Below are 52,757 nucleotides of genomic sequence, written 5' to 3'. Positions count from 1 at the left end.
TTTTTTGTTTGTTTTTTATTTATTTATTTATTTTTTTGTTACAGATATTTTACCTTTTTACCCCATTGGCACCCCCCACCCCACCCCCCCTCCACCCTGTCCCCGGCTTAGTTGTCCATGTCCATTGGTCATGCATACATGCATATAAGTTCTGTGGTTTATCTCTTCCCACCCCCCCACCCCCCATCCCCTCTTCTGACGGATGTCAGTCTGTGCCCTACTTCCATGTGTCTGGGTCTACTGTATTCCTCAGACTGTTATGTTCATTATATTCCGTATATAAGTGAGATCATGTGGTATTTGTCTTTTTCTGCTTGGCTTCTTTCACTTAGGATAATACTTTCCAGGTCCCTCCATGTCGTCTCAAAGGATAAGAGATCTTTCTTTCTTACCGCTGCATAGTATTCCATTGTGTATATGTACCACAGCTTTTTTATCCATTCGTCTACTGGTGGACACTTGGGCTGTTTCCAAAGATCTGGGAAATTTTCTTTCCCCTCCTTGCTCTGTAACCTTTGTGTATCGGGACAGTGCTCTAACCAACTGAGCTACTGGGCCAGGACAAATTTTCCATTTTGAAGAGAAAGAATGAAAATAATAAGAATTTACTTCTGTCAAATGTGTACTCAATCTTCCAACTGTCTTTAATAAATCTGACCAATGACCTTTACTTATAGCTAAAAAAAATATTTTATTAACATCCTTTTATGTTAATAATGGCTTTGTTTTTATTTATTGATTTGAAAGAAATATCAATTTGTTGTTCCACTTATTTATGCATTAATTTGTTGACTTTTTTTTTTTTTATCCTCACTCGAGGACATTTTTTTCATTATTTGTTCAGATAAAGTGGGAGGGAGAGAGAGAGAGAGAGAGAAACATTGATGTGAAAGGGACACATCGAGTGCCTGCCTTCCGCACGACCCAACCAGGGCCGGGGACAAACTGCAACCGAGGTAGGTGCCCTTAGTGGGAACCGAACCTGGGTCTCTGGACTGCAGGCTGACGCTCTAACCGCTGAGCCAAACTGACCAGGGCCATTTGTTGATTCTTGACCTCGTTTTGAACCTAAAACCTTGGCATGTTGGGACAGTGTTTTAACCAACTGAGATGCCAGGCCAGAGCAATAATGGCTTTCTTGAGGTTTTCATATTAACACTTGGAGCAGCCGTTAGAGAGCTGTGATACAGGTGTCAGTGTTTGGCCAACTTAAACTAACCTTTGCTTAGCCTTTAAGGAGCCTGGCACATTGTAGATGCTCAGCAGACTTTTAGTAGGTGGTTGAAGTCAGTTTATCAGAAAAATATCAGTTTGTAAATTATGCATCATTTTTCAATAAAAGATTGTTTGGTTTCTTTAATTTATTACATGGAGTTTACTTTAACTTCATGCAAGAAATACTGCATGTAACTTACTAGCCTCAACGATAACCTGGTTTCATGAGGACCCCTTTCTGTCCTCATCTCTTCTCTCCAACTTCTAGGAATTTTTCATTGTGTTTTCTGGGATTTGTGATCAGTCATCAACAACATTCCCTATGTAAGCAACCATTTTGCTTGGTTCTTTCCTCTTTTTGCTCTTTAGTTGTTCTGGAAGTGTGGTCCCCTGACCATCTGTCTCCGCGTCATGTGGGAGTATTTTAGAAATGCAAATTCTCAGACTTCATAAATCAAATTACATAGATTCAACTAAATCTAGATAGTTGAACAAGCCCTTTAAGTTTGAGACCCACTGTTCTACCTGAACCCTGGCTGTCTCCTGCAGACGCAGTTGGTGCCTGTTTTTTCAGTAATGTTTTTCTTACCTTCGGAGTACCACTTGCAGACCATTCTCTCTCCTCCCTAAACACCTCAGTTTTATGTTTTTCATGATCATAAGACTAATACCACCCACAGTCATTTGCCATTCCTGATTCACTCCTTGTTCCCCAGAGATTGTCCCTGTTTCATTGTCACTCTCTAAACCAGCGGTTCTCAACCTGTGGGTCACGACCCCTTTGGGGGTCGAATGACCCTTTCACAGGGGTCGCCTATGTCATAACAGTAGCAAAATTACAGTTATGAAGTAGCAATGAAAATAATTTTATGGTTGGGGGTCACCATAACATGAGGAACTGTATTAAAGGATCGTGGCATTAGGAAGGTTGAGAACCACTGTTTGTGTTTGAAACACTTCTGAAACTTGACCTTTCTGCTAATGATCTTAGTATCTAATCAACCATAGCTACTCCTTTGTATTACTGATAACTAAAACCCTTCCTTAGTATCTATTTCAAGCACCCTAATCTCTCACTACTACCTCCTATCTTTCTGGCTTACTCCTTGTCTCCAGCAATCCTGAGACCTCTCAAGAACCCACAGCCCATTAATCCTAGTGCCCTCACACAGTGGCTCTCGCCTTCATGCCCTCACTCCCCGCCTTTCACAGTTTGTAGTACATTATTATTTATAGTCATTCCCTTTCATATACTCTCATTCCACTGCTCTTTTCTTTGTTGCAATCATTTGGCAAAACTCATCCTTATTAAATCTGACTGCCTACTCTGCGCCATGAAGCTAATTGTGGTTAGAGAAAGACACAACCGTGACCCTGGCCGATTTGGCTCAGCAGTTAGAGGGTTAACCTGCGGACCAGAGAGTCCCAGGTTCGGTTCCCACTAAGAGCACGTATCTAGGTTGCGGTGTGTCTCCCGCCCCAGTGGGGTCGTGTGGGTGGCAGCCAGTGGATGTTTCTCTCTCTTCCCCCCTCTCTCCCTCCCGCTCTATCTGAAGATAAATGCAAAAAATGTCCTCAGATGAGGATAAAAATTTAAAAAAAGACATACAACCATGATAACCAGTCTCACTTAAAATTCATAAGCATAAACTCAAGTTAGTTTTATATCTGCCCAGAAATCTTATGACTTTCATTTCCACAGTCCATTCACTTTCCATATGAAGTCAATTCTTTTATATCTCAATTGTGCTCAGACTTCTAGCCAATACCACCTCCCCCATCATCAATCTATGATCTAAAATATTTTTTTCTTTTTTTAATCCTCACCCAAGGACATTTCTCCATTTTTTTGTTCAGATAGAGTGGGAGGGAGAGAGAGAAAGAGAGAGAGAAAAACATCGACGTGAAAGGGACACATTGAGTGGCTGCCTCCTGCACAACCCAACCAGGGCCGGGGACTAACTGCAACCAAGGTACATGCCCTTAGCGGGAACCAAATCCGGGTCTCTCTCTACTGCAGGCCAATGCTCTAACCGCTGAGCCAAACCGGCCAGGGCTAAATTATTTTTTTCTTTATAGGAATTTGAAAATTATTAAGCTACAACTCACCCTTCAAAGTGCAATTCAGTGTTTTTAGTCAACTATGGGAATTTGTTTATATTCATATGTTCTGGATATTAACATTTCATATTATAAATAATATCTCTAATTATCACTTGAAAACTTGATGTTCACACAAAATCCTGTACACAAATGTTCATAGCAGACATTTGTAACAATCCCAAACTGGAAAACAATGCAGATATCATTCAACAGGTGAATGTTGCCCCAGCTGGTTTGCCTTGAGTGTTGGTCCAAGGACTGAAGAGTCATGAGTCAATTTTTGGTCAAGGGCACATACCTGGGTTGCAGGTTTGATCCCTGGCCCTGGTCTGGGTCGTGCAGGAGGCAAACAATGTGTTTCTCTCCTCCTTCCCTCCTTTCCACTCTGTCTAAAAATAAGCAATGGAAAACATCCTCGGGTGAGGATTTAAAAAAAAAAAATAGGTGAATGTTAAACAAATTGTAGTATATACATAGTATATAATACTTCTCAGCAATAAAAAGGAATGAACTATTGATACAATAACTTGAATTATGCTGAGTGAGTAAAAATCCCAAAAGGTTATATACTATATAATTTTATTTATATAACATTTTTGAAATGACAAAAAATTGGAAACAGAACAGATTAATGGTTGCCAGGAATTAGGGACACAGTGTGGTTGTGGTTATAAAAGGGCGACATGAGGCATCCTTGTGGTTATAGAAATGTTCTATATTTTTTACTTTGTTGGTGGACACACAAAGCTACATATATAATAAAATTATAAAGTATAAAGTACACTGGATAAAGTGTACATAGGTTCTCTATTATGATTACATATAAATATACAATGATCTCATGAAAATGTTCAATTAAAAGTAATATTCAGTACTAAAAAACATTCTAAACTTATTGTGGTAATCATTTCACAATATATACATATATCAAATCAGTGGATCATACACTTTAAACAATGTTATATGTGGATTACAAGGGGTGGGCAAAAATAGGCTTACAGTTGTGAGTATGCAAAAGTTTATTTTTGTATTATTTATTATTTTCCACATGAACAACTGTAGACCTACTTTTGCCCACCTCTGTATATCCCAATTTTGAAAAATTAGGGGATTCAGACTTCTACTTGGGATCTAGAAAGCTAGAAAAAGCAATTCTCCCACCATTACAATAAATAAAAAAGCTAGAAAATCTTTAAAGTCACTTCTTTTAAAATAATCTGAGGACTGAGATTGCAGGATAACCAAATAACCTGAAAATTTCAGAAATCTAAGAAAAGACAAACACATCAAAGTAGAGACAGGACACAAGTACTGGCTTACCTGAGGCATATACCACCAAATGCTATACAATCTGGTTACCACAACAAGATCCTCTAAAAGTTGTATCAGGCCTTGGCCAGTTTGGCTCAGCGGTTGGAGCGTTGGCCTGCAGACCAGAGAGTCCCAGGTTTGGTTCCCGCTAGAGGCACAAAAATAAACAAACAAACAAAAGTTGTATCAAATTGCTGAAGGCTGGGTATTGGCTAGCATAGGACCCCTGGGAGCACAGGAGAAATCTGCAACCACTTGCAAGCTCTCCTCCACAGACCTCATCAGCTCTTTATGAGAGAGATTTGGGGTGCAGGATGAGGATTCTGAAAAAGCTATCCTCCGGATGCAGACCTGAAAGAGAATAGTAGCAGATATAAGAAAAGCAAAAAGCCCTCCATCCCCCCGATCCTTCTCCCCTATCTTTCCTCTTAAAGAACAACCCTAAGTTTCTGGGGCAAGAGCAGCAAACTTGATCACCTTTAGGGCTCTGGGGAAGACCCACTGCAGCTGGGGAAGGAAACATAAGTACACCTAATCCTGGGAGAGGGGCAGGAAATACATGGTGGGTGCAGACCATCAGAGATACTTTGTCATGGGGTAGGGAAGGATCATGGAGAAGATCCAACCCTGATATCCAAGGACAAAGTACCTGCCTGTGAGGCTGAATTAGGACAGCACAGAATGCCCCTCTGCCCTCTGCACTTCCTACCACCAGTGACAAGTAAAAGCTGTAAAGAATATATTCGAGTGGCACACAAGTACATAAAGATGTTCAACATTAGTCATTAGGGAAATGCAAATTAAATTTTCAATGATACCACTACACACTTCTAAGACTGGCTACATTAAAAAGATTAAAATATTATTTTTTTTTACAATCCCAAGTCCTTGCAAAAATATGACCTTATCATAACTCTCACACACTGCCGATGTAAACTCAAAATTGTACAAACGCTTTGGAAACCAGTTTGTCAGTTTCTCATAAAGTTGAATGCACACTTGTCACCTGACCAACAGATCCCACTTCTAAGTATCGACCCAAATGAAATGAAAACTTACGTTCACACATACAACATTTTTACAAAAAAATTTTTTACATGAATGTTAATAGTGGCTTTATTCATAACCACCCAAACTGGAAGAAACTCAATTGTCCCTTAACGGGAATGGATAAACCATATGGTACATCTATTCAGTGAAACATTAATGGGCAATAAAAAAAGAACAATACATGTAACAGCACAGTTGAATTTCGGACGCATTATGCCAATTGTAAGAAACCAAAAACAAAAGGTTACATACTACATGATTCCATTTATACAATCTTAGGGGAAAAACTTACAGGGACAGAGAACAGACCAGGGGTTTCCAGACTTGACTCTCTTTATATGACTCTAAACTAGTTGGAGAATATCAACACCTTCAGAAGAGTTTTACGATTGAATAGTCATAACGTCTGTTGGGTAGCAAGAAAACCAGTTACGGCCCACCACCCCGCGCCCCATAATTTTATGATCCAGAAAAGGCCTAATGAAATTCCAACTGTCAGGTGGGCAACGAGGATTTGAATACCGGTCAAAACAAGAGGGGTGCTTCCCTCCGCGGTACCTGGTTTGGTTTGGGAGCCTCGCCTTCATTTCCCCCCAGTTTGGCAATCTGGAAATGGGATTTCACCTTGGGGAGGAAAACAGGTCTTCGCCCCTGCCTAGTCCTGGGCGGACCTAGCAGCGCTGGGCGGCTCCCGGAGCCCGGGCGCAGCGGCCCGCGAGCGCGCACGGGGAGTGCGGGAGCCCGAGGCTGTGGCACGGAACGTCGGCGGGCGCGGCTGCCCAGGGCCCGCGGGGAGGTGCGCGGAGCCGGCGACCGCGGAGCGGCGGGCGGGCAGGCCTGACGCGCCCTGCAGCTCGGGGCCTCGCTCCGGGGCCAGTGCGAGCGCCGCCCCAGTGCCTCGGGAGGGCGGTGGGCCCCGCCGCCGCCGCCGCCCGATGGCGAGGCTACGGGATTGCCTGCCCCGCCTGATGGTCACGATCCGGTCCCTGCTCTTCTGGTCTCTAGTCTACGGCTACTGCGGGCTCTGCATCTCCATCCACCTGCTCAAACTTTTGTGGAGCATCGGCAAGGGGCCCGCGCAGACCTTCCGGCGGGTCGCCCGGGAGCACCCTCCCGCGTGCTTGAACGACCCCTCTTTGGGTACCCACTGCTACGTGCGCGTCAAGGTGAGGCCGGCGCGGGCTCGGCGGGGTGGGAGGGCGCGTGCGGCCGTGAGAGCAGAGGGCGCGGGGCTCCCCCCGGCGGCTCAGCCGGGGTCCCCTCGCGTCTCAGGGCTCGCCGGGCGCGCGGCGAGGGCGACCTAGATGCCCAGGGGAGGCAGGAGGCGCGAGGTGTGGCCGGGCAAGAGTCAAGACTGCTTGTGTGTTTACGTTCCCTGTTTCGGGGGGAGGGGGGCAGAGATTAGGTTATGGGGCGTTTCTAAAATCAGGGTCCTATTATATTAGTGTCCCCTCATCCACCACAACCAGAATAATTCGCTCCCCTTCCTAATGTAAGGGGAAGCTGTCTCCCGTCGCCTTTTTGCCCTTTAGAGCTCAGCTTGACTGTAGGGAATTGTTCCTGGTGGCGCCCTACTGTCTCAGGAATCTGTCCTTGCACAGATTTTAGAAATTGAAAGAGTCAAGTGAATAATAAGTCATTGAAAATCAAGGGTTTATTCAGATCAGCGGAATGGAGCATTCACAGATGTCCTAAGCAGCATGAAGTCATAAATAAATGGTGTATGTTTGTGGAGAAGGAAGCCAACTTATGAAGTTAGAGACCAAAGGACTGGAATAAAAAGTAAATGTCAAGCATGCATGCAGACTCTGATTGTTCATGCTTGTCCCAAGCCTCCTCACAGCCCACGGATATTCTATTTTCTGAGGCTACAGGTAGTGAGTGTCCTTCGTGATGTTCCCTACAGTTTGAGGCACAGGCCTATCAAAACTAGCCTCACATGAGGGGACATTTATGTCACCAAGTGGGAGATTCCTATTAAGAGCTAGATTGTCCAGCATCTGGAGTTCAGAAGACCAGTGGATGCAACTTTCTTACCTTTATTCAGCCTAAGATTGATCTGAGAATTAAATGTCTTAATATTTGTAAAGCAACAACAGAAAGACCAGTGTCTAGCACATAGTAAATGCAATCATGTTTACTAAATCCAGTCAAGTGCCCACAGTACTTTATCTTCCAAAACTCACCACTAATAAAAGAAGTTATTGAACTAGGAAGGCATATGCAGTTGGGGGCAAAGTCAGATTTATTATCTCATTTAATATCAGGAGAAAAGGCAGTGTAAAAGTCATCTGGAATGCCCCCTAAAGAGTTTCACCAGAGGCACAAAAACGAGGAGTGGAAAGAACATTGTCCTGAGAGGTAGGACATGATGGGGGGTCTAGTTGCAGCCCCACTCCCAACGAACATCCCCATCTGTGGTAATATCTAAATCTGCAAAAATGATGAAGTTGGATTAGATAACCTTTAAGATTAAAAAATTTTTTCCCTTTATTTATTTTAGAGAGAGAGACAGAAACGTCAACAAGAGAGCACATTGATTGGCTGCCTCCTGCATGTCCCCGACTAGGGATTTGGCCCACAACCTGGGCATGTGCTCTGACCAGGAATCGAACCGGTGACCTCTTGGTGCATGGGACGACACTCAATCAGTGAGCCACACTGGCTGGGCTTTAAGATTTTTTTTCACATCTGAAAACCCAATTGCTTGGGTAACCTGATATAAAACCCAGTGTCTGTGCTCAGCTTTTGGTTCTTGATTTCTTTTTCACTTCTAAGTTTTTGTTTCTCTTTCTTGCTTTTTTTTCTCCACTTTCCTCTCTTCAGTTTGCTTTGTATTTGCCATATTCCTGTCCTATTCCCATGCTTTTTATTTCCCTTGGGCAGTCTTGTCCTCCACTTGCAGAGCAAAGTCATGAGCACTCAGAGCATTCTACTGTTACAAATACACTGACATGACAGGAGGAGCAGGCGGCGAAGGGAACTGTGCATGCAACTCTCAACTTAAAATAATAATGTGGGAAGGAAAGAACTAAAAATAAGGAAAGGAGGTGTGAATTATATAACTGATGGCACAGCTCTTGATGGGCAAGCTGAGATAAGTACGTGACTAGGAAGTAAACATGGCAGGAATATAAATTCAGATCAGAATTATTTACACGTCCTGTAGAACTTGAATGAGGTGAAATGTGACACAGCAGTAAGATGAAAGTCACAAATTGTGACAATGTTTCAGAATGTGACAATAATATATAAATTGACCTTGTTTGTTAGTAGAAGGGAAGGTACTATAAAGGGAATATTGACAAAAGTAAATCTGTCAATTTATCCTATTGATAAATTGTGAAGTTTTTTTTCTTTTTGAAAATTAATATTTTTTATATTAAAAATACAAATTTTTAAAAAGAAGTGGAAATATTAAATATACTGCTTTGACAATCAACACAAGTCATCACTAAAATTTCATGCCCTTTATTTTCTACTGCAGGATTCAGGGTTAAGATTTCATTATGTTGCTGCTGGAGAAAGAGGCAAACCACTTATGCTGCTACTTCATGGATTTCCAGAATTCTGGTAAACTAACCCATTAACTTTTTCTTTTGTGCTAAAGATTTTGCTTATCAAGGTGTCATACATACAGGGACTTTATTAATAAATGCACTGAGGCCCTAGTCAGTTTGGCTTAGCAATTAGAGAGTCAGCCCAAGGACCAAAATGTCACAGGTTCGATTCCCAGGCAAGCGCACATACCTGGGTTATAAATTCAATCCCTGGCCCAGGTCGGGGTCATGAGGGAGGCAACCAATCAATCTGTCTCTCTCGCATCGATGTTTCTCTCTCTCTCTCTCTCTCTCTCTCTCCCTCCCTCCCTCCCTTCCACTTTATTTTAAAAAATCAATGGAAAAATATCCTTGGGTGAGGATTAACACAAATAAATAAATAAATGCATTGAGGATGCTAGTGCACTAGGCCTTGAAGAAAAGAATGGAGGATGGCAAAAACCCATCTACCTCATCATTTTTCCAGAACAAAAAGTCTATGGATGCCTCTTCCTGAGAAGATTTTTTTCCCCCATAAAGATTTTTCTCCACTCTGGATTTACCTGCATAAATAAATTTGTCATTTTCATGTCAAACTTTAATTTTCTTCCATCTAGAGACAAGTTAATTAAGTGGTAAACAGCCCATGGAAATCAACATGTGTATGTAGACTCGGTTAGTGGAGTGATTGACATGATTGGTTCACAATAAAATGTAAATCTAACACATTAGTCACATCTGTATAAAGTAACATGGGCAGTTCATTCTGGCTCAACGACTTAACTTGCTGCAGGACCCTGCACAATCATCTACCTTAATCTTGCAGACTTGTGAGAATAAAATGTAATTGTGGGATTCTAGGTGTTAAGAGAAATAATAAAGGAGAAATTTGGGGACAGGTCATTGCCTGAGACCTTTAAAAAATAATTTCCTGGTTCTGGCAGAAGAAGAAGGGGAAGGGGGAGGGGAGGGGGAAGGGGAGGGGAGGGGGAGACGAAGAAATGATGATAGTTACTGAGCATTTACTATGTGCCAGGTGCTCTAAGATCTAAATGTTTCACTTATATCATCTCATTTAAGCCTCATAGCTACCTTTTTGAAATTGCCAGTGCCAGAAAGTAAGGCACACTGTGTTCTTGAACTTGAGGGCTGACCTCTGCTTCTTGGCCTTGGCATATAGAAATGATAATGACCTGGTAATATACATGGATTTTCACCCTTCAAATTTCATACCTTATGGAAACATTCAAAAGAGTGTTAAAAGTTAGCCAACAATATAACAATACCTTTAACATTTTATGTCATCATTCTAAATAAAATTCATAATATGAATGGAGGAGTTTATATTTAACTTTTCAGGAATAAAAGACTTAAAGGTTGTTCCTGTCCGGCCAGTGCGGCTCAGCGGTAAGAGCATCGCCTGCAGAACGGAGAGTCCCAGGTTCGATTCCAGCCAAGGGCACATACCTTGGTTGCAGTTTGTCCCTGGCCCCGGTTGGGGTTGTACAGGTGGCAACCAATCGATGTGTCTCTCTCACATCAATGTTTTTTTCTCTCTCTCTTCCTCCCACTCTCCCTCCAGCTCTATCTGAAGATTAATGTAAAAATATCCTCTGGTGAGGATCAAAAAAATAAATAAATAAAGGTTGTCCCTCTCTCTACTTCATACCAACCCCAATACTTGTCTATGAACTTTTTTCTCCTGGGATTTCACTTATTTATACATGAAACAATCTACATGGAGATAAAAATAAACCTACAACCCCTTGGCAATTCCTTTGAGGAGTTCCAGATAATAACAGTAATGCCTATTTAATATAGGAACAGTGGTTGCTGCTACATTTTAAGAAATTATGCTTTTGCCCATTTTTCACAGTGTTGTCCCATTATTTACTCTTTATAAGAGCACTTTTGCAAAATAGAAATGCCTGGTGATTATTGTACTTGTCCTAGAATCTTCTGTGGATGGAACAGCCTAGAAAGTACCCAGCACTAGTTCTTGGATAATATCAGCCCCATTTGCTCCAGCAAAGTCAAGTCTTGGATGTGTCCAAAAGGTATCAGGTCCTTGTGATCAATGGTTTAGTTTTGAAAACTTTCCCAGAGATCTTTTCACTCTGGAGAGCACAGTTGAGGAAATATAAGCAGATCATAGGACTGAGTCCCTTCTATTCACCAAATACAGCATTTGTTACTCCAGCAAGAGCCTTACTGTAATTGAAAACAACAAAAGCAAATCCCTGATAACTCAATTATTCAAATAGATGATATTGAATTCACTGAACTTTGCAGGCCATTCATTTGGAAGCTACCTAACTGTTCAGGGAGATTCCAAAAGCAACTTCGTGGAGATTGCTAGTAACCAAAATTTTCTGTCATACCCAAACTAAGACCTCTATGTTAAGGCTTACTCTGTTCCCCTCCAATCAAATTGCCACTATTATCCATATGGAGTCTAGTCTATTCCATTCAGGCACTCCATTCAGCTAAAAGTCAATTCAAAGCAGAATTTAGAACAAAACTATTTTGCTTTGTTTTAATTTTTATTGAACCTATTAGGTGACATTAATAAAATTATATAGGTTTCAAGTATATAATTCTATAATACATCATTTGTATATTGTATTGTGTGTTCATCACCCAAAGTCAAGTCTCCTCCTATCATCATTTATCCCACATTTGCCCTCTTCTACCTCCCCACACCTTTCCTTTAGTAATCACCATACTGTTGTCTGTGTCTGAGTTTTTGTTGGTTTTTTTTTTTTTTGCTTAATCCCTTCACCCTTTTCACCCAGCCCCTAACACCCCTTCCTTCTTAAAAAAAATTTTTTTTTCTTTATTGATTTTAGAGAGAGAGGAAGGGAGGGAGAGAGAGATAGAAACATTGATGAGAGAGAACATCGATTGGCCACCTCCTGCATGCCCTCCACTGGGGATCGGGCCCACAACCTGGGCATGTGCTATGACCAGGAATCAAACCAGTGACCTCTTGGTGCATGGATCAACGCTCAACCACTAAGCTACACTGGCTGGGCACACCCCTTCCTTCTAACAGCTCTCAGTCTGATCTCCGTATCAATGAGTCTGTTTCTATTTTGTTTGTTAGTTTATTTTGTTCATTAGATTCCATGTATAAGTGAAATCATATGGTATTTGTCTTTCTCTGGCTGGCTTATTTCACTTAGCATAATACTCTCCAGATCCATTCATGCTGTGGCAAAAGGTAAGATTTCCTTCTTTTATAAAGCTGAGTAGTATTCTATTGTGTAAATGTACTACAGCTTTTTTACCCACTCATCTACTGATGGGCACTTGAACTGCTTCCAAATCTTAGCTATTGTAAATAATGCTACAGTGAACATAAGGATGTATAAATTCTTTAGACTCTGTGTTTAAGGTTTTTTCAGATATATTCCCAGAAGTGGACAGGAAGAACTAACATCATTAAAATATCCATACTACCGCCCTGGCCGGTTTGGCTCAGCGGTTAGAGCATCGGCCTACGGTCCTGAGAGACCCGGGTTCGGTTCCCGCTAAGGGCACGTACCTCGGTTGCAGTTTGTCCCCGGCCCTGGTTGGTCGTGCGGGTGGCAGCCACTCGATGTGTTCCTTTCACATCCATGTTTCTCTCTCTCTCTCGGTTCCTCTCTCTCCCTCCCACTCTACCTGAACAAAAAATGGAATGTCCTCGGGTGAGGATAAAAAAATAAAATAAAAAAATAATAAAATAATAAAATAAAATATCCATACTACCAAAAGCAATATACAGATTCAATACAATTCCTATCAAGATACCAATGGCACATGTCACAGAATTAGAACAAATACTCCAAAAATATGTATGGAACCACAAATATATGGACCCTGAATAGCCACAGCAATCTTGAGAAAGAAGAACAAAGCTGGAGGAATCACACTACCTGATATCAAATTATACTACAGGGCCATAGTAATAAAACAGCAAGATACTGGTATAAAAACAGACATGTAGATCAATGGAACAGAATAGAGTCCAGAAATAAATTCATGCCTTTATGGTCAATTAATATTTAACAAAGGAGGCAAGAACAATGGCGTAAAGATAGTCTATTCAATAAATGGTGTTAGGAAAATTGGACCGATACATGCAAAAATATGAAACTAGACCACCTTCTTTTTGTTTGTTTGTTTTTGTTTTTGGTACGTGCCCCTTCCAGGAACCAAATCCAGGACTCTCTAGTCCGCAGGCTGTCGCTCCAATCGCTGAGCCAAATCAGCCAGGGCTAGGTAGGCCACCTTCTTAATTAATACCACACACAAGAATAAACTCAAAATGGATTAAAGTCTTAAATGTTATACTTGAGCCCTGGCCGGTTTGGCTCAGCGGTTAGGGTGTCAGCCCAGGCACTAATGAGTCTCAAGTTCGATTCTCTACCTTGGTTGTGGTTCGTCTCAAGCCCTGGTTGGGGTCGTGCAGGAGGCAACCAGTCAATGTGTCTCTCTCACATGGATATTTCTCTGTCTCTCCCTTTCTCTCCTTCTCTCTCCCTCCCACTCTATCTGAAGATAAATGGAAAAATGTCCTCAGGTGAGGGTTAAAAAAAAAAAAAAAGTTATACTTGAAATCATAAAAATCCTAGAGGAAAACAGGTACTAAGATGGCAGACAGTCTCATACATTTCTTATAGGAACGATCCTTCTGATATATTGCCTCAGGCAAAGGATACAAAAAAAACACAAAAAACAAATGGAACTACATCAAACTGAAAAGCTTCTGCACAGCAAAAGAAACCATCAACATAATGAAAAGGGAACCCACTGTATGGGAGAACATATTTGTCAGTGGTACATCTGATAAAATATAAGAGCTTATACAATCCAACACTCAAAAAACAAACCATCCAATTTTTTAGAAAAATGGGCAAAGGACCTGAATAGACCGTTCTCCAAAGAGAACATATAGATGACCAATAGACATATAAAAACATGCTCAACACCACTAATCATAAGAAAGATGTAAATTAAAACCTCTATGAGATATCACCTCACACCTGTCAGAATGGCTATTATCAATACATCAGCAAACAACAAATGTTGATGAGGATGTGGAGAAAAGAGAATCCTCATCCACTGTTGGTGGGGATGCAGATTGGTGTAACCACTGTGGAAAGTGGTGTAGAGTTTCCTCAAAATATTAAAAATGGAACTGCCTTATGACCCATAATTCCACTTCTGAGATCAAAGCTATTTTGATTAAGCCTCTTCAAGTCTCTCTCTTAGGCTTTCTAATCTTATTTGTAGATCAAATAGGTCAGATTTTTGACACAATGAAAACAAAGTAATCATTAATTGTCAAGGTGTGTAAAAGTGATTTTTTTTTTCTTTATTGATTTTTGAGAGAGAAGAAGGGAGAGAGAGAGATAGAAACATCAATGAGAGAGAACATCGATTGGTCACTTTCTGCAAGCCTCCCCTTGGGGATTTGGCCCACAACCTGGGCATGTGCCTTGACAGTGAATGGAACCTGTGACCTCTTGGTGCATGGGTTGAGGCTCAGTCACTGAGCCACACTGGCCAGGTCTAAAAGTGATTTTTAAACAGAAAAGCATTATCTGCATTTATTATCACTACCTAACAATAGCTATTGCAAATTGGTGACATTTAATGTATACTGTTAGATGTTAAACAGAAACAACAAAATTCTGGTTCTTTTTTTTTTTTTTAATCTAAAGAAAACATCAAAAAAGATACATATCTATGAGACCTTTAACTAAGTTAACCCAAAATAAGACTTTGTCAAATAATGACTTTTCTCCCACTCTCTCTCTACCTCAATTTGCAATGCTTTAAAAATATTCTGAGCTGATGCAGGCAATTTCTTTGAGCTGTCTTCATCACCAGCTGTATGGAATGCATTCGTCATTATGCAAGTTCAAAGGCAAATGAGGGCTCTTCATACAACAGCTGAGCATAGAGGTTGATGACTACTGCCTTTTCTCTGCTGTGAGAAGGAAAAGGATATTTTAAATCTGAAAATGGCTAGCCCAGGAAACCAGAAACTCTCCTTACATTAAGAGTAATAATTAGGAAAGAGGTTGCTTTTTAAATAGGGTTCTCTGCTATTACCAAAAGCTACTAGAAAAAAAATGTGGATGAGAATAGCTAGTTTTGTTTATTTATAATATTTTCAGGAATTACTGATTTTGCAATATGTGTCATTCTTATATCAAAGGGGTTTTTTTGTTCTAATCATATGAATGACATGCCCATCAGTCTATCACTGGTGTAATTTCTTTTTCAGTTTAAATTGTAAATTAAATATGTTTTATTTATGAACTACAGGAAGATTATATTTCAAAATTATTCTTTTTTTTTTTTTTATCCTCACCCGAGGATATTTTTCCATTTTTTGCACAGACAGAGCGGGAGGAGAGTGAGGAAGGGAGAGAGAGAGAGAAACATCGACGTGAAGGGACACATCGAGTGGCCGCCACCCGCACGACCAACCAGGGCCGGGGACAAACTGCAACCGAAGTACGTGCCCTTAGCGGGAACCGAACCTGGGGCTCTCCAGACCTTAGGCCGACGCTCTAACCGCTGAGCAAAACTGGCCAGGGCTCAAAATTATTCTTTTGCAGTATATTAAGATAACAGTTGTCCTATTTCTGAGAAACGTTTAAGATACTGTTTGACTCCACTTATTGATAATGGCAATAGTTCACTTTATTTGTAAGGCAATTTTAATTATTAATATGATCATGAAATATGCAGGTATTATGTTTGCATAATATCTAATGCAATTTTAAATGTAAAATATTGTGGAAAACATTATTTTGAATAAAATTTCTACCTTGAATTCTGAATAAAGACACAGATACTTAAGATATTAAAACAATGCCCGCCCTGGCCTGTTTGGCTCAGCGGTTAGAGCGTAGGCCTGCGGTCCAGAGAGACCTGGGTTCGGTTCCCGTTAAGGGCACGTACCTCGGTTGCAGTTTGTCCCCGGCCCTGGTTGGTCGTGTGGGTGGCAGCCACTCGATGTGTCCCTTTCACATTGATGAGGCAGCTGATTGTTTCTCTTTTACATGGATCTTTCTCTATACATATTTCAAAGCAAAAAAAAAACAAAACAATAAAAAATAGATACAGAATGGTAGTTATAAAATAGTGACAGGGATGTAAAGTACAGCATAGGGAATATAGTTAATAATATTGCAATAACTATGTATGGTGCCAGATGAGTACTGGAAATATCAGGGAGAACACTTTGTAATGTATATGATTATCTAACAACTATACTCTCTACCTGAAACCAATACAAAATAATATTGAAAGTAAACTGTAATTGAAAAATAAGCTCTGGCCGGTTTGGCTCAGCGGTTGAAGCGTCAGCCTGTGGACCAGAGTCCCGGGTTCGGTTCCCGCTAGGGGCACGTACCAAAAAAAAAAAAAAAATTAAAAAATGCACATTTTAATCAAAATTGAACATCAATTTCCCAACAGGAATTTGGGGATTTTAGTTGTCATTGTCTCAAGCACTGTGGCTTTTATTTGTTTGTTGTTTCACTTCTTACACAAATCTCTATTGAGCTCGTACATGGTCTAGATATTCTTCCAGACAACTCAGGGAGCTCACAATTGAGTGAAAGCACCAGAGACCAACAAAGCGTTATAAAGCACATGCCCAGCCCGGCCAGTGTGGCTCAGTGGTTGAGTGTCAACCCACGAACCTAGAAGTCGCTGGTTCGATTCCTGGTCATGGCACATGCCCAGGTTCTGGGCCAGATCTCCAGTGGGGGGCAGTCAATGTTCTCTCTCATCGATGTTTCTCTCTCTCTCTCTCTCTCCCACTTCCTCTCTCTTTAAAATCAATAAAGAAAAAAAATGTTTTAAAAAGCACATGCCCCATGTACTGAAGAGTGTACATACAAGTGGGAGAGGATAGAAGGGACCCACCAACCTGCCTGGGAGGACTCTTGAGGACGAGATGCACAGTGTGAGGAAGAGTTCAATGAGGGGTGAAGGTCAAGATTTGGGGGAGTAGAGAAATGACAGGGAGGGATAATGTTTCAGACAAAGGAGATCATATGAACAAAGTCATAAAAGCAAAAAACAATACTGTGTTTATTCACTACAAGTGGCTTAGTGCCCCAGAGGCAGCAGGATTTGAATCCTGCTCTCTGCTATTTATTAATTCTGTGACCTTTGGTACATCAATTACTCTCCCTGTGTCTCTGTTTCTTCAGCTCTAAAGCGGGGGTGATAATAACACCTACTTCATAGTATTGTTTTGAAGATCAACATCACGCACTTAGCACTGTGCGGGGCGTGTGGTGAGAATGATGCCAGCTCTCTTCATTATGCCGTGAATGACAGAGCATGTAATCGGGCTGGAAGATTGGGTAATAGTCAAATCTTGCAGGTTTTGTCTGGCAGAACAGAAGGAGCTTTGGTTTCACATTATGAGTAATACAGTATCAAGAAAATATTTTAAGTGGGGAAATTATATGAGAGAGTTTGTGGTTTTGCTACATCACTTTGGTTTCATAGAAGAAAGAACCGAAGGGAAGAAGTGGACACAGACCAATCAATGGGTTGTTGCATTAATGGAGGCCTGAATTAAGATAATGATAGCAGTGATGGGCAGGAAAAGTGATAAAATAAATATTTAAGAGGTTAAATCTGCAGAACTTTATTGATTGGGTATGATGGATTACATAGCTACAAAGACATTAAAAAATCAATTCAAATTTTAAGTAAGGCCGATGAGAAAATAACATCGTATATGTTGACAGATGAGTATCTTTAAGGAAACTGCTTCATTTGTTTATTACAACTCAAAGGCAAGATTAAAAATATTACTGTGGCCTCACTAAGAAAGACACTTTCTATTAACATTTTCAAATCCATCCTAATTGGTAATGATTTTTCAGATTTCTAAAAATCATAGATATCCTAGTAATAGATCAAAGATTCTGTATCCATTCATAATTCCAAGTATGTGTCTGACTCCCTTCCTGATAATGTCTGTTGATATGTTTGTGGTTGATTTGCTTCATTGATCTTATTGCTTTGTGTCATTTCGTATTTCGTCCCCCTCTCATTATTGGTTTATACTTTCAGATCACTGTGTTCACTTGCCTATTGCATTCCAGAAATCTTTTCAGACAACAATCTCCCATTTGGCTTGTGTCAGATAATTTTACACTGTGTCTCCATGAACAGATGTGCATACAAAAAAAAAATTTTTTTTTTATCCTCACCCAAGGACATTTTTCCATTTTTTGTTCAGATAGAGTGGGAAGGAGGGAGAGGAAGAGAGAGAGAGAGAAACATCCACGTGAAAGGGACACATCGAGTGGCTGCCTCCCGTACAACCCAACCAGGGCCGGGGACAAACTGCAATCGAGGTATGTGCCCTTAGCGGGAACCGAACCCCGGTCTCTCTGGACCACAGTCTGACTCTAACCGCTGATTCAAACTGGCCAGGGCTGCATGCAAAAATTTTAATACATATTTTGAGTTCCCTAACATAGTGAATCACTTTGAAAAATTCATGTCTTTATTTTTTTTCTGTTTGTTATCCAAAATGATTTTGCTTATTTGAAGAAGAAAAGCTCATAGATCTCTGTTTTTAAATGAATTCTGCTGTTCCATGATCAAGCACAAGGGAAATACCTGCCCAGCAGAGGCCTCTGGGACGTGGCTACAGTAGTATGGCCACTTTAATTGGTCAGTGCCAGTGCCATTTTGGTTGTTAAGTGTTTTTAATATCATATTTACTTGTACTCATGGTGTAGGATCTTCTCCACAGAATAATTTTGTTTTAGTAAGAAGAGGTTTATCTTAACCAGTTGTTTTATTGGATTCTTTAAGTCATACTCTTCCTGTAATCTTCAGACTTTTTCATTCATAAATAAACGAGTATTACTGAAAAACACTGAGAGTAGTTTTTGACAGTAGAGTAAGGTGAGTAAAATCTACTTTTTAGGGAAATAAATTTTCATCTCATAAATTTTTTCAGAGAATTAAATGGTTCTGCAATACAGAAGCATTTGCAGATATAGAGTCCCTGATAGCGGCACATATTATTTTTTAAAAAGCTTAGAAAATTGAGTTATTAAGTATATATATGTATGTATATGTATGTATATATATGTAAGTATATTGCTTTTAGTATCTGATCTAATATTGTTTCTGTAACTACTGGCCCTTTGTTACACCCTACTGGAGCTGGTAAAAAAATAATAATAATGTCAGTGTTCGCTTCTCAAACAGGTCTCTTCTTTCCTGCTTTACTCAGCTCTACAACCTTTTTCAAGATAAGAAGTTTCTCATAGTTTTCTACTTAGAAGATCTATAACGCTACTATTTGTATTAAACTTATTTATTTTTGTTACAGATGTTTCTCCTTCCCCCCCATTGACAACCTCCTCCCAATCCCACTCCCCGCACGCCAGCATTATTGCCTGTGCCCTTGTTTATGCATACATGTGTGTGAGTTCTGTGGTTTATCTCTTCCCTCCTCCCATGTCCACCTTTTCTGAGGTTTGTCAGTCTGCACCCCACTTCCACGTCTCTGGGTCTATTTCATTCCTCAGCTTGTTTTGTTCATTATATTCCACAAATAAGTGAGATCATGTGATATTTGTCTTTCTCTGCTTGGCTTGTTTCGCTTAGGATGATACTTTCCAGGTCCTTCCATGTTCTCTCAAAGGATAAGAGATCTTTCTTTCTTACAGCTGCATAGTATTCCATTGTGTATATGTACCACTGCTTTTTTATCCACTCATCTATTGATGGACACTTGGGCTGTTTCCAGATTGTAAATAGTGCTGCTATGAACATAGGGGTACATATATTCTTTCTGATTGGTGTTTCAGGCTTCTTAGGGTATATTCCTAGAAGTGGGATCACTGGGTCAAATGGAAGTTCAATTTGTAATTTTTTGAGGAAACACCATATTGTTTACCATAGTGGCTGCACCAGTCTGCATTCCCACTAGCAGTGTACTAGAGTCCCCTTTTCTCCACACCCTCGCCAACACTTGTTGTTTGAAGATTTGTTGATGGCAGCCATTCTGGAGGTGTAAGGTGATGCCTCATAGTTGTTATAATTTGCATCTCTCTGATGATTAGTGATGTTGAGCATTTTTTCATATGTCTCTTGGCCATTTGTATGTCCTGTTTGGAGAGCTGTCTCTTTAGGTCCTCTGCCCATTTTTTAATTGGGTTCTTTGTCTTCCTTTTGTTGAGTTGTATGAGTACTCTATATATTCTGGAAATTAACCCCTTATTTGATGTATAATTGGCAATTATGCTCTCCCATATAGTGGGTTCCCTTTCCATTTTGATGCTTGTTTTTTGTTTGTTTGTTTGTTTTTGCTGTGCAAAAGTTTTTTAGTTAGATGTAGTCTCCTGTGTTCATTTTGTTGTTGTTGTTTCTATTGCCTATTGGCATGGTATCAGTGAAAATTCTGCTGTGTGTGATGTCTGAAATTTTGTTGCCTACATTTTCTTCTAGGAGTTATATGGATTCATGGGTCACATATAAGTCTTTTATCTATTTTGAGTTTATTCTTGTGTATGGTGTAAGTTGGTGGTCTAGCTTCATTTTTTTGCATGTAGCTATCCAATTTTCCCAACATAATTTATTGAAGAGACTGTCTTTACTCCACTGTATGCTATTGCCACCTTTGTCAAATATTAATTGAGCATAATGACTTGGGTCAATTTCTGAGTTCTCTGTTCTGTTCTATTGATTTATAAGCCTGTTCTTGTGCCAGAACCAGGCTGTTTTGATCACTGTGGCTTTGTAGTATAACCTGATATCCAGTATTGTGATCTCTCCTACTTTGTTCTTCTTTTTCAAGATTGCTATAGCTATTCGGGGTCTTTTTTGGTTCCATATAAACTTTTGGAGTATTTGATCTAGTTCTGTGAAATATCTCATTGGTATTTTGATGGGGATTGCATTGAATCTATAGATTGCTTTGGGTAGTATGGACATTTTTATGATGTTAATTCATCCAATCTATGAACAAGGTATATGATTCCACTTTTTTATATCTTCCTCTATTCTTTTTTCAGTGACCTGTAGTTTTCTGCAAATACGTCCTTCTTTGGTTAAGTTTATTCCTAGGTATCTTAATTTTTTTGCTGCAACAGTAAATGGGGTTGCTTTTTTAGTTTCTCTTTCATTGAGTTCGTTGTTGTTGTACAAGAATGTCATTGATTTTTTTATGTTAACTTTGTATCCTGCTACTTTGCCAAATTCATTTATTAAATCTGGAAGATTTTTGATGGAGTCTTTAGGGTTTTCTATGTACAGTATCATGTAATCTGCAAATAATGACAGTTTCACTTCCTCCTTTCCAATTTGGATTCCTTTTATGTTTTCTTCATGTCTAATAGCTGTGGTTAAGACTTCCAGTACTATGTTAAATAAGAGTGGTGAGAGTGAGCATCCCTGTCTGGTTCCTGTTTATTTTGAATGTTTCTTATATCCTGCAGGTATTCTTGGCGTCACCAGCTAAGGGAATTTAAAAGTGAATACCGAGTTGTAGCCTTGGATTTGAGAGGCTATGGAGAAACAGATGCTCCCATTCATCGAGAAAATTATAAACTGGACTGTCTAATTACAGATATAAAGGACATTTTAGACTCTTTAGGTAGGTTACTTTAAAAAAGTATTTTTCTTTTTAAAAGACTATCATTCAAGAAATTGTGAATTGATAACCTCATTTCTTGGGACAATGCATTTTTCACCTACCTAGGTTATTATCTGGATCCTGTCACCATGGTTTTGGGAATACAGACCAAAATATTTATAGTGGGAATTTAAAATAATACATTCAGAATAATTATTCAATCCACTGCCAAGAATGACTTTTAAAATTTGTTTTAAAAATAGACCTAATGTTACTATTTATTATTTTTCAGAACTAATTATTAGAAATTTGAGTCTTAGACTCAGAAAATTTGTCTTCAGAACCCACACTTAAATATTCATTTAAAAATGTTACAAGGCGCAGAAGCACTTGAATTATCTTACTTGATTGATTAGTTAGTGCCACCCCAAACTCAATGACATACAGCCATACCTATTTATTCCTATGGTCATGAATCTGCAGGTCAACTGTAGGCTGAACACCTCTGGGTTTTTTACTCAGGCTGACTTGTAGGTCCAGCTAGGACTGGCTTCTCACTGTGAGTTGGGCTGGAGCCCAAGCTAAAGGGGAGTAGCTACCTGGGGAAGCGTTTTTCCTGGCAGTGGTAGAAATGGCAAGAGGGTGAGCTCAGCTGCACAGGCATATTTCGGGTCTACTCTCAGCCCATTGGCCAAAACAAATCGTATGGCTGAGCCCACAGTCAAGTCAAATACCCATCACAAGAGCACAGCAAATCATATGGTCCAGTCTAACATCAAAGGAGCAGCAGAGTATACTCCTTTTGTGGCAGTGGGGAGAGGGGAAGAGTGAATTGTATTTTAACAACAATCTAATCCACTGCATCCCTTTTGACTAAAACCCAGCTGTTACCATCAGTATGTTAATGGAGACAATATAGTGAGAAATCCATGAAATCAAATTAAAGGCCCTTTCTACAATAATCTAATCAGAGTATATATCATCAGGCCAGTATTCTTAGAAGAGAAAAAAATGGGTGAGTCTGGCAGTGTCAATGCAGTGTTGTCATTTAGTCTGACTGCAATAAAACAGACTCAGAGACACTGATTTCTGACAGCCATATTTCATTTATATTTTGTGGTAATGCAGTCAGACCTGGCCTAAATTTGTCATCATGCAATTTTCTAGTCATATCAATATTATAAACCAGATGTTTATATGTGTGTTGTGTGTTAGTATAGTGGTGGGGTAGTGGAGAAAAATACTTACTTGAAAAAATTAATTTTAAGGACTGTAGGAATAAATTTCAAATTAATCTTATCCATCCATACAAAGGAAATCCTGTAGAAATCACTAGTAATAAATATTTTATAATTCAAATTTCCATAATGATTACATGAAATGAAACATGTATGTTTTTGGTACTATAATTAAGACTTTCCACTAATTCAGTTTGATTTCACAGTTCCAAATACATGATGTTTTACTGTGTAGAGTTGTAACATTGATTTTGTGAAGTTAGGGAGAAAATAGATGCTTCTTTGACATAAAGATGTACCAAGTGGACATAGATGGGACATTTTATGATTTTACTGTAACTAGAAATTTTTTAGCATTCAAAAATAACTCAAATAATCTTGCTTATGACCTAATTATGTGTAATCTTAATCATGGTTTCCAAACTATTTCAGATTAAAATATATTTATATTCCTGGGACAGATTCTGAATTTGTAGGTCTAGAGTAGAAGCCAGGCATCTCAATTCTCTAAAAACCTACCTAGGTGATTTGAACATACAGGTTTGGGAAATACCAAACTCAATATCTGCACAAAGTGCATAATTGGGATAGAATAGTGGAAAGATTAGTTTCAGAAGTGAACTTATTTTATGTGTTAATGATGCACCCACCTGTTTCTTTTCAATGATGTCAACATTTGCTTCTTCATTTCAGGGTATAGCAAATGTGATCTTATCGGCCATGACTGGGGGGGCATGATTGCTTGGCTAATTGCCATCTGTTATCCTGAAATGGTGATGAAGCTTATTGTTATTAACTTCCCTCATCCAAATGTATTTACAGGTGAGTTTAAATTTTCATTAAAGAATCTTTGCCAACATGACAATTCACTACTGTCACACTTTGGATTAAAAACAGCAAATTTTGATTAACATAAGATTTTAAAAATTAAATGACTAAAATATATTATTAGCACATGACAATGTGCTTTAAATATTTAAAGAGTCTAAGAAACTGTAGCTTCATACTTGCTTGCATAATTTTATTTCTTTTTAGAAAACATTTTACTGCTAACTTGGGGAGGGATTAAGGGAAAATGCAGTAACATTACTTCAATGGTAATAGGTCTTGACAGCCTAGAAATAAATTCTCCTCTTGCCTGACAGCTTTGACTATCAGGAATGGCAGTATTTTTTTAAAGCAGCAGTTCTCAAATTTTTGGTCAAAGGACTTCTTTATATCTTAAAAGATCCATTGAGCTTTTGTTTATATGGGTTATATCTATAAATGTTCATTGTATTGGTAATTTAAAATGGGACATTTTAAAAATTTTATGTATAAATTTATCTAAAAAATAACAACTCCAGTACATGTTAACATAAATAACATTTTTTTTTTATTCTCACCTGAGGACATTTTTCAATTTTTTGTTCAGATAGAATAGAGGGAGAGAGAGAAACATCGTTGTGAAAGGGACACATCGAGTGGCTGCCACCCACACGACCAACCAGGGCCAGGGACAAACTGCAACGTATGTGCCCTTAGCGGGAACCGAACCCAGGTCTCTCTGGACCGCAGCCCGACGCTCTAACTGCTGAACCAAACTGGCCAGGGCATAATATAAATAACATTTTAATGAAAACTAGCTACATCTTTCAAAACAAAATTTTAGTGAGAATAGTGTCATTATTTTACATATTTGCAAACCTCTTTGATATTTGGCTTAATAGAAGGCAGCTGGATTCTCAGATCTGCTTCTGCATTCAATCTTTTGCAATATGTTGTCTGAATTGAAATATATGAGGAAATCTGGTCTCACACAGCTTTGTAATTGGAAAAGGGAGGACTATTTTAATAGCCTTTTCAGATAACTGTGAATTTTCTTTTTTAACACTACATCAAACTAAAAAATTGGTGGTTTCTTAAAGGTTAATAACAATATGAAATCTAATGTCATGTTAATGAACTTTTTGTACTCTGTTAGGATAAAATCCATTATCTCTAGCACTTTGAATGGCTTTTTCTACCCATGTATGCTTTTGCATCATCATGCATGGGAAGATATTGGTTGAGTTATGCAGATCTTCCATAGTTTGACACATTTCATTATGATATCAAAGAATTACATTAATTAATACCACCCCAATTTTATTTTTTTTTAAAAAGCCATTAAGTGTCCCAAAGGCGTCAAGCTCACAACAGCCAATACGAGTTTGCAAAATTCTAATTTTCAGTTGAAAGTTTGAATTTTATCTTTGGCAACAAATATCTGTTGATTGTTTTCCCTCAAGTGAAAGGCTTGCTTTATTCATTTTCAAGAGTCAGTCTGCAAATACCTAGGTCTGACTGATAATAGTTTGTTAGTCATCCTTTCAAGTAAAAATGGCTCTCCATAAAAAATGCAGCTAATTCAACGTATCAACTCAAACAATTGCAGAAGTGCTTGTCCTTGCTTGTCCTTGAGACAACCATTGTATTGGGGTATGCAACGGGACTGCTTTGTGTGTACTTGCTATTTCATCACAATGCTAAAAAGCCAGGTACTCAAAGGTTGAAATGTAATAAAATTAATTAGTTTTGCTGTTTCATCAAGAACATTCTTAAGTGAAACTGGCATTTAGTTTTATGTATTTATTTGTTTATTGCAAGTGTGTGGTAGTGTACAATGTAATGACTCCTCATACTGTTTAGTGTCACTGCCTTGATCTGTGCTCAGGCAACAGTGGTTTTATCTACCATTGCTTTTGTACTATCAGTGCAAATGTCAACCAAATGAGAAAAGCTAATAATGTCTTAGTTTTGTTATAAAATAGTTTGACCATCTGGATTCTTCAAAAGGATCTTCGGGATCCCCAGGGGTGTACATGGACTACACTTTGAGAACCTCTGCTATAAAGGGAATTCATAAAATCATAAAAGTGATTAAAGACCTGTCAACCATGGGTAGGACTCCTTTTTTTTTTTCATTCTCACCTGAGGATATTTTTGTATTGATTTTTTTTTTAGAGAGAGAGGAAGGGAGAGAGAGAGACATCAATTGGTTGCCTCCCACATGACCCTGATCAGGGCCGGAAATTGAACCTGCAACCTAGGTACGCGTCCTTGACCAGGAATTGAACCCGTGACTTCAGTCCACGGGCTGATGCTACCGCTGAGCCAAAACGGCCAGGGCAGGTAGGAACATTTTTATTTGGTTTTGGCAGAAATTATCACGTTGTCCTCTTTAATTAGCTTTGTCAAGTTTTCTGGGGTTCAGGTACTGCTACAACTCACAGCAGCCTTTGGGGAACAAAAAATTCAGAACATATTTCTGTTTCTTCCTTAAAATTGAGCAGGTGATGGATAAAGGGACCATGACTATCTAAATATTTTATATTATGAGAGCCAAATTTTAGATACATATCCAATTGGTCTACTTCTATTGAGGCAATAGGATAAATGCCTAGGATTCAGATATCAAACTGAGATCATCGTGTTTTTCTCAGTTCCATGAGTCAGCAGAACTCAGGCTACGTGCTTGTTCAATTGATCAGGAACCCAGGGTAAATGTTATTTTGGACAAACTGTAATTGGTCATTTCAGCATAAACATACTTGGACTGTTTCTGAAACTATTTTATCAATGGGTTCAACCCTAGTCAGGTCAATATGAGGTCGTCAAGGAATACGCTTATAATTGTATTCATATCTCTTAATGCAGGGCTGGAAAAATCTTGTTCAATGATGACAATGCTCCACTTACCTGAGAATATGCACATTTAATATGTATGATTTTATTACTTCCCAGTTTAAAAATTAAGTGTCTTCTCAAAGCATTTTAAATCCTTATCAATGTTGGTCCTACCCGCCCAGGCTTCTGCTTTTCTTCCTGGCTCCTTTCATACCATCTCCTTCTCCTCATTCACTACATACCTGCCACATTAGCCTTCTTTCTGCTTCTTGAATATGCCGGGCCCTGGATCTACTTTATGTTTCTGGGTGCTCTTCCTAGATCTTTGCATGGTTGATTCCTTCTTACCATTCAGGACTCAGCCCAGAGAAGCCTATTCTGACAACCCTACTAAAACAACAGTCCCCCATACCACCCAAACATCACTCTTAATCAGATTGCCTTGTTTTGTTTTCTTTATGGTATTATTGCTACCAAAATGATCTCTTAAGTATTGGTTACTTATTTATTGTGTAAGTTAATGAGAACATCTTTTGTCTTACTCACTGCTAAATCCCCTTAAATACAGAAAATATTCATTGAATGAATGAATTTGCTGGATACATGAGTGAATTTATAGAAAACACTTCCTGCCCTGGCCAGTTTGGCTCAGCGGTTAGAGCGTCAGCCTGCGGTCCGGAGAGACCCGGGTTCGGTTCCCGCTAAGGGCACGTACTTCGGTTGCAGTTTGTCCCCGGCCCTGGTTGGTCATGTGGGTGGCAGCCACTCGATGTGTCCCTTCACGTCGATGTTTCTCACTCTCTCTCCCTTCTTCTCTCTCCCTCCCACTCTATCTGTACAAAAAATGGTAAAATGTCCTCGGTTGAGGATAAAGAAAAAAAAAAGAAAACACTTCCTTTTCTGTTGAGGACAAATGGATAAGGTATTCAAATCAACCAATACAGAAAATCTTTTAAACAATAAAAAACTATCTCCCTCTGTATCCCTAGGAAAAGTATCAGGTTACTGATAATGACCTTAAAAGAATGGCAGTGTTGTTTAGGTTTCCTGTTCCTTTCTGAGTCAAGACTTTATAAAGTGGAATTTTCTTCGTATTTAAAGTGCTATAAATTTTCTAAATACCATAAATATTCATAATAAAATATAAGAACATAGAAATTGTTTCAAAGAGAACTACATAGAAATCCTTATTTGTGGATTCTTTTATGGGATCATCTTAAATGTGAAATTGCCTTAACAAGAAGTTCTCTCAATAGTACCTAATTCCTTGGATGAGGTCTAACATGGCATTTTAATTTCAGAATATATTTTACGACACCCTGCTCAGCTGTTCAAATCCAGCTATTATTACTTCTTCCAAATACCATGGTTCCCAGAATTTATGTTCTCAATAAATGATTTCAAGGTAAGTCATATGTAATGATGGATGTTAATCAGTGCTTATTACAGTGATCATTTTGCAATGTATACAATATAAAATTATTATGCTGTACACCTGAAGCTACTACTAATATTATAAGACAATTATACCTCAATGAAAAAAAAAAAAAGACTGGTGCCTCAAGATGATGACAAAATTAGGAAGTTAAAAATAAAGAGACTGAAGCACTAAGAAAAAAACAACAACCTGGTCCTATTTATGTGGTTTTGCTTTGTTTTAAATAATTAGTTATTATACAACTGTTAGATGCTGTGCACAGTTAGGCATTTCCTCTTATGCAAAAAAGATTTTTTAATTAAAGTCCATTCTTAAGAAAGAAAAATAGACAAATACTAAAATGCTCTTAAGACCTCATCTATAGTATTACTTATCTTTTAAATCTATGTTTGTATATTTGAGTGCCTGGATGTTGTTGCTTTTAAGAGCGTGTGCCCCTAAAGTAATACCTCGTTTTAGAAAACACCCCACGGGGAGGTGAGGAAACATGAACTCCAGGTGAGAGAGTTTGAGAGCAGAAGTGGAAGCCCTTGGAGCTCAGCAAAACGCTGAAACAAAGTAAGCTGCAGGCACTGGTGTAGTAAACACTGACACCAGGAGTCATATGTAGCATCTATTTTTTGGAAGTTTGTTGAATCCCCCTTGTATGTCCAACACGGCGTTAGGTATTTAGGGAGGTTAAAAAACAGACAATATTATTTTACTTGAAAATACTTCTGGCCCTTTCCGGCGTCCGAGACGTCGAAGCGAGGACGTGGTGGGTCCTCCGGGGCGAAATTCGGGATTTCCCTTGGTCTTCGGGTAGGAGCTGTGATCAACTGTGCTGACAACACAGGAGCCAAAAATCTGTGTATCATCTCTGTGAAGGGGATCAAGGGACGACTGAACAGACTTCCTGCTGCTGGTGTGGTGACATAGTGATGGCCACAGTCAAAAAAGGCAAACCAGAGCTCAGAAAGAAGATACCTCCAGGGTGGTAATTCGACAATGAAAGTCATACGGAGAAAAGATGGCGTGTTTCTTTATTTTGAAGATAATGCGGGGCTCATAGTAAACAATAAAGGCAAGATGAAAGGTTCTGCCATCACAGGACCAGTTGCAAAGGAGTGTGCAGATTTGTGGCCCAGCATTGCATGGGATGCTGGCGGTATTGCATGATTCTCCAGTGTATTTGTAAAGAAAAAAAAAATCCATTAAAAATTATCCCCCCCCCAAAAAAAGAAAATACTTCTGCATATATCTCTGACAAATAAGGATTTTTTTTTTTCCACATAACCCCAATGCCATTAACAAACCTACAAAAATGAATAATTCTGTAATATCATGTCATACCAATTTAAATTTCCTTGCTTTCTCAACTGTCTTTATATTTCATTTGTTTGAATCAGGAACTAAACATTGTATTTGGTTGTGATGGCTTTTTAAATACAGCAGTTCCTTCTTTCTTTTTTAATTTTTAAAACAAAACAAACAAAATCCCCCGGAAGATTAGACTATGTAAGATCTTACTTAAATTTTAAATTTTAGTATATTAGATGTTTCTTGAATGGATTGTCTCCTCAGTCATTATTTATAGGACTCTGAGAAGCCATAGGAGTGCTCAGGCACAGACTCAAGGGACTGGCTTGTCTCCAGTGCTATGGAAAGGGATTGTGCATCATGGGACAGAGCCTTATGCTCCCCTGTGCCTCCTGGACGAGCCTGGAAGAGTAACCTCCCAGGGGTATCCACATTGGGTTTCTGTTGTTTAACACAACTTTAAAAAAAAAAAAGACAATTTATTTATTTATTTATTTATTTATTTATTTATTTATTTATTTATTTATTTATTTATTTATTTTTATCCTCACCCGAGGATATTTTTCCATTTTTTGTACAGATAGAGTGGGAGGGAGAGAGAGGAAGGGAGAGAGAGAGAGAAACATCGATGTGAAGGGACACATCGAGAGGCTGCCACCCGCACGACCAACCAGGGCCGGGGACAAACTGCAACCGAAGTACGTGCCCTTAGCGGGAACCAAACCCGGGTCTCTCCGGACCGCAGGCCGACGCTCTAACCGCTAAGCCAAACTGGCCAGGGCAAAAGACAATTTATTTAAAGTTAATATTAAAAAATAAACAAGGAAATGTTTCAACAGGAGCCAAATAATTTTTTTATAGGAGGCATTTAGTCATTTGTCCTGAGGAATGATCTACATTTTGAATTTGGCTGACTTCTTCATTGTGGTGTTATTTAACCTATTCTGCTAACTCATGTTCCTTCTACTTAATAGATGTTTCTGATTTAGAGGCTTGATTAGACTGTTTTAATTTAATAAGAATAGGTTATAACTGGTACTATGTTTCCTAATGTAACACATCAGGGAAGTACATACTGTCTAGTTGCCTCAGTTTTAATAATGCCAGCACCGACCAGTGGGCTCACAAGTTGTCAGATACTTGAAAATTTCCTAACAACCTTTCACCAACTAATTTTAGCATAACTTGATTATCATTGCCTAGGTCCATTGTTTCATTAGGGTGTGCAAAATGGTGAATTTCTAATTCTATCATATTTTCTGCTTTTATTAACTTGAATTCTTCTATAAAGAAGAATTTTCCACATGTATTAATTCAGTTATTCTGAAATACAGTTCACACGAGAATGGCAGGATAAATGCTTCTTTCTCCTTTTATTAAACAAATTCCCAGAGTAATGAGTTGGTGCCTAAGATACCTCTCTAATAGTGACTAATGAAGGTTTTTTCGTGTCATTATGAGCTCATGAAATTGTTTTTTAAATATTTGACATATATTCATCAATTATAGTCATTATTTTTGGTGCCCAAATTATCCCATTTTAGGAAAGTGGGAACCCTCTCAGGTTGGCTCCTGTGTCCTTCTGACAGAAGCACGTTAGTCAGTGATAGCCTGCTTCCTTAATGACCTAGGCTATCTTTTATTTTCTGTCCCAGACTTGGAAGCAGTCATTTATCAAAGGAACCCTCACTTCTATTAATAGGAAATGGTATTTAGAGACCACAATCTGGGTGTCCAGATGATTATTGTTTTACTGGGTTTTCATTGCTTCTAGATCTTTCCATTGGACCAAATTTGGACACACATATATTTTAGAAAGAAAAACAATCATGATTTCTTACTCATGTTTCCAAAGCAAATTTAAGACTACATTGTTTTTACTTAACTTCTACTATTTTTTATAAAACATTTATATGGCCTCAAGTCAAAACTCTAAAGCAAGGTAGATTCAGAGAGGTCTCACTTACACCTGTTTCCTCTGTTTCTCTGTTTCCTCCCTATCCCATAAAAGTCATTTTAATTAGTTTTTGTTTCATCATTTTATTCTTTCTTTTTAAAAATATAAATATATTTGTTTGCCCCTTCTTACACAAACTGTTTCCCATCCTTGCTTTTCTTCTCTTAATATCCTGGAGATCACTCCATTTCAGCACATAGATTGACTTTTCTTTTTCTTTTTTCTTACCCAAGGATATTTGTCCATTTATGTCCAGGAAATTTGGGAGTGAGAGAGAGAGAAACATCAGCGTGAGAGAGACACATAGACTGGTTGCCTCCTACACGACCCACACCGGGGCGAGGACAAACCGCAACTGAGGCACGAGCCCTTGGCGGGAATCATACCCGAGACCCATTGGTTTGCAGGCTGATGCTCTATCACTGAGCCAACCCGGCCAGAGCTAACTTTTCTTGAAGTACTAAGAACACATAATACACAATTGTTTGGCTAAACCATAGTTTATGCAACTCATCTTCCACTGATGGACATTTGATTTGTTTCTAGTCTGTTTTATTATTATTATTATTATTATTATTATTACAGATAATGTTGCAGTTAATCACCTAAAGTGTATGCCATTTCATATTTTTGCAAGTGTGTTTGGGTTGAGGGATCTGAATTTTAAACAAAATAATTCTGATGCAGGTGGCTTAGATCCATACTTTGAGAAATGCTGGTATAGAGCAGTGTTTTTTCAGGTTGTGGGTGAGGATCCATTAGTGAATCATGAAATCAATTTAGTGGCTTGCAGTGTGAATTTTTAAAAATAAAGTAGAGCAGAATTGAATGGAAAATATCAGGGCACACTATAATAAGAATAAGAAGTCGTTATTTAAGTTTTTGTTTCAGAAATATATATGTAAAAGTATGAACTGGATCGTGATGTAAAATGTGTCTATTACTCTGGGTTGTGATAAAAAAAAAATTCAAACAACTTTGGGGAGAGAATTGGTTGTCACTAAACGGATGAGTTACTGTTAGCTGGAATATTGCAGAAGATTTGACGGTTGGGGTAGTAGTTGAGCTTGGCCTTATAGAATGTGAATTGGCAACAAGGAGACAGGATGCTTTTCATAAAGGTGAAGTGTGCATGGGGGGTTAGAAGGAGTATCAGAAGTATGGCCAGTAAAGCAGAGATGTTTAAAATGTGTTGGTAAATAATGAGGTCTCCGACCTTTATAGAGCAGAAATGAGGAGCTGTCAATGCATACTGACCATTATTTTCTTTCAAAAGCCGAAGATCTAGTTTGTTATTAGGTAATGGAAAAGTTTTAATTATTCTCTTTTCACTTAAATTAGGCTTTGAAACACTTGTTCACCAGTCACAGCACCGGCATGGGAAGAAAAGGATGTCGGTTAACAACAGAAGATCTTGAAGCTTATATTTATGTATTTTCCCAGCCTGGAGCATTAAGTGGTCCAATTAACCATTATCGAAATATCTTCAGGTCAGTATAATTTTTTTTTTTTTAGTTAAATAAAAAATCATTCCCAAAAGAGCCAGTACTCTATTTTTTTTTTCTGAGTCATAAAGCAGTTCCATTTTTTATTTTATTTTATTTTATTTTATTTTATTTTATTTTATTTTTTTTATCATCCTCACCCGAGGACATTTTTCCATTTTTTGTTCAGGTAGAGTGGGAGGGAGAGAGAGGAAGAGAGAGAGAGAGAGAGAAACATCGATGTGAAGGGACACATCGAGTGGTCGCCACCCGCACAACCAACCAGGGCCGGGGACAAACTGCAACCGAGGTACGTGCCCTTAGCGGGAACCGAACCCGGGTCTCTCCGGATCGCAGGCCGACGCTCTAACCGCTGAGCCAAACCGGCCAGGGCCCATTTTTTATTTTTTGAGGAATTGCCATACTGTTTTCCATATGGTTGTACCAATCTGCATTCCCAGGAACAGTGCATGAGGGTTCCATTTTCTCGACATCCTCTCCAACACTTATTTGTTGATTTATTGATGATGGCCATTCTGACAGGTGTGAGGTGATATCTCATTGTGGTTTTAATCTGCATTTCTATGATGATTAGTGACACTGAGCATCTCTCTCTTTTTTTTTTTAATCCTCACCCGAGGACATTTTTTGACATTTTGTTCAGATAGAGTAGGAGGGAGAGAGAGAGAGAGAAACATCGACTTGAAAGGGACACATCAAGCGGTTGCCACCCGCATGACCCAACCAGGGCTGGGGACAAACTGCAACCGAGGTACATGCCCTTGGCGGGAACCGAACCCGGGTCTCTCCCGACCGCAGGCCAATGCTCCAACCGCTGAGCCAAACCGGCCAGGGCGAGCATCTTTTTATATGTCTACTGGCCATCTGTATGTCCTCTTTGGAGAAGCGTCTATTTAGGTTCTCTGCCTACATTGGATTGTTTGAGTTTCTTTGGTGTTGAGTTATATGAATTCTTTATAAATTTTGAATGTTAATCCCTTATCAGATATATCATTGGTGAATATTTTCTCCCATTTAATAGGTTGTCTTTTCATTTTTTTTGATGGTTTCCTTTGCTGTGCAAAAACTTTTTAGTTGATGTAGTCTGATTTATTAATTTTTTCTTGTGTTTCCCTTGCCTGGGTTGCAGGTTTGATCCCTGGCAGGTTGGGATTGTGTGGGAGGCAAGCAATCCATGTGCCTCTCAATACTCTATTTTTTTTTTTTTTTTTTAATCCTCATCCGAGGACATTTTTCCATTTTTTGTACAGACAGAGTGGGAGGGAGAGAGAGGAAGAGAGAGAGAGGGAAACATCGATGTGAAAGGGACACATCGAGTGGCCGCCACCTGCACGACCAACCAGGGCCGGGGACAAACCGCAACCGAGGTACATGCCCTTAGCGGAAACCGAACCCGGGTCTCTCCGGACCGCAGGCCGACGCTCTAACCGCTGAGCCAAACTGGCCAGGGCTCAATACTCTATTTTTAATATTAAGTTCACCACTTATCAAACTCAAATAAAGTATTTTGATTTAGTAAGTTGAATAATCTTTTTTATGGAAAATTTCAAACATATGGAAAATCAGAGAGAATAGTGTAATGGATCCCAGTATAGTTGTCACTAGTCTTATCCATAACTGTTCACTTCACCTCTCCCTTTAGATTATTTGAATAGATGTATATCTTAGTTATAATTTTCATAATCATTTATTCATTCAATAAACATTTATTAAGCATTCTTTGTGTTATGGCTATGCCAGAACTCAGGGCATAATAATGAATAGAACTAGACAAGGTCCCTGATCTCACAAAACTTATAGCCAAGAGGGGAAAACAGACGTCAAGCAAATAATCACATTAATGAATATATGGTTATAAACTAACATAAAGACTTGGAAAGAAAGGAATGAGAACTGAAGAAATAATGTTTGAACAAAGAAATAAAGGATGAGTTACGTATTGACTAGACCGGGTTCAGGGTAGGGGAACTGGCATTCCAGAAAAAGGAAATAGCTTGTACCGAAGCTATGTGGGGAGGTGGAGGGTTGTGGTTTTAAGTAACACAATGCGGGCCAATGTGGCTGGAGTATAGAAAGTGACAATGGGAAGAAGAGAATGGAATGAGACTGGATCGGAGAGGTAGGCAGCATTGGTCACACAAAGTCAAGTAGACCATATTAAGGACCTAAGAGCCATGAATGCAAAGCCAGTGAAGGAGGGTTTCAAGCAGAAAAGAAACAATCCAATTTGCATTTGGTAAATTCACTCATTGTGAGAATATATTGGAGAAATGAATTTGGGAAACCAGTGAGCTAAAGATGATGGTAGTTTGAACTACACTGAAAGCAGTGGAGATGGGGAGAGTGGGTAGATTTAAGAGATATTTAAGCCCCCTGATGTGGCTCATTAGTTGAGCATTGACCCACGCACCACGGGGTCACCAGTTCGATTCCTGGTCAGGGCACATGCCCAGGTTGTGGGCCCAATCCCCAGTGCGGGGCATGCAGTTCTCTCTCATCAATGTTTCTATCTCTCTCTCCTCTGTCAAATCAATAAAGAAAAAAATTTTTTAAAGATATTTAAGAGGTAAAATTGGCCCTGGCCTGTTTGGCTCAGCGGTTATAGCGTCGGCCCCTTGGACCAGAGAGTCCCGGGTTCGGTTCCTGCTAAGGGCACGTACCTCGGTTGCAGTTTGTCCCCGGCCCCGATTGGGGTTGTGTGGGCGACAACCAGTCAATTTGTCTCTCTCACATCAATGTTTCTCTCTCTTCCTCACTCTCTCCCTCCTGCTCTCTCTGAACATAAATGCAAAAATGTCCTCGGGTGAGAATAAAAAAAAAAAAGGTAAAATTGACAGGGGCTGTGATAGGTTGGGTGGGGGGTATGAGAAGAGAGGTGTCAAGGATCCTCCTGGATTTCTGGAATAAACAACTGTATGAATAGCCATACCATTCACTGGAATAGAAAACACTAGAAGAGAACTACTTTTGAGGGGAAGGTCATGAATTTTATTGATCTTAACCTACTTGAATTTTAAGTGGTGCCTTAGATATTCAAATAGGTAGTTAGATACTAGAATCTGGAACTCAGGAGGAAATCTGGGATGAAGATGTAAAATCTTGAAGTCACTGACAGAGACAACTGAAACTTTTGTTTCAGAAGATATAGTCAAGCCCTGGCTGGTTTCTCAGTGGTTAGAGCATTGGCTCACAGACCAGAGAGTCCCGGGTTCAGTTCCTGCTAAGGGCATGCACCTCAGTTGCAGTTTGTCCCCAGCCCAGGTTGGGGTTGTGTGGGTGGCAATCACTCGATATATCTCTCTCACATCGATTTCTCTCTCTCTCTCTCTTCCTCCCTCTCTCCCTCCCACTCTGAAGATAAATGCAAAAAAGAGGTCTTTGTGTGAGGATTAAAAAAAAAAGATATAGTCAAGGGAGAAAGTATAGAGTGAAAGGTAAGACATGGAGGCTTGTCTGTTTGGATTTGAACTCTAGATAAGAGAAAAAGAATTTTCCTTGAGAATTGGGAACTACAGCCTGCCCTGAAAGGTTTAGGAGCTTGAATTTATGCCACTTCCATAATATTGGAATTATTGGGGAAAAATATATTTTAACATGGTCTTAGGCTGTAACATTCCCTAGGAAGGCTGGAAGAAACAAACAAACTCAAAGCTTCTCAGGAGGATACATCTCAGCTCAGACTCACACTGTTCCTACAGATAAAGTCCCCTGAAGATGAGTTCATAATCCCAATTACCAATTCATCATTAATGAGTCAAAATCTAATTGCAGCAGAACCCCTAAATATTTCAAATAATAGAACAGAGACTATAAAACATGTTTAAATAATTAAGTACATGAAAGAATAACAAATATGAGAAAAGAATAAGATATCAAGACAGACCAGAAAGAGCTGAAAAAGAACCAAAGATCTCCTAGAAATTAAAAAAAAAAATTGTTATTGAAATCTAATTCCATAAGTGAGTTAAATAGCCGATCAGACAAACTAAAAAGAATTATGATTTGGAAGATAGAGCTTCCAAAAAATTACCTAAAATGTACCTTAGAGCAATAAAGAAGTGAAAATATAAAAGACAGGTTGGCCCTGGCTGGTTTGGCTCAGTGGTTGGACCGTTGGCCTGCAGTCCAGAGAGACCCGGGTTTGGTTCCCGCTAAGGGCACGTATCTCAGTTGCAGTTTGTCCCCGGCCCTGGTTGGGTCATTCGGGTGGCAACCACTCTATGTGTCCCTTTCATGTTGATGTTTCTCTCTCTCTCTCTTCCTCTCTCTCCCTCCCACTCTATCTGAAAATAATAATAATAAAATTAAAACTCAATACTTATTTTTGAAATAAATAAATAAATAAAAGACAGGTTGTATTTGACGTGGAGGATAGAATTACAGATAGATAGATAGATAGATAGATAGATAGATAGATAGATAGATAATTAGAAATAATTCATATATAACATATATGCTAAGGATTTTTTCTGGGAAAATAAAATAATATAAATAGAATATATTATTTTCAAACTAGTAGAGGGAAATAAGAAAACTATCATTTTTTTTTTAAAGCCAGAAAGGAGTCCAGCCAGTGTAGCTCGGTGGATTGAACATTGTCCCTTGGACTAGAGGTCCCAGTTTGATTCCTGGTCAGGGCATATGCCCAGGTTGCTGGCTCAATCCCTGGTGGGGGGAGTGGAGGAATCAGCTGATGTGTCTCTCTTACATCGATGCTTCTTTCTCTCTCTCCCTTCCTCTCTCTCTAAAAAATCAATAAAAACATTAAAAAAAATAAAAAAACAAGAAAGGAGAAAAAGGAAGCAAAGCAAGGTAAATAGAAAGCACAAATTAGATGACAACAACAATTTCAATATTTCAGTATGCTTAATATATGTTAACATATTAAACTTGCCAGTTAAGAAACAGAAAATATCGCCCTGTCCGGTTTGGCTCAGTGGTTGGAGTGTCGGCCTGTGGATCAGACAGTCCCGGGTTCAGTTCCCGCTAGGGGCATGTACCAAAAAAAAAAAAAGGAAAGGAAGAAAGAAACAGAAACTATCTATTGGATTTAGCCACAATTAAAGAATGAGCCCGGCTGTTTGAGCGTCGACCCATGCACCAAGAGGTCACTGGTTTAATTCCCAGTCAGGGCAGATGCCCATGTTGTGGGCCTGATCCCCAGTGGGGGCATGTAGGATGTGGCCAGTCAATGTTCTCTCTCATTCATGTTTCTATCTCTCTCTCCCTTTCTTTCTCTCTAAAAGCAATAAAAGAAAAAAATATATATATATATTTTTAAAAGGATGAGGACACACAACGGTTGAAAGCAAGTATATGGGAAAAAGTTATAGCTGGTGTTATTTTAAATAAAACAGAAACTCTCAAACTCTTCAAATATGGAATCCAGGGGGAGTCATGAGATTATATGAATGAGGGGAAAGGAGGTAAACCCAAAGCTTCTTTTTTGACTAACAACAAGACTTGTATGTAGATATAGTATAGATATATCTTTGGAAAAAAGAGATGTTAATTTAAAAGGTATTTGTAGGTAATAATTTATAAACCAAGACAATGATTAGAAAGGCAGACAGACATTGCAGAGGCTACAGGATACATTTTACAGGATATAGCAACATTGTCTGAAGTCTATGTTCTGTTGTTTTGGTTTTTATACAAATAACATTTGTAAAGACAATTATAAGAGAAAATAGAACAGCTCATTTTCATAATAGTCTAAATTTTGGACAGGAGACAGGAATGATAATTTCAAAGTGTTTTTTATTTATCTCTACCAGAGCTAGCTTTGTGATGCAAAACAGAATGTTTGTAAGCAGCTATCAGGAAGCAGGAAAATTATTTTTATTTTGCTGAGGTTCTTTTACTAACAATGTGTTCATTAGGAGGACCTGCATTCCCAGGAGTAAGCTCTAGAATCTTGTTAATTAGCATGGAGAGGGGGTGACAAAAAGCAGGCCTGTGAAGGTCAAAACTCACAATTTTATATAAAAGCACAGATAGTTTTTGCTTAGATTGTTGTAAGTTAAATTTAGCTGGGTGAAGGTCACATTGAACTTTCTAAAAGTTCAACTGACTCCCTCTGATAATTCTTTATGTAGGGTAATGAAGATCAAGTCCGTCATTAAAAACAGGGTTCTACAATATATAATGATTATAAATAAAGTATAATACTTTATACTCAGGCATGAAAATCACCCTCATTTAGGTGCCCCAGGACTATAGCCTGGTCAAAGGACTTTAAAAAATTAGAGCCAAGGAACCAAAATGAACTAGGAATTGGACTAGAACTAGGACCTAGCCTGCAAAAAAGATGAATACTTGTAAACTTCTAACAAAGCATCAAATATTAAAGCAAAAACTGACAGACTTACAGGGGAAAATGCAAATCCACAATTATTGAGATTTTAATCTATCTCTCTCAGAAGTTGATCAAATAGAAAAAAGTTAATAAGGATATAGAAAATTTGAACAACCCAATCAGAACTTTGATTTAATGAACAATTCCGGAGTCCTGCACTCAACAATTAGAAAATACACAATATATTTAAGCACATACGAATTTTTACAAAGATTGATTAAATACCGGACTACAAAGCAAGTCTTAACTAATACCAAAGGATCAATATTAGATAGATTATGTTCTCTGAGCACAATGCAGTTAGAAAATAACAACAACAATAAACTTTTAGAAAACTCCATATAATCAGAAATTTGAAAAACATTTCAAAATTACTCAAGTTTAAAAAAATCATTAAAATGATAACATCAAAACATGCAGAATACAGTTTAAAAGACTTAGGAAGAAATATAGTTGTAGTTTTCTTTGTATACATTAGAAAAGAAGACTGAAAATTAGTGAGTTAAGAGTTCAATTCAAGAAGTTAGAAAAGCAACATATAAACAAAAATAAATTAGAAGAATTAAATAATTTAAATTTGATAAAAAGTAGAAATTAATATAATTAAAAACAAAGATACAATAGAGAAAATTAAAGAAACCAAAAGCAGATTCTTTGAAGACTATTAACAGAGATACATTTTTGGCAAGATTGGAAAAAATATATATATGGTACAAATAAACACTATTAGGAAGTAGGAGGTAGACGTACAAATGTAATAGATGTTAAAATATAAATTAGGGTTAATAAATTTTATCTTTCATTTTGTTTATGTGGTGTATTACATTGATTGATTTGCGAATATTGTACCAGCCTTGCATCCCTGGGATGAATCCCACTTGGTCATGGTAAACGAGTTTGGAAGTCTTCCTTCTTGAATTTTTTGGAATAGTTTGAGGAGAATGGGTGTTAGTTGTTCTTTGAATGCTCAGTAAAACTCCCCCGTGAAGCCATCCGGGCTTGGGCTTTTGTTTGCTGGAAGAGTTTTTTTTTTTTTTTAAATCCTCCTTTGAGGACAGTTTTGGATTTTTCTTCAGATAGAGCGGAGGGAGACAGGGAGGAAGAGAGAGAGAAACATAGACGTGAGAGAGACACATCAGGTGACCACCACCCACACGACCCCAACCAGAGCCACTGTACATGTCCTTAGCGGGAACTGAACCCGGGACTCTCTGGTCCACCGGCCGATGCTCCAACTGCTGAACCAGACTGGCCAGGGCACTGGGAGTCTTGATTACATCTTCAATTTCCTTCGTTGTTATTGGTCTGTTCAAGTTTTCTATCTCTTCCTGGTTCAGTTTTGGGAGACTATGTGTTTCTAGAAATTTGTCCATTTCTCTTAGATTGTCCAATTTGTTGCTGTATAATTGTTGATAGTATTTGTTAATCCTTTGTATTTCTGTGGTGTCATTTATTATTTCCCCTCTTTCATTTCTGATTTTGTGTATTTGGGTTCTCTCTCTTTGTTTCTTGGTGAGTCTAGCTAAGGGGCCATCAATCTTGTTTATCTTTTTAAAAAAACAGCTCTTTGTTTCATTGATCCTTTGAATTGTTTTTTTTGGTCTCCATGTCATTTATTTCTATTCTAATCTTTACTATTTCCTTCCTTCTACTTGCTCTGGGGTTTTCTTTTTGTTTGCTTTCTAATTCTTTAAGTTGTGAGGTTAGGTAGTCAATTAAAAATTTTTCTTGTTTCTTGAGGTAGGCCTGTAGTGCTATGAACTTCCCTCTCAGAACTGCTTTCGCTGCATCCCACAGATTTTGTGTTGTGTGTTCATTTTCATTGGTTTCCAGGAATTTTTTAATTTCTTCCTTGATCTCCATGGTAACCCATTCATTGTTCAATAACATGCTATTTAACCTCCATGTTTTCAAATGTCTTTGCATGTTTTTGTTGCAGTTGATTTCTAGTTGCATGCCATTATGATCTGAGAAGATGCTTGATATGATTTCAGTCTTCTTGAACTTGTAGAAGCTTAGTTAGTGCCCTAACATGTGGTCTATCTTTGAGAATGTCCCATGTGCACTTGAGAAGAATGTGAATTCTGCAGTTTTGGGGTATAATTCTCTGTAGCTATCTATTAAATCCATTTGATCTAGTGCTTCATTTAGAGTCTCTGTTTCCTTGTTAATTTATTGTCTAGATGATCTATCCAGTGATGTCAGCGGGGTGTTGAAGTCCCCTGCTATGATTGTATTGCTGTCGATTTCTCCTTTGAAGTCCTCCAGAAGATTTTTAATATATTTTGGTGCTCCTATATTGGGTGCATATATGTTTACCAAGGTTATATCTTCCTGTTGGATAGATCCTTTCAATATTATGTAGTGGCCTTCTTTGCCTCTAGTTATGGCCTTCATTTTGAAATCTATTTTATCAGATATGAGTATTGCTACCCCAGCTTTTTTTTCCCTTTCTGTTTACTTGGAAGATTTTTTTTCCATCCCTTCACTTTCAACCTATGTGAGTCTTTTGTTGTGAGGTGGGTCTCTTGTAAACAACATATATGTGAGTCATGCTTTCTTATCCAATCAGCTACTCTGTGTCTTTTTATCGGAGCATTCAAACCATTTACATTTAAGGTGATTATTGGTATGTACTTATTTATTGCTATTTTTATTTAGTGTGCTTATATTTTTCTTTCTATTTATTCTACTAATTACAGCAGTTCATTTAACATTTCTTGCAGTGCTGGTTTGGTGCTAATATATTCCCTTAGCCTTTTTTTTTTGACTGGGAAGCTCTTTATTTGATCTTCTATTTTGAATGCTAGCCTTGCTGGATAGAGTAGTCTTGGATTTAGATCCTTGTTTTTCATGACCTTGATTACTTCATGCCATTCCCTTCTGGCCTGTAGTGCTTCTGTTGAGAAGTCAGCTGATAGCCTTATGGAGGTTCCTTTGTAGGTAACCTGTTGCTTATCTCTTGCTACCTTTAGTATTCTCTCTCTGTCTTTAATTTTTGGCATTTTAATTATTATGTGTCTTGGTGTGGGTCTATTTGGGTTCTTCTTACTTGGGGCTCTCTGTGCTTCTTTAACTTGAATGCCTTCTTCCTTCACCAAATTAGGGAAGTTTTCTGTCACTATTTCTTCAAATATATTCTCTAAACCTTGCTCATTTTCTTCTTCTTCGGGGACTCCTATGATGCGAATTTCCAGTTGTCCCACAGTTCTCTTAAGCTGTCTTCTTGTTTTTTAATTGTTTTTTTCCTTTTGGTTTTCTGATTGGTTGATTTTTTTCTACCCCGTCTTCTAATTCACTGATCCAGTCCTCAGCTTCCTCTACTCTGCTGTTTAGTCCTTCCAATGTGTTCTTTATTTCTGCTATGTCATTCTTCATTTCTTCTTGGTGGTTTTTAATTTCAAATTGGTTGATTTTCAATGTTTCTATGTCTTTACCCATGGTGCTCATGTCCTTACACATGCTGTTGAGCTTCCTCAAGATCATGGCTCTGACTTCTAACTCTGTTAACTTGCTTAACTGCACCTCATTTATCTCATCTTCAGTAGAGGTCTCTTGTTCTTTCATTTAGCATTTGTTTCTTTGTTTCACCATTTTGGCTATTTCAGTGGGTTTTGGAGCCTGCCAAATTTTCCCTGTGGGTTGTTGGTGTTCTGCTATTTGTGGCTCCCTCTACTGTGTTTGGTTGAGCATGGGAGGGCCCACTTTATACACCCCTGTCAAGCCTTACTTTCCTGGGTAGATTTGCAAGCCCAGGAAAGGTTCAGTTATTGTCTAGCTTTTTGCCTGGATGCTATTAGTCTCAGTTACTCAGGGCCTTGGAATGTAGCCCTGGTGTTCTGCATAAGAGGATTCCCAGAGGGTGGGACAAATGCTGGTTGTTAATGAACCTCAATATGCATTTCTTTGCCTCTCCTGGAAGGGGCTGAATCTCCAAGGGAGGGGCTGCTGCTTTCCCCCACAGTTCTGGGAAGGAGCAAGCTGGCTACCGTCCTTTGTGGCCTTGACTCAGCAAAAACTCTGAGCGCCCTCCAAATCCCAGGTGTCCCCACAGAGTTCCAGTCCAGCCTGCCCTCCCTCTGCTGGAGCCCCAGGTGAGTGGCTGTCTCCAATTTAGTGCTCTGTTCTGGCCCTCAGCACTTGGTCTTTTATCCCCGAGGGCACTGCTCACAGCTAAGACCACTGCTGTCCATGGACTCCCAGCCCGCCACCTCTTGCACCTCCAGAGATCTTACGAGTGTCCCTGGTTATATGGTCCTGTCCCATTGCTTTTCTGTTGCTTTTTTCCAACAATTTGTCTTTATTTTAGTTCCCATTTTGTCCTGGAAGATCGTCTGTGTTGCTTCCATTCACTCTGCCGCCATTTTTTCTGTCTAGGGTTAATAAATTTGAACAACTTTGACAAAATGAGCGTTAAAAAAAAAACGTAACAAACCCCCAACACTGACTCAAGAAGAATTAGAAAACCTGAATAGACATAGCCATTAAAGAAACTGGTTTATTGCCAGCTGATATGCCTCAGTGGTTGAGTGTTGACCCATGCACCAAGAGGTCTTGCATTCTATTCCTGGTCAGGGCACATTTCTAGGTTGTAGGCCAAACCCCCAGTGGGGGGCATCCAGGAGGCAGCCAGTCGATGTTCTCTCTCATCCATGTTTCTATCCCTCCCTCTCTCTCTAAAAACAATAAAGGAAAAAAAACCTTTTTTTAATTAAACCAAATTTATCATTAAATATCCATTAATTTAATTCACCACATTAACAAATTAAAGGGTTAATTAATTCACCACATTTAACAGATTTAATAAATGGATGGAAAATATGATCATCTAAATAAATTAAGAAAAAACATTTAATAAAGTACAACACACATTCATGCAACAACTCTCAGTAATCTAGAAAGAAAGGATAAAAGAATGGACTTGAGATAGGTCAGCTTGAATCTCCTGAAGGAATATTTCTGGGAAATTGACTTTAGCTTTACTCAATTGTCCAAGAAAAAAATAGGTATTGAAGGTGTTTCGCACTGCTTATTTATACTTAGAGAACAAGTGTGTGCATAAAAAGTTATTCCAGGAGTTAAGTACAAGAGGACAAAACAGAGATTTTTTTTAAAAAAATCCCCAGCAAAAGGGCAAAATACTTACTTTATGGGACTGGTCATAGCTGTATTTCTGTGGGAAACTTTGGGGGATCTGGGAAGTACTACCTCTTTCTGAGAGAATAACATGTCATTTCCTGCTTTATAAAACCATCTCTGGAAGTTTCATTTGCCATTAAACTTAATGCCCTCTGAGTCTGTTAGTCTCTTTCTATTAATCATGTTATGGTTCCATTATGACAACAATGCAGAAGGGAACTTCTGTGTACCACAAACCTATAGCAAATATACTTTGTGATGAAATACTAAAAGTATTCCCTTTAAAAATAAAGACTAACAATAAACGTGGTTGCTATAACTGCTTCTATTTACCACTATATTGGAAGTCATAGCCAGCACATAGAATAAGAAAAAAACTGAAAAAGTGTAAGGATTGAGAAAGGAAAAAACAACATCATGATAATTCATAGATAATGAGGTTATATATCTAGGAAAACAGAGAGAATCTACAGAAAAATTATTAGAATGAAAATAGTTCAACAAAGTTGATATACATAAGTTTAAATAAAAAAATGATCTTATGAACCAACAATAGTTAGAAAAAATATTTTTACGATACCCCTACATTGCAACAAAAAATATTATGTACATAGTAATGAGTCTAACAAAGGATGACTTTTATGAATTATCAAAATTTATTGGAAGCAGTAGAGTATTTAGGCTTATGTCGATGGATGTTTACTAACCAGTAGAGAAGTATTTTAATATATTAAAAATTGATACAGACTTGCTGGTATAAATTACTGAAAATTAGCCATGGTTTATTATGTTCATGAGTGGAAAATCTTCAATATCATAAAGTTCTTTATTTCTCCCAAATTAATGTACTAATGTAATGCAATTTCAATCAAAATCATAAAAAAGTTTCCATGAACCTTGACAAGCTGATTGTATGGGAAAAAAGAAGGCTGAAATGTCCAAGATAATTTTAAAGAAAATAGGAAGGTGGCCCTGGCTGGTTTGGCTCAGCGGTTAGAGTGTCGGCCTGCGGTCTGGAGAGACCCAGGTTCGGTTCCCGCTAAGGGCATGTACCTCGGTTGCAGTTTGTCCCCGGCCCTGGTTGGTCGTGCGGGTGGCAGCCACTCGATGTGTCCCTTTCACATCGATGTTTCTCTCTCTCTCTCTGTTCCTCTCTCTCCCTCCCGCTCTACCTGAACAAAAAACAACAAAAAAAATGTCCTCGAGTGAGGATTAAAAAAAAAAAAAGAAAGAAAATAGGAAGGTGACTAATCCTATTAGATATCAAGACATAATGAGGCTATAAAATAAATTCAATATGGTGTTATTCTGGATAGGCAAATTGACTAATGGAACAGACAGAAGAAAGTCCCAGCATGGAACTACATATATGGGACTGTGGTATAATAGAGAGAATTTTAAACCAGTGGTAAAAAGAGTTAATACATTTTGTTGAAATAATTGGATATCTATATAAAATGAAATTAGATCTTTATCATTTAAAAAACAAAACAAAAAACAAACCTTAGGAAATTTTTTTTTTAAAACCTTGATTATGATAAGCAAAACTTTTGAATGTCTAGAAGATAATATCTGAGAAAACATTCATGACCTCAGGTAGGAAAGATCTCTTTAATAAGACACAAACAGCTCAAATTAAACAGGAGACTGATGAATTTGACAACATTAAAATTAAAATAATCTAGTCCTGGCTGGTTTGGCTCAGCAGTTAGAGTGTTGGCCTGCGGTCCAAAGAGACCAGGTTCGGTTCCCACTAAGGGCATGTACCTCGGTTGCAGTTTGTCCCCGGCCCTGGGTGGGTCGTGCGGGTGGCAGCCACTCGATGTGTCCCTTTCACGTCAATGTTTCTCTCTCTCTCTTCCTCTCTCTTCCTCCCACTCTATCTGAACAAAAAATGGAAAAATGTCCTCAGGTGAAGATTAAAAAAAAATTTTAATAAAAAAAAATTAAAATGATCTATATATCAAAAGATATAAAATAAAGCAGCCTCAGAGAGGGAGAAGTTATTTACAGTGCATAATTAGTCCTGAATTAATAATATCTATAGTTTATAAAGAATGCCTCCAAGGACTTAGAGAGTATTATGCTAAGCGAAATAGGCCAATCAGAGAAAGACAAATACCACATGATCTCACTTATTTGTGGAATGTAATGAACAAAATAGACCCAGAGACATACAAAGAAGTAGGGTTCAGACTGACAAACCTCAGACAAGGGGGGTGGGGGAGAGAGAAAAACCAAAGAACTTATATTCATATATGCATAACCAATGGACATAGATAACAATGCTGGGGGGGAGGGCGGGATCGGGACGAAGGTGTCTATGGGGGAAAAAGGAGAAACATATGTAACAAAAATAAATTAATAAAATTAAAAAAAAAACAATGCCTCCAGATCAGTAAGACAAAGGAAGCCCAATCAAAAAATGGGTAAAGGATAATAATTCACAGAAGAGGAATCTAATGGTCAGTAACATGAAAGATACTCAACCTTACAAGGAGTCAGATACGGAATATGGCTTTACTGCTTGTGATAGAGACATAAAGTAACAGTGGCATAAAAAAAGATAAACATTTGTTCTGGCCTGGTGGTTCAGTTGGCTGGAACACCATTCGTTCACCCAAAGGTTGTGGGTTTGATTCCTAGTCAAGGCACGTACCTAGGTTTTGGGTTTGATCTCGGGGTGGGACTCACACAGGAAGCAACCAATCATTCTCTCTCTCTTTCTCTCTCTCTAGTCAGTCTTTATTCTGGGTGACCCTTTGTCCAGCTAAAAATTGGGGTTTCTATCACTATAGTGGAAGGGGAAAAGTTTAGGGGAACAGTCTATACCACATCAGGTGACCAAAGAGTATTTCACACTCATTTTATTGGAAAAAAAATTAAACTTTTGAGAACAAATGTTGGTAATGACGTGGAGCAAAGTGAATTTCCATATGCTGCTTGTGGAGCATGCAATCCATTTGGAAATCAACTTGACAATATTGAGTAAGGTTAAAGATGCACATACATACTCTCTGAGGAAGCAATTGTGTTTCTGGGATAAACTGTAAGCAAACTCTTCCACGTGTGCACAAGTGGACATGTACAAGAATGAGTTCAATATTATTTGAATGATCAAAATAATTGGCAAATTTTAAATGTTCATTAACAGGACAATGAATCAATTGTGCTATAGTCATAAGATGGAATTTTATAAAAGAGTGAAGATGAAGAATTACATGTATCATCAATGGATAAATCTTAAAAATATAATGTTAAGGCACAAAAGCAAGTTGTGGAAGGATATGTGCAATATACTGTTTAATAAAGTTTTAAAAGTGCAAAACACCTCTATATATTGTTTACAGAAATACATGTATTGTATTTTGGGGCACCTGACAAATAGCACCCCCTCTTCCTGCCTTATGTCTGAACTAGTTGAGAAATCAAACAAGAGTCAGTAGGTGAAAACCAAAATACCACCTTCATCAAACATCTGACAAACATTTGTCCATCTGACAAAGAATAGATTGAAAGCTATGGCTTAATATGAGAACTGAAATGCTCTTGCTAACTCCCTACTGTCAGTATAGACTTTAGAGCAGTTTGCCTACAGAAAGTTTGCAGAGCAAACTGGACCTCCCCTGCCCCTTAGGTCACTGCCTCCCACTGATTAGGTAGAGAGGGGAAAAGAAAGAAATTAAATCTCTTACCTTCAGGACATGTTATTTGACAGACCCACCTAGCCCAGAACCCTGAACCAACAACTGTCACTCACCAATCAAGGTCGGGGCAAAGATCCAGGAGGGTTTAAGGAAAATCTTTCCTTAAGGAACCAGAGGAATGGGGTAGAGGTATCCTAACACATATAAGTTTAAAAATATTCATGGGGCCCTGGCCGATTTGGCTCAGCGGTTAGAGCGTTGGCCTGCAGTCCAGAGAGACCTAGGTTCGGTTCCCGCTAAGGGCATGTACCTTGGTTGCAGTTTGTCCCCGGCCCTGGTTGGGTTGTGTGGGTGGCAGCCACTCTTTGTGTCTCTTTCATGTCAATGTTTCTCTCTCTCTCTCTCTCTCTCTCTCTCTCTCTCTCTCTCTCTCTCTCTCCCCCCTTCTTTCCTCCCTCCCTCCCACTCTATCTGAACAAAAAATGGAAAAATGTTCTCGGATGAGGATAAAAAAATATATATATATTCATGGGGATTGTAATAAACAAATTCAACCTAGTCATTACTCTTAAGGCAGTGGTTCCTCACTCTGGCTTGTATCAGAATCACCTGGAGGGCTTGTTAAAACATGGATGACTCAACCCCAACCTTAGAGTTTCCAATTCAGTCAGTCTGGGATGGGGCCCAAGAACTGGCATTTCTGACAAGTTTGCAGTTGATGCTGATGGTGTTAGTCTTGTGACCACACTGAGAATCACTGCCTTAGGGTGAGGTGAAGAAAAGAAATGGTATCAAGGAAAGGTAAGCAGAAAGATATAATTATATTTTTGGTGTTTTATTTCTTGAACCGAGCGATAGGTGTTATTATTTTCTACAGTGTCTTTTTAATCACAGTAATGAAATGTTTCCACATACAGAAGTAATGATGGAGTATATAACACTCTGGAAAATGCTGCCTTAATACTTAGAAATCATCTGGTTACTTAGACTTTGGAGGAGTAACATTAAATTCAGATTAATTTGAAAGAAGTATGTTAAAATACATTTTTATAGGTTAAATGATTAACAATATAGAGCAATAATTGTTACTACTTGTTACAGTTTTGTAGGTCTTTCAAATTGTCTCTATACTTACTAAGATTTATCATTTTTAATCAGAAATATTTTATTGTGTTTCCCAATAAGTTCTTTAGTTTAAGATACTAAAACCTATACTGTTAAAAGATTTAATATTTTCTTTATTACTTATTTTTATTGAGGTACAATGGACATACAACATTTCTGGTATACAACAAAATAATTTGATATTTCTAAATATTTCAAAATGATTACCACAATAAGTAGTCAACATTTGTCACCATACATAGTTATAAAATTTAGTTTTCTTGTGATGAGAACTTTTAAGATCTACTCTCTTAGCAGCTTTCAAATATGCAATGCAGTATTATTAACTGTAGTTACCAAGCTATACATACTTTGTCTTACGTTTAACTTATATTTCATGTGAAATTTAGCAATTTGAATTCCAAGGACCAGAGAATATGGGTTTCTTTTAGTTTTCTGGAAACTCCTCCCTTTTCATTCCAATCTGATCTGGTAAAGAATTTATGTTTCTCTTTGCTTTTTGACTAAATAGCCTTTTAAAACTCCCCTTATCTTACTGATTGAATTGTAACATGCTCAGATATTCTTAAATATGCAGATAACTGTTAAAAAATGTTTTACCTTTGAACATTTTATGAGCTCTAGAATTTAAGTGGCTTGCCAGTTTGTATAGCAATTCATGTATTAATAATTAAGTATAGAATATATTTTTCTATCAGTTTAGCCATTCACAAAGAATTTTTAGGAGCATTACAACTAAATGATGGCCACTTGCATGGGAGTTAAAAGGTAAGTCCTTGGTGGGCATATGTGATATCCTGCACATTCCAGCAGCATCTATCAGTCCCAAGTATCCACAAGTCAAACTTTTGGATAAGTATTGAAAATGTAAGTCAGTGCTAGAGAGTATCTAGTTAGATGTTCATTCTCATTCTTATCAGCAGGAGTGTAATTAATATATCCCACCTTTCTGAAAAACAGTGTAGCAGAAGATATTAAAAGCTTTGAAAATGGTTATACTCTTTACCTCAGAAACTTCCTCTTTCAGGGCTACGCAGGGACATGATCTGAAATGCCAACAAAGATTTGTGTGCAAATGCTCATTATATTATTGCTTAAATTTAACAGTGGTTCTCAACCTTCCCAATGCCGTGACCCTTTAATACAGTTCCTCATGTTGTGGTGACCCCCAACCATAAAATTATTTTCGTTGCTACTTCATAACTGTAATTTTATTACTGTTATGTCTTAGATGACCCCTGTGAAAGGGTCGTTTGACCCCCAAAGGGGTCGCAACCCACAGGTTGAGAACCGCTGGCTTAAAACAAGGGGATGTTTTAAGGTGATGCTATGATCTAAATATTCAATTATAAGAGAATAGTCAAGTCATTTATGGGTTATTATGCCATAAAATAATATCTTTTACAGTTATTTTTAAAAATCTTTATGAAATGAGAAGGTTCTTAAGTTATAATCTAATATGAAATTTGCATATGTATACTGTGTATATTATTGCATTTTATTTATAGTATGGTTTTAAATATAGGCATAGAAAATGACCAAAAAATTGTCTTTTAATAACGGAATCATGCATGATTTTATTCTTTGTCCTTTTCTGTATTTAAGAAAATATACAATAGAACTTTGTTTTAAAAGATTCTTGTTACAAAAAATATATATTGTCCTGTAGTATTAAAGTTCAGTCCATATATATTTTCTGACCTTCCAGTTCCAATTTTCACATAAAATGCTTTAGGTTATCTAAGAAGCCATTTAAATATATTTAAACAATAACTGTTTAAAGCTCTCTTTCATCACACCATTCAGAAATTTTGGTATCTTTTTAAAGCAACTTATTCCTCATAGTGATGAATTTTATATGTAATTTATAGACCTCATTATAAATTTTGTAGCCTCATCCAATTAAAAATTTTATTGGGCTCTTTCTTAAATAACCTTTTAAATACTTTATTGTATAGATTGATTGCCTAAAGCAGTGTTTCGCAACCATTTTTTTAAATCATCAGCTCCCTAAGGAGCCTTTGTAGACATTTTTCCATAATTGTTCCCACCCTATGAAATTTTAATACCTGCTTATGTACTATATGTATAGCCGTAGTTTATATAGAAACTAAGATGTTTTCCACTCTTTCAGGAACCAATTTTCACCCCTTTGGTGGTGATATTGCCCCCTTTGAGAATGTGTGGCCTAAAGGAACATTATAAAAAACTGTTATTTTAACTTTTAAAATGAGTCTCAAGCCCACATGTTTTGTTTTTATAGCTGCCTGCCTCTCAAACATCACATGGTGACCACTCCAACACTACTACTGTGGGGAGAGAAAGATGCATTTATGGAGGTTGAGATGGCTGAAGTCACAAAGATTTATGTTAAAAACTATTTCAGGCTAACTATTTTGTCAGAAGCCAGTCATTGGCTTCAGCAAGAACAACCTGACATAGTGAACAAATTGATATGGACATTTCTAAAAGAAGAAACAAGAAAGAAGGATTGACTTTTCTATATCTTCTATGAGAGGATTGGAATAAAATCTCTAAATAATTTTTTTAAATTGCTCATCAACTTCTTTAAGATTCACAAGGAAAAAACTGTTTTCAACATGCTTTATCATAAATAAATATCGTGACAAATGTTACTGAAAAAAATCTGAGTATGTGTGTGAACTTGTAATATAATGTTGATTTTCTTCTGTTGTACTTCACACAGAAAGTCACCTGCCTTAAACTGTATGCACTTTACAAAAAGGAAGTTGGAGAAAGTGACTCAGTTTTGGTTTCTTGCCTTCTTTACCCTGTTAACATATGGTGCCTCTTACATATATATATTAAAGATTATCCATATTAAAAGGCTAACCTGAAATGGTATAAATTTTCATTTTATTATTCAAAAGTTCTTTCAATTAATTATTATTATTATTATTATTATTTTTTAATCCTCACCTGAGGACATTTTTCCATTTTTTTTGTTGTTGTTGTTCAGGTAGAGTGGGAGGGAGAGAGAGGAACAGAGAGAGAGAGAGAAACATCGATGCGAAAGGAACACATCGAGTGGCCGCCACCCACACAACCCACCAGGGCCGGGGACAAACTGCAACCAAGGTACGCGCCCTTAGCGGGAACCGAACCCGGGTCTCTCAGGACCGCAGGCCGACGCTCTAACCGCTGAGCCAAACCGGCCAGGGCTCAATTAATTATTTTTAACCATTAAAATTCTATTATCAAATCTCTTGGATTTATAGTATATTTATTAGTTTGAAGGTAAATATGATTAGATGAATATGCCTTCTTAAAATAGGCCATAAATACTACTTATACTGGGAAGATTAACAGGAAATGATGTGAAGATTCTCATATATACATATATATTTATTAAACCTTGCAAAGTAAGGTAGCATATCCATTAAATTATTTGCCTTGCCCTGGCCAGTTTGGCCCAGCAGTTAGATTCAGCCCACAGACTGAAGGGTCGAGGGTTCAATTCCTGGTCAAGGGCACATACCTGGGTTGCAGGTTGGATCCCTAGCTCCGGGGTCATATGGGAGGCAACCAATCAGTGT

The 52,757-nt window shown here is 38.2% G+C and overlaps 1 protein-coding gene, 1 non-coding gene and 1 pseudogene across 2 annotated transcripts; 2 read left to right on the top strand and 1 right to left on the bottom strand.

The window, feature by feature from the left end:
- The first annotated feature begins 6,499 nt into the window (after nucleotides 1-6,499).
- Nucleotides 6,500-51,947, top strand: EPHX4 (epoxide hydrolase 4). Its single transcript, XM_036256615.1, has 7 exons — nucleotides 6,500-6,845; nucleotides 9,167-9,252; nucleotides 21,710-21,867; nucleotides 23,778-23,906; nucleotides 28,034-28,137; nucleotides 32,768-32,916; nucleotides 51,464-51,947. Exons 1-7 carry the CDS (start codon nucleotides 6,615-6,617, stop codon nucleotides 51,693-51,695), a joined length of 1,089 nt encoding a protein of 362 aa, XP_036112508.1. The 5' UTR covers nucleotides 6,500-6,614; the 3' UTR covers nucleotides 51,696-51,947.
- On the top strand, nucleotides 28,580-29,328 carry LOC118626124 (annotated as a pseudogene).
- Nucleotides 29,704-29,906, bottom strand: LOC118627367. Its single transcript, XR_004959118.1, has one exon. It is a non-coding gene; the product is annotated as a small nucleolar RNA SNORA73 family (small nucleolar RNA).
- Nucleotides 51,948-52,757: the final 810 nt, after the last annotated feature.

Source organism: Molossus molossus, unplaced genomic scaffold (assembly GCF_014108415.1).
Source record: "Molossus molossus isolate mMolMol1 unplaced genomic scaffold, mMolMol1.p scaffold_m16_p_12, whole genome shotgun sequence".
Taxonomy (NCBI): Eukaryota; Metazoa; Chordata; class Mammalia; order Chiroptera; family Molossidae; genus Molossus; species Molossus molossus.
The sequence above is the reverse complement of the archived record's forward strand: the minus strand, read 5'-3'. Positions and strand labels throughout refer to the sequence as shown.

Excerpts from the sequence above, each read along its gene's own strand:
- EPHX4 (XM_036256615.1), top strand. The coding sequence starts at position 6,615 with ATGGCGAGGCTACGGGATTGCCTGCCCCGCCTGATGGTCACGATCCGG. Across the intron at positions 9,253-21,709 it reads CATGGATTTCCAGAATTCTG|GTATTCTTGGCGTCACCAGC; the intron begins GTAAACTAACCC and ends TATATCCTGCAG. Across the intron at positions 21,868-23,777 it reads GGACATTTTAGACTCTTTAG|GGTATAGCAAATGTGATCTT; the intron begins GTAGGTTACTTT and ends TCTTCATTTCAG.